Source organism: Adiantum capillus-veneris, chromosome 8 (assembly GCF_014529385.1).
Source record: "Adiantum capillus-veneris isolate H3 chromosome 8, ASM1452938v2, whole genome shotgun sequence".
NCBI classification, from domain to species: Eukaryota; Viridiplantae; Streptophyta; class Polypodiopsida; order Polypodiales; family Pteridaceae; genus Adiantum; species Adiantum capillus-veneris.
In genome coordinates, this window is record NC_140938.1 from 109,685,177 (window position 1) to 109,746,124 (window position 60,948).

Genomic DNA, 60,948 nt, shown 5'->3' on the forward strand with positions numbered 1-60,948 from the left:
CAAACCATATCATGCTTGTGAAAAGTGTGTAGGAAACAAATAACAAAATCCTTAGAAATATGTTCCTAAGGTTTTTCAATAATGGAAAGAGGATGTAAAATGCCCAATTTCTTACGTGTTGCCAATATTATCTTTTGGAAAATCAAACAACATGAGGTATACTATTCAACATCACTTTTCATAGTAAGCCAATAAAAATCACGACATAAATTATAAAAAGTAGCAGAAAATCCTCTATGTCCAACATGGGGTGGTTTGTGTGATGCTTCAATGAGTAAAAGAAAAATTCTTGTATTGTATATTCCAATAATGTGTGCACAAAATTGTCAAGCATATGAAACCATGTGGTTTTGAAATCATCATCTTGTGCATAAGTATCAAGTATAGAATCAAATGAAGTACCCGTAATGGTTGATAGATTATTAAGAGAGCGTATTTGACTCAAGACATCAGGTGAAACATTTTCTTTATCACGTTGGTATTGAATGTTGGGTTGAAAATTTTGAATGAAAAAAATCCACTTAATATGTTTATCATCTATTAAGGACTGAGGTTATAAATACTTGATAAATTGTTGATCAGTTTTGATTATCAAATCAACACCCATTAAATAATGTTTACAAATCTTTAAAGCATACACCGCAATAGTCAATTATTTGTCATATATACTGAACTTCCATTTAGAAGGTTTAAATTTACGCTTGCATAAGAAGTGCGCCAATACATTTTCCATTAGCATCAATGACTACAACAAAGAATGGTCTATCAAAATCAAGCAATTGTAGGATAGGTACATGAGTTAAAGCATTCTTAAATGTAGTGAATGAGCTTTCTTATAAATCAATCCATACATAAGGAGTGTTTTTATTTGACAAGACATTAGTGTCCGTGACTACAACAAAGAATGGTATATCAAAATCAGGCAATTGTAAGACAGATGCATCAGCTAAAGATTCTTGATGAGTGTAGTGAATGAGATTTCTTGTAAATCAATCCATACATAAGGAGTGTTTTTCTTTGACAAGAGAATCAAATAAAGTGTTTTATAAGCAAAATTACAAAAAAACTTCTTGTAATAACTGCAAAACCCAATTAAAAAACGTAGCTTATGCAAATTTTTGGGTGTAGGCATGATTAAATAGCTTCAATTTTATTGGGGCCTACATGAATTCCCTTTCCCAATACAATCTGTCCCAAATACTCAATTTTAGGCTAGAAAAATGAAGTCTTTTTGGGATTCATATACAAGTGATTTTGAAATATAAGGTTAAATACAAGTGATAAATGTAATTTATGCTCTTGTTCAAATATATCAAACCCAAAATATCATCAAAAAAAGATAATGACAAAATCGGGATGGTCAATAAAAATCATGTTCATCATACATGTGAAAGTGGTCGGTGCATACGTCAGACCAAATGGCATGACAAGCAATTCATAGAGCCTTGTTTGTGTCTTGAACGTAGTTTTGTAAACGTCTTCCTCACATATTTTAACTTTGGTGGTACCCCAATTTAAGGTCAATTTTGTTGAAAATGTTTGCCTCTTTTAGGTTGTCTAGCAAGTCATCAACTCTGGGAATAGGAAACCTATTCTTAATGATGATCTTATTTAAATCCCAACAACCAATACACGTACAAAAGGTTCCAATTTTCTACTTAACAAGAAGTACTAGAGCTCTGTGTGGTGAACTACTAGGCCGTATAAGTCCTCAGTCAAGTACGTCGATGATTTTGGTTTTGTATCTCCTTGTGTGCAGTTGGGTTTACACGATATGATGCTTTATAGGGAGGTTCACTACCTGATATAATGTCAATTTATGGTCTTCAGGGTGTGAAGGTGGAATTCTAGGAGGGAAATCATACAATCTTTAAACTGTGAAAGAAAGTCATCATTTGAAGAATGATATGGGGTTTTGGTTTTAGCAGAAAGTTGGTTTACAAACAATAGGTATATTTTTCCTTGCTTTTGAATGGCTCATTTGGCTTGAGTGTGAGAAAGAAGATGTTCCAGGATTTCTTGGATGGAGAAGGCTTTGTTTTCATGGGTGAGATTCAATGCGCGTGTCTTGTAGTTGATTGATGGGTTAAACTCATGTCAAAAATGTATTCCCAAAATCAATATATTGATACCATACAATGATGCGACTAAAAATATATTTGTATGTGAAAATTCACCAATGCAAACTTCAACGGTGACTTGAGTCTTATAGCCAAAATGTTGATTATTAAAATCAATATTTACTTTATGAGGTGAAGAGAGTTTAGAGAGAGAGAGTTGTGACAATCTTGTGGAGATGAAATCATGACTACTATCATCATCTAAGAGAAATGTGATATCTTCACCCTTAACTGTGCCCTTCACTTTTAGTAGTGTGTGGGGTTGTAGGAATACTTAGAGAAGGGTTGTCATTGGCATCATATACAGGATCATAGCCCTCACCGCAATTGGCTTCAACTTCTTCGTCATCAAGAATAACATCTTCAATGAGGTTAACTATTGCACCATTTGGGCAGTTGTTGTTGAATGGTCCTTAGTTGGGATTACGTGTGACTCCATTGGGTTGGCTATTGGAATGACAATTGCTCTTACCAGTGTTGTTTGGGCACTTATATGCACAGTGGCCAAAATGAGAACAGTTTTAAAGCATTTCACCTTTTTGTTACTGTGAGCGGATGTGGCTATTATTGTTGCCATGGGGCTGAGAAGGTGTAGCAAAATTGTCAAATCTACGTCTCTTGAAGAAGGATGACTTTGATTTCTATTCTTGTCGAGGTTTAGGAGAGAAAGGAACTCTCTTGTTATGGTTAGTGTTAGTAGGTTGATCAGTGTGGGGTTGATTTCCACCTTTCTTTTTTTCACATTAAGAGCCAAGTTAATAGCTTTTGACAATGAATCTTGTTCAAACATATTTACCTCAACACCAATTTATAGTACTAACTCGGATATGTACTTACGCTTTAGATTCCCGCAACTGACATGTTCAATGGCTTACAATTGAATGAGATAGTTTTAGAAACGATTCGTGTCATCCTATACATCTTCATTTCTATCTTGATGAGTTAAATCCCATTGGCGACTGTGTAAGAAATGGGATAGAAAAAAAAATTTAAATGCATGCCAAGTACATGGTCATCCACCGTATTGTTTGGTGGCATTCCACTATAGTGCATCACTATTGGTAAGGCAATTTGATGCACATTTGACCATGTCAAGTTTAGAGAAGTATTCATCATGAAAGTAGTCATCAAATTGACTAACCCATGCCAAAACAGTGCTAACATCTTTAGTGCCTTCAAAATCCTTGAAAGTGAAAGCCTTTTTGGTAATTTTGTTTCGCTTTGGAGTAGGTGCAATGTGTAATAGTTTATCTTCTAAATCTTGTCTTCGCATGCGCTCATATGCAAGTGTGCAATAGCTTATCTTTGCATGTGCTCATATGCAAGTGATTGTTGCATATGTCAACTTTTGCACTGTGCAATAACTTATCTTCTAACTCTTGTCATTGTATGCGCACATATGTAAGTGATTGTTGCAAATTTGTGAGTTGTTTTGCAATTGTGGGTGGTTGTGGAAGGTGAGCCATGATTGGTGTGCATGCAATGAGAAAATAAAAGAAAAAAATAATAAATTTTTACTCGATTGTAAGATCGGTGATGATGCCCAGTCCAAATGCATGGCACCAAGGCAAGGTTGAAATTTGGCAATCAGTTGAGCAAGTTAGTATGCGAAAAAATTGAAATTTTTTGAGACTGAACTCCATTTTTCCATTAGTAGACAAAAATCAACAAAAGAATCCAGCTTTCACAATCTATTTCAGATAGTAGAGTCGGATTCTATTTAGTTTAAGTCATGTATAATTGGAGCTATATACAGGTGAGAATTGTCAATCGACGAGATCCTCGGTCAATGGAAATTGTGTAGCTTGAGGATTTTTGCCGAATTCTTCGAGAGCCATTGTGGTCGTTGATTTTGTTCTTTCAATTCGATTGCTTCCTCTCCCCCTATTGAGTAGTACCTCTTCTTTTCTCTAGCAAAAACTGAGACCGACTTTCCAAAATTCTTTCAAGGAAATCCGATGTTGAGTCGGGTTCACCACTTAGCCAAGCTCTTTAAAAACTTATTCTCCTCATGCCCGCATGCATTTGTCTTCACAAATCCACAAAATCTAGTTATTATTTTGAATTCAAGTGTTTCTCATACTTGGTTGCAACGATTGATGAGCACGAACAACTTGATTAATCGCCGATTGAACTTCAATTTGCAAATTCGATGTTGTTGATTTATAATTCCTCCTTAGAATTAGAAATTGAGTGTTGATTACCTCAAACCTAGGGCTTTGATACGATTTTTGGGAGAACGGATGCATAATCTATTCAAATTGTTCCACACACACACACGCATCAATCACTCTCTCACCATCTCTCCCAAAACCAAGTACACACAAATAGACAAGGACACCACACACACACACACACACATTGTTCATGAACAAAATAATAAGTCATATTGCCTCATATTGATTGAAGATAATTAGCCAGGGAGTTGAATTACGAGAACTTACCTAATAGGGTATAATCTAAACCTCCCTTCATTAATGACCACTCACAATCCACCTTGGCACTATATCCTAGCTAGGGACAAATCTATGGATAGATGGAGTTTGTTTGTTTTTATAAAAAATCGGAAGATAGTTACTAGCTGTGTACAGTAAAAGGCTTCAATATTTATTTATTTATTTTAAATGGGGCAATTTTTAAGGTTTTCCTCTCCAAGACAAACCTTGCACTAAGTTGTCAAAAATATTTTTCTGCAATTCCTTTCTTGGCAAATATCTTACCCCAATAGTGAAGTTTCACAATGAGAAACATAATCTTTATTGCGTGGTCTTTGACAAACTTGCCTATTGATACCTATTTCCATGAACTCTGAGCTTGGGAATAAATAACACACACTTAATCACTAGGTAACATCCAACACTTGGCCATACACATACACACTCACTATCATTTTTTTGCTAAGAAATTTCAATTTTTCTTCAGACTCTTGCCTACCATTTCTAACAAAAAAGGGGGGGTAGCTCTCATGACCTCAACAGCTAAAAACACCTTTGTCTTGTGACTAGAATGACTGGTTGTGTGGACGGCCTTACTTTTACATCTAACACAATATTTTGCCCTTGCTTGACTATAGGAACAATACCATGCTTTATCTTAATCCAGATGTTGGAATTAATGAGGAATTAACTTTGAATATTTGTATAGACACACAAGTTTTAGTGTAATTAGCGGCAAAAGCTTCAAATTTTAACATAAACTCGATGAGAATTTTTTACACATGTTTTAGTGTAATTACCAAAACAAGCTTCAAATTTTAACCTAAAAAACAAGAGAATTTTAATTTTCTCTTATTTTCACTGGTTAAGGAAAATGTATTTCTCTAGCCTTGCACTATTCTGCTTGTTCATACTTAACCTGATAATTTATGTGGGAACATGCCTAGTATTACAACTTTATAATTTTTGTCGAAATACTAACTTCAATAATTATGTAAAACAAAGGATTCTCTCGAGCGCTACAGGCAACGGGTCAATGCAAAATAGTAGAACGACGATGACTGGCATGAAAAACCGCTTTTGTCGCTCTCTCTCTCTCTCTCTCTCTCTCTCTCTCTCTCTCTCTCTCTCTCTCTCTCTCTCTCTCAAACACACACACATTTATGGGTGCTCCGTCCTGTCTATTTAAAGAGTTGGCGAATGCTTTGTTTCCTGCATATGCTTGGCAACTTGCATACCTATTACACACACACAAGCATTTTGTAATTCATTGCACCCATATTGGCTTATTCAACGAGAGAGAAATCAAGTAGTTCCTTGTCCAGCTAGCAACTCCACTATTGTCATTGTGCCTTTGTTAGCCGATTCGCTACAGCATCATACGATCTAAATCAACAATTACTTACTATTTAGTAATTGTATCACTTGCAAAGCCCATTATCATACATAAGCTTGATACTACACACTCCGATCATACAAAGAAGAGCCACTTTCACAAAAAACGGCTTTAAATGAAGCTTAGTCGGACCGTGAAAACAAAAGTCCCAACCAAATGATAGACTACATGGCATAACGGCTCATTGCTAGCAGTGATGCCAATTCATCGCCCTCCATTTCCCGGGTTTTTTCAGTTTAGTTTATCAAATTTCTATTAACTTTGATTTAGTTTTTATAGCATGAAGTCCAAATTTGAAACTTGGTTCTCATACTAAGTTCCCCTTATATAATGGATAATTTTCTAATTGGTTAATATCATATTGTGCGACAATTTCCTATTTCAGAGTTAAAATTGACTCTTGTTATTTAGCCATCCTTTAATAATTTCAAGCTAATTGAGGGTAATACTTCCTTATCTGACAAAAAGATGCTAATTAATAACACTATTGCTTATATAAAACATTGTTTGCAAAATTACTTTAAAGATACTTTTCTTTCTACTCAAGGTTCATTACTTAGCCTTGTCTAAATATACCTCTCTAATCGATGGCACATATAAAAATAAAAATAAATGTTTTGAATAGAATGCAAACATTCATAGCAATTACAAGTTAGAGTTATTTCTATTGCTTACCACTGTGTGAATATCGATAGGATGGTCAAATTGTAATGCCATGCCTAAAGAGTTAAAATCAATTTTTTATCAAGAAAGATAGTTTTTGGGTAAAGAAGGCACTAACCTCCTTTAACATAACAGACAAGCATTAAATTAAACTTTATTTAATGCTAGCTACTCAGTTTTGATTTCTTTTCTCCATAGCCAAGGGAGCTATTGACAATTCATGCTAAACACTATGCTTAGCTTAACACTATGATTGGAAGGTTCTTTTTCATAGCCAGAAGTGATAGAGTCTATTCATGCCTTAACCTAGCTAAGTATTGTGCTTTGAAAATTTTATTTATACACTACATTCCAATGACAAGACTAGAGTATTTACTCTTAGCTGCCATAGGCACATGTTCTAGACAAGATTTTATTCTCATCATCGAACAAATTTGAATGCATGGATAAGAGGGACATGTATGACAACTATCGAGTCCGTCCTATACCTGCATTCCATACCTAAACAAAAATGTTGATGACTTTTTGTTTGCATGATGGTTGCAGGTAAGGATTCCAACTTCTTTCTTCTTTGAATTCAAATGCTGCTCGACCAGACTTAGCAGGAAAACATCTTATGCTGCCACTTCATTTTTTTCTTCATAGATGTGATAAAAACATCAAAATTCTATTTCAATTGTGCAGATATTTAATGGAAAAAGTGTATGTGCCCATTTTTATTTACCTTTGTCAATTCTCTTTTTGAATCGTATGGTTCAAGTTGTGAATAAGGTATATAGATTAATACTCCAACACACACACACACACACACACACACACACACACACACAGATACAAGAGAATAGGTATGATAGTGATAGCCTACATCTGCACACACACTTAGCATAAGAGTTGAGAGAAGAATCTTGCAAGAGAATGGCATAAAAATTATAGCCCCCAAACTCCACGGCACATTTTCTGGAGTTGAGCATTTAATTTTATTATTGATCTATTTTAGGTGCCAAATATTTGAGGCTCCTCTTTACACTTTGGTTCATGAGTGGTAGCTATCACTTATTGCATGACCCTTTAAAGGCTTCTCACTAAATATGTACATGGGAACCATATTGGCTCATTGGTAAAAATAACTACAACAGTATGCAAATGTAAATAGTTGAGAATTGCTGGCGCCTTCTCCTTAGTTCCCAAAGTTCCAATCTACACATCATCAACTTGTTATTAGTAAAAATAAAAGACAACACAATAATTAACCATTACATGCCAACTATCCCAATTGTAATTCTAACTATATACAATAGGAGGACGCCCATTCTCATAACATTTGTAATTGCTTGCTCTACTATATAAAGAGGTGCTTGATTAGGAGAGGCACGCTCAATTTGGTCTACTCTTGTGAGCACATCACATTAATGGAGTTGACGGGCATGGTTAGTTAAAAACCCATTTTTTTATTTTCTTGAGGGACCTTAGGGGCAATGATGGCATTTGCCTTGGATATTGGGTAGAAATCCCCAGTTTAGAGCAAGTTTCTCACATTACCCTCTCTTCTTGAATTCTTGTTGCCTACATGATTGGCCAAATTCAAGAGTTTCCTTGGTCCCAAAACCCTTCTCTTTTTGCCTTCTTCCGCGATTCTCCCCTTTCTTTGTTTTGGGATTTTAGTGCACAACTTATTTTTTGTTCAAGCTTTTAAGATCCCCTTTTGCAACTCCATGATCAATTTGATGACATCAAGATTAAGGCATGAGGGGTACACATTAGTTGTGAAAATTTAGAGCTTTAGTTTTTGCACTGGCAGAGCTGGCCTTTATACTGCTCACCACGGATCTTTATTGTCTCTATCTGCAGTTTTTTGTAGGGACTTGATCAATGCAAGGAGGCTAGAAGATGAAATCCAATCCCTAGAAGCCCCTATAGGATGCAATACCGACAACTTTATGCAATCATCAAAGGAGATCTTGCATGTAACAAAAGGCCGTCCATTTTTCAAGCCAATTGTTCAAAGCATATGCAATCAATTGGGGCCCAAGCTACGTTTTTGTCAAGCCTAAGCTGAGTGCAATGAGTGCTCAATCTCAAGAACAAGAAGGTACACTAGCAACAGGAGTCGCTCATCATCAGTTGTTGGTGATTATGGTTTCAAGAATATTACTTTTCAATTTGTCTTGTTTCTTTGAGCACTTGTTCACATTAGCTCATTAGCCGTAGCTATTATTAATAACACACAAATCCTCTTTTTAAAGATTGATGTATGTCACAAAAAAGGTCGTGTCTATGCCGTTATCATGTTGCCCACAAATTTGTTATTCCTTGTCATAAAATCTAATATCTAACTATCCCAAATGATTTTCTCATATTGAACTGATCATTTAATGTGGGAAAATGAATGAGAACAAGAGTTAGAATATAGATGTGTGCTTTTCGATCTATCTCAGCACGTGATCAAAAGGGAGAGAAGGCTACCTCTCATTAAGGGTCCAAAAGGGAGATGGTCTACCAAATAGCAATGAGCAGACCTTAGGGTTAGCTTCATTAAAGACCTCCAAAAGTTAGTGTTAAAATTCCTTAGGCCTAGGACCTTTAGGTACTTTAGAACTTAGGCAGACCTTAGGCAAGCTAGGCATGTGCTTGAGGTGCTTGTCGTGCTTGAGCTAGCTAAGGTGCTTGAGATGACTAAGGTGCTTGTCGTGCTTCATGACTAAGGTGCTTAAGGTGCTTAAGGTGCTTGAGGTACTTGAGGTACTTGATGACTAAGATGCTTGAGGAGCTTGAGGTGCTTGAAGTCAAATAGGTGCCTACAAAAGAGGGGGTGAGCCCAAGAAGTAGTGGATGAGAGAGAACACACATGCACCCTTTCAAGGGTCACCCCTTCCACAAGAGGTATATAGGATACATGTCAAGCCCCTAGCAAGGTGGTAATTGGAATTAGGGTTACAGGAAAACACACAAAGCTTGGAGAAGACGAAGGAACCTCAAGGCACACAAACAGAGAGTATATTACTTAGTGTGCAATGGAAATATGAGTTAGCCCTAGAGTGATGGGCATATATACAATGCACAGGGGGGGAAACCTCCTAGTGAGGGAAAAAATGCCCCGACGGTCCTAAGTGTGTTCACATACATCACTACCACATGTGTATGGTAACAAAACCCCCCTTGGAGTGATGCGGTGAACGAGAGCTGGCACATAGAGTATAGGGAAGTGCCATGCCCTAAGGACATGATCAATCCACAAAGGGGAGTAAGCCCAAAGCTTTACAAAAAGCTTCAAACTTCTCACAAGACAATGCCTTTGTGAAAAGATATGCAAGGTTGTCCTGTGTTGGCACATAAGCCAAGTTGATCTCTCATGTTGAGAGCCTCTCCCTAACATAGTGGTAATGCACCTCAATGTGCTTTGTGCGAGCATGAAAAAATGGGTTCCTTGCAACTGCCAATGCGCTCTGACTGTTAGTGTAGATAGTGTTGGTAGTATCCTATCCAACACTCAAATCAGCCATAAGGTGTCTGAGCCATACACACTCAACCGTAGCTATGAAGACTGCCTTGTACTCAGCCTCACAACTGGAAGTGGTCACAATAGGTTGCTTCTTGCTCAACCATGATATGCATGAGCTGCCAAGCATGAAACAAAAACCACTTGTGTGGACACTCATGTGTCAAAACAACCAGCCCAATCTGAGTCCGAAAAAGCATGTAAGTATGGCGGTAATGATTCTCTCCTTGGGATAAAACAAGCCAAGATGTAAAGCACCACTCAAGTAGCAAAAAATCCCCTTGATAGCCTCCCAATGCTTAGACCTTGGGCTATGCATGAATTTGCTAACTTGTGAGATTGCAAACTAAATATCCGACATCGTGTTGCATACATAAATGAGGCAGAGTGACATCGACAGGATCACCAGCATCATGGGACTCAATTTCAAACATGTTTCCTTGGGAGTGGTAATAGGTTTGCAATCCTCAAGTCCAAACTTACATAGCAATGTCTCTATGTAACTTGTCTGACACAAGGCAATGCCATCATCACACTACTTAAACTATGTATCCAAGTAATGATGCAACATCCCAAAATCTATCATCTTGAAAATAGCATTCAAATCAGCCTTAAATTTAGCAATATGTCTCTCATTTGGTCCAGTGGTCAAAAAATGTTCGACATAGAGAATGACAATGAGATGTACATCACCCTCACGCTTTACATACAATGTGCTTTCTGTTGGACTATTACAAAAGCCTCGTTTGAACAAATGAGTATCAGCTTTCTCATTCCAAGCACGAGGATGTTGATTCAACCCATACAAAACTTTCTTACATTTGCACACTTTATCCTCTTCTCCTTTCTTGACAAAACAACGAGGCTACATTACATAAACTTTCTCAAATATGTCACCATTCAAGAGCAATAACAATGTCTGACTGATGTACATCCCAACCAAAATGAGCTGCCAATGCACATAGAAAACGCAAAGTAGTTGTACAACATGTGGAGAAAAAGTCTCTTCATAATCTATGCCTTTTTGTTGTGCATAACCTTTTGCAACAAGTCAAGCCTTATAGCGATCAATCTCACCATCCGGCTTGCATTTCAACTTGTAAACGCACTTTGTACCAATGGCCTTTTTGCCAGGAGGCAAATCACATAAAGTCTTATGTGTCTATAAGTGCATTATATTCTGATTGCATGGCAGCCATCCCCAATTTTATGAATTATGTGCTTCATCAAAAGACAGAGGTTCCTCGACATCATGTAAGCTAGAGATCCAAAGCATAACAATCTGATGCATAAAGATGCATAATGATAACCTGAACAAGTATGACTAGACAAAGGTTATCATTATGCACCAACCATTTAGGCATACGTCTAGCCTACTCATTCTCATCCCTTTCCTCATCAAGTACATCATGTACATCTACATCAGTAATAGGCTAATCTGTAACGTTTTCAGGAACCCCCATAGGCTGTACATTTTGCTCATTGGAATTTACATTCGAACTTCCACCACTGAAAAGAGGCAACAAAGTGTCATAAATGTCCTATGAGCTTACATTACTATCCCTAGTACATGACAGCAAGTGCTGAACAGGATCTTCCACAGATACAACATCCCGTGAGACCAAGGTATGCTTTGTTTACGGACGATACAACCTGTAACCTTTGGAAAGGGCCTTAACTTTCAAGGAAAATGATGGGTCCTTCTCAAGTTTCCCAAGGCTCGATTGAGGAAAATGACAGGCAAAAATCATACGGGCCACCAAAAGTATTATGCCAAGCTAGCAAAAAGATACTATGGTCCTTTTCAAATCTTAAAACCAATCAACAAGATGGCCTATCAATTAAAGTTGCCCAAACATTGGCTCATACACAATGCTTTTCATGTGAGCCTACTTAAGCCTTACAAAAGAGAGCCACCAAGAGAATTGTAGATGGCTGAGACAGTCTCACTAAGTGGGAACGTTCTCTTATGAGACGGGCAGCGAATTAGTTAGTAATTACTACGGTAATTACTATGGTAAACCCAAGGTGTATAAATAGGGGCCATTACATTGTAATCGGGTTAGCATTTGGGTTAGCATTTCGGCGGCATTTGTACTTGAGTTGTCAATCATTAGCAATTGTTGTCGGCTATACTCTCTCTGTAAATCATATCATACTCACTGTAATCTTTTATCTGTAGTTCCAATCATGGCAGATATTCCAGTCACAGTTACTCTGTGTCCAGTACTCTGAATCTGAATCTGAATATTATTCTCAGTACACAGTCTGATTCTTATTCTAGTATCCAAATTCCAGCCCAGTTTCTGATTTCTGTCCAGTCTACTGTCTGAAATCTTCTAACACTAGTAGCTGAAATCTTCTAACGCTGGAATTAGCTGTCTCAAGAGATCAGCTCCAATTCCATTTTGGCAATCACGGTGGCTCAAGCTGAAGCTCGTTGATCGAAAGACTCTTCTCCTAGTTGGAAGTTTTCAGTAATGGCACCCAAATCTAGCCGTGGCCGGAAGTCCACCATCCGTGTTGATCCTATTCCTTAGGAGTCAGGAAGAGAGTCTGACCGTAAGCAAGAGAAGATGACTGACACTAAGGCTCAGGAGGAGCATAGTCAGGCTGATGAGGCGTAGGACTCACAGCAGTCCAGTCATTCTCGACGTAGACAGGTAGAAAGGGAAGCACGGAAAGCCAAGAGTTCTCAGTCCCGTTAGGGGGATGAGGATACCAAGGGAAGTAAAGGCAGTCACGGCACTTCTAGTAGACAGGCCAAAGAGGACACTAACACCGAGACAGAGACAGAGATTGATTGGGATGCTGACACTGACAATTGCAAGAAGACTTCCAAGCGCCGTTCTGAATCCAAGAAGAGAAGCGACACGATCAATGGTAATCGGAATGATTACACAGCTTCCCTAAAAATTTCTTTTCCAATTTTCAAGGGAGGTAAGAAGGATGATCCAGATGTTCACATACAGGCTTTTGAGCAGTATGCTGAACTGAAAAATATTGATGAAAATGATTGGGGGGAATACTTCCCGCAAACCTTGAAGGAGGCAGCGAGGAAATGGTATTACCATTACCCCGCATGCCTGCTCAGATCCTACAACAAGTTGCTTAAAGCCTTCAGACTGGAATATTCCAACAACAGAGGGGATGAAGATATCCTCTGTGAACTAGATAAGATCAAGCAGCGGAATCTATCAGTCCGAAGTTATGTGGAAAAGATCAAGGAGCTAGCCAGGCAATTATAGGAACCGCCATCTGAGAAGAGGTTGCGTGCATGGTTTCTGAATGGTTTTAGAAGCAAAAAGCGTAGGGAGCAGGAGGTACCAACTCCAACCAAGAAGTTCAATGATTTAGTACAAAGGGCACTAAAGCTAGAACAGCAGGCCAAGAAGGAAAAGAGCCACAAAAAGAGAAGGTCCAGTAGCAGTAGCTCTGCTACTGAGAGTTCTGATTCCAGTGAGGTGTCCAGCATCTTTGAAAGCAGCTCTAATGAACTGTCCAAGGAGAAGTCAAAGAAGGGATCTTGGAACAAGAAAATTGAAGAAATGGCTAGACAGATTGCCAAGATAAGCCACACTAGATAGCCAGTTTGGAAGATGGAGACTTGGTGTTCGAAATACAAATCCAAGGACCATATCTCCAACTAGTGCCCACAATGTACCTGTTGTAAGGCTTTTGGTCATTTATGGAACAATTGTGGTATCAGGATTCATCACTTTAAGAAGGGCAAAGACCTGTCAGTGGTAGCCTATACTGAACCAGTGAAGGTAGAACCCGCCAAAGTATCTCAAGAGGAGGGACCAGGTACTAGTGGTACTGGTCAAGGACGTAGTCGATTCCAAACGGGTATGGGCTGAGGCAGAGGGCGTGGCAACTTCCAAAATCGGAGTATGAATTGCTACACTTATGGGAAGTATGGCTATTTCGCAGCCCAATGCCCAGACGCACCTGCATCTATTGCTAGTGAGGCTAAGGCACCAGAGCCAGTCCCAGCACGGGTAGTCACAAGAAGCAAGGGTGTAGTGATTGAAGAAATTTCGGATACTTCAGAAACACCAATCACTACTAACAACAGCAAGTGGGCTCAACAAAGAGAAATTTAGAAGGCCAAAGGTAAAGAGAAGGTAGTAGATGAATGGCAAAAGAAGAGAGAACTAGCGGCTAAAATCACGGAGGATTTGGCCAAGAAGCTGCCAGAGCAACCAGAAAGTTCTGAAGCTCGAGTCATTCAAAGGATACCATCCCAATCAACTGATAAAGATCAGTCAATACCGGCCATACTTGAGACCATGTTGGATGCGGTACAAGGAATGGCTGATGAACTGAGAGTTGATGGAAGGATTGGAAGCACTGCAAAAGAGGAATGGCAGTGTGAAGATACCAGTTCTTTCAGCTCTGACAATCAGTCTGACCAAGAGAGAGAATAAATCCATGTTAAAATTTGTGATAGAATTCAGAAGTTGACTGTAGAGCTGGAGGATATCAGAAAAACCTTGCCTGAAGTGGCAAACTTCATCAAACAGCGCAGGAAAGCTGAGGTGGAGGCCAAAACAGTGGACCTGACAGTCGTTTGAGATGATGAAGTTCCACTCATTCAGGTGGACTACAAGGTTACGAAGCAACGGGAACCTCTCTCAAGTGTTATCTTGGATGGAGGAGTAGGAGTCGACATAATGGGAGTTCATCTCCAGCAGAGAATGGGTATCATGAATCTAAAGCCAACACCATTTAAAGTGCAAATGGCAGATCACAGAGTGGTACAAGCTACGGGCATGATTGAAAATATGCAGATAAGAGCAGGGAGGGAAAAATTTAAAACCAGTTTCTTAGTTCTGGATGTGCAAGGGGTGTATGGGATGTTGCTAGGGCGCCCATGGTTGAGAACAACACATGTTGTTCATGACTATGCAAATCAAACCTTAACCATAGAAGCGGCCAACGCCAGAATTCAGATCCAGATGAGCAATACTAGGAGCTGGAGAAAAGAACTGAGGCCGAAGGAGTTATGCCAGAAGTACAGGGCCAAGAAGATCGAACGAATGTTAGCAGCCATGAACATATTCCCTTTAGCAGAGATTGACTTGAATGCAATTTTACTGAATAAAGAGCAGGCCGACAAGCAGAAAAAGCAATTTCCCGATCAGTTTACTGAAATCAACACATGGGAAAGAACAGTTCAGTTAACTGGGAGGTTGGTGGAATCAGCTAATACTGGTATGGTAGAGGAGCCAGTACGTTCTGAAGAACACACAGTGGATCAAAATGCTGATTCAGAACTGAATGGGCCATCTTGGGATTATGTTGAAGAATCGACCAAACAAAAAGGAGGCGAGCCTAATTGGTTGCTTCTAGATGACCAAGAAGTGGAAGAATGGAACCTAGGATCGGAGGATAGTCCTAGGATGATCAAAGTCAACAAGCATCTCAACCCGGCAATGAAGGAAAAGGCATGCAGGATGTTCCAGAACTACAAAGACATGTTTGCCTGGGAACACACAGACCTGAAGGGAGTTGATCCTAAAGTATGTTAGCACCGAATACCGTTGAAGCCAGATGCTAGGCCAGTACGACTGCAAAGATACCAAATGAGCCCCAACTATGCTAAGAAGGTCAAAGAGGAGATTGATAATCTTCTCAAGGCTGGGTTCATCACAGAGGTGGCCAGTAGGTGGCCAGTAGCGATTGGCTATTTCCCATAGTCGTAGTTCCCAAGAAAAACGGGAAATTGAGAGTCTGTGTTGACTATAGGAAACTCAACGCCCAAACTATCAAAGATCCATTTCCATTGCCTTTTACTGACATGTTGCTTGATGAGATCGCAGGATATGAAATGTATAGCTTTATGGATGGTTACAGTGGCTATAACCAGTTACAGATCGCTCTTGAAGATAGAGCGAAGACCACTTTCATCACCGAGTGGGGAGCTTTCATGTATCTGGTGATGCCTTTCGGCTTGTGCAATGCACCAGCTACCTTTCAGCGGTGTATGATGGAAATGTTTAATGAATTCCTTCATCGGTTCCTCGCTATCTTTATGGATGACTTTACTGTATATTTAGATGAGGAGCAACACCTACTATTCCTAGAAATGGTTTTCAAACGCTGTCAGGAGAAGCAGATCCACAAATCTGTTTTCCTAGTCTGGAAGGGACAGCTACTGGGACATGTGGTTTCCCGAAATGGAATAGAAATGGCCAATGACAAAATTCACTGTGTTCAGCAAGCTAAAGCACCCAAAAAGGCTTCAGAGTTGAGCTCTTTCTTGGGTTATGTTAACTTCTATAGAAGGTTTGTACATAAGTTTGCTTCTCAAGCAGTACCATTATATGAGCTTACAAAGAAGACCAGTAAGTTCAATTGGACTGTTGAATGTGAGGAGAGCTTCCAGAATCTGAAAAAGGCCATTATCAGTAAACCAATCCTTAGGCAACCAAACTGGGATGTTATTTTCCATGTACATGTAGATGCTTCGGGATTGGCAATGGGGGCGATATTGGCTCAGTGAGATGGAAGGACTGATTATCCGGTTTATTTTGCCAGTCGCAGATTCAGTCAGGCTGAACAAGGATATACAACTACTGAGCGAGAAGCCCTTGGAATGGTTTTCAGTGCTACGAAGTTCAGGTATTACTTGTTGGGAAAGTTGTTCCATTTTTATGTGGACCATCAGGCTCTTCTGTTTTTTATTAATAAAGTCATTATTCAAGGCAGGCTGATATGGTGGATGATGTTCTTAATGGAGTTTGAATTCAGAATTTTTCATAAGCCTGGCAAGAATCACTGTGGAGTTGATTTTCTGTCACGAAGTACGGAAGGTTATTCAGAATCACCCTTGAGGGATGAACCAGTGGACGCTGACTTATTCTAGCTAGAGGCCGGAGAATCAGTTGATCATGAATGGTATGATGTTTATCAGTTTCTTTCTCAAGTTTTCCAGAGGACTGGAAGCAGAACCAGAAGAAAGCTTTGGTCATCAAAAGCTTGAAGTTACTATCATCGGAGGGTCACTCTATCGATTGGGTGTTGACGGTATACTTCGGCGTTGTGTGCCTATGGAAGGAAGAATGCAAGTAATTTCAGAAGCACATAATGGTGAATCTGGTGGACACTTTTCCAATGAAGTAACCTACAAGAAGATTCTGCAAGCTGGTCTATGGTGGCAAACACTGATTGCTGATGTTAGAAGTTTTTGTAAAACTTGTGACATATGCCAAAGAATGGGTCGACCAACAGCTGCAGATATGACTCCTTTAACGCCAGTACAACCGCTGGGTGTGTTCATGAAATGGGGATTAGATTTTATGGGACCTTTTAAGAAGGTTACCCCCAGGAAGAACAAGTACACAATAATGGCTACTTGTTATGTAACCAAGTGGGTTGAAGCTAAGGCTCTTCCTGACAACACAACCAAGTCAACTGCAAGGTTTCTATTTGAGAATATTGTCTCCCGATATGGATGTCTAGTAGAGATTGTGTCAGATCAAGGAACACATTTTATCAATGACACCATGGAAATTCTATTGGATATGCTTTCAGTCAACCATCGGAAATCTACTCCTTATTATCCCAGATGCAATGGACAGGCTGAAAGCAGTAACAAGACAATCAAAACTATTCTCACTAAGGTTGTGAAAAAGAAACCAGACCAGTGGGATTTGAAACTCCAGATTGCTCTATGGGCGTACAGGACAGCTTACAAGGTCACTACTGGGTTGACACCATTCAGAATGGTGTATGGCACTGAAGCTGTGGTTCCTATGGAGTTTGTTATCCCAAGTCTGAGAATGGCTGTGAAGTATGGCTTAGACTTCAACCACAATCTGAAAAAGCGCCTAGATGAATTGATGCAATTAGATGAACTCAGGCAACGGGCTATGCTGGAACAAGAAATTGTTCAACAACGAAGGAAGCACTGGCGTGATCGCTGAATTAAGGTTCAGAATTTCAGAAAGGAGATTTGATGCTTCTCTATCAGTTTAGACTGGGTCCGAAGAAGCCAAACCTGAAGATTGCCTGGGCACGACCATTTAAGGTAGACTAGGTCTTCTCCAATGGTACAGTAAGACTGAAAGATTTATCTGGATTATTGTTGCCAGGAGTATATAATGGTGCAAAGATCAAGCTTTACTATTCAGAAGCTAGAGAGACTGGGCAATAACAAGGTACTAAGGAATTGGGAACTGCAGATCAAGAGATACCAGAATTGGATATTTTTGGGCTTTTTCATGTGCAACCAGTTCCAATTTCAGAACCAGTACTAGTAGAACCAAACCAAACTGATCTTAGAATCAGTACCAGTGTGATCAAACTAGACTAGAAACCAGTCCAGTATCAGTGGGAACACACTTTTCTATTTTTAAGCGCCCAACGGTCAGATGGCACGCCAGTAGTAATCATTTCAAGGATGGGTAGCAGACTTGCCACGACAGCAGCGACGCACGCAAGTCTAGGAGTGGCAAGTGGTGGAGCTTTTATGGCGCGAACACGTATAACACTCAGGAGAGTCGGCATTTTTTCTCACAAATCCCCTGCGCAATGATTTCCTCCCGTTATTCATTCGCCATCGCCAAGCTCCAAGGTTTCTTAGCTACAGCCGCAGACCTCGTCCTCTGAAGAGACAATTGACTGTCAACTAGCTTTGCCAGCGACACCAGGGTACGACTTTGACGCATCAAGTAAGTCTTCTTCTCCTTCGCTTGTTTCATCGTCTTCACAGTGTATGGGTAGGAGGAAACGCTCAGACAAGATGCAGGAGTCTCTTGAGGAAACCCAAGCCATAGTTACTGCTACAAAGGCAAGTCTTCCCATCATTCTGTACAGTAAGATTCAGCGCTATGTATTCACCGACCAAGCAATGGCTTTGCTGCAACTATGGGATCTCCGAGTTGTTCTGCAAGCCACAAGAATCGCTTTCAACGCAGACATCATAAAGCAGGTTCTTGATTCTTTCGACGCTGAAGATGGCAGTGCCATGGTGAATGGTAAAAAGGTGTCGGTTACACTAGAGGCCATAGCTTTTGCATTCCAGATGCCCAATGAGCCCAAACCATCTGTGGCAACCCCACAACAGATAAGTATAGTCCTGAAGGAGGATAAAGCGGCTAAGCGTAAGCGCAAGGCCAGTGGTCAAGGTATTCCAGTAGCAGGACTGGAAGCTTCTACTGCTTACAGGTTTGTGGCTGAAGCAGTAAGCCTTAAAAATAATCCAACGTATGTATCTGAGAAAGTCTTTGCTATGCTGTTGGCCAAGACATTGGATTCAAAGGTTTCTATTAACCTTTGTCAAATCCTGCCACACAATGTGCTCTAGTAAACTACCAAGTTAAAATCCCAGAATGTTTTTAAAGCTTGGTATGTTTGGCAATTTTTGTATTGGGCCACTATCTCAGATGCTCATGAACAGGTAAAAAAGGCTTGGAGTGAGAAGCCAGTTTCAGAACCCAAGAATATTGATTTGTCCTCAGATAACGAAGAAACAGATAGTCAGACCACCCCAACTGATATGAAAAGGAAAGCCACTGAAGAACAGGCTGGCAGTTCGAAGAAGCCAAAGACTACACTGACGAAGAGCAGTGCGTTTCTGAAGCAGATAGAGAGCCAGGTCAAGATTGTGAAAACTAAAAAGGCTATAGTGAGCCAAACTGAGAAGGAACTTGCTCAGAATAGTTTGCTTAACCAGTCAGTAGGACATAGTGCAGTCGCTACTGGTTCTGGCAAAGATCAAGCAAAGGCAGCAATTTCTGAGAAGGTAGCAGAGCAGTCGGCGGAGGACAAAGGCAAAGGCCAAGTGGACAAAGGCAAAGTTCCAGCTTCTTCAACTTTACTAGGTGGTGTCTCTATTCCAAATAATGAACAAACTTTGCACCTGGTAAAGAAGGACAGGTTGCAGCAGATGCAGACCCATCCACTGAAAGGGCGTCTTCTCCTACATCAAGCTAACTATGCAGCCTTACATTATATGGCTCCAATGACAATATATGAGCCTACTGATTTTGACCCAGCTACAATAAAGGACGGATGTTCAATCCTCATTCAGTCTTCTTGGAATACTATTGTCAACTGTATGGGACAAATGATGGATGCTGCAGGGTCAGAAGATGAATTGAAAAAGGCTAAAGCTGATTTGAAGGAAGCTGAAGACCAGATTCAGAAGCTCAAGATAGCACGAGATGAGCAGAATATGCAACATAAGGTACTTGAAGCTCATTCAGAAAGGATTATTGAGCTATTAAACAAGAAGCTAGCTAAGGCGGAATCTGAGATGCTGGTCATCAAGGGACAAAGGAATGAAGCGGTGAGAGTTGCAAAACGAGCTGAAACAATGTTGAAAATGAAGAGAGTTGAATTAAACTCCTTGTTTATTCGCCATACAGCTCTGAAGGCGTCCCTCACTGATAGATACATTTATAATAGCCTTTCTGAAATTTTAAATCCAGCAGGCAACGCCGTCTTTGATCTGGAAAATTTGAAGTCTTTGATGGAAAGTATGCAGAGTGATTTGCAGGACAAAGTGGCTGAGTATAATAATGCTCTGATGAATCAAGCAATACTGGATTATATTGAGCAGCAGAATTTCGTGGATGAAGCAGAAGAAGACAAGGACGAAGGAGCTGATAAGGAGGAGGATGACCAAGAAGAAGGGCATACAAATGATGATGATGATGCCCCACCGCCATCTCCACCTCCAGGACCTGGTACTCATGGTACATGGCCAATTGAAGGAGGTCAGTCACAGCCAGACTAGCCAGGCCAGAATGAGGGCCACCAGGAAGGACAAAAGTGAAGGGCAGAAGTCGGGCGGTCAGCACTCTGAAGAATAGCAGCCCAGTCACACTGAGAATCAGCCAGCTAATCAGTCCCAGTTCAGTAGGGAGGCTAAAGGGAAAAGCAAAGTGCAGGATGAGGGACCAGCTGCTGCTGATCATTAGCATTCCGTACAGCTTATTACCCTGAACAGGCAATTGAGACATCAGCAAGCTTCCATAACCAGACAATATCTGGAGGATGATGATCTCTTGTCAGATCTGGAACGGTTTTAGAGGCTGTACGTCGGGGCCAGGGAAATGGTGGAGCATTGGAAATCAACAGCTTTTCATGATCAAGAAACTTGCCATTTACCTGCGCATCCCAGCACAATCCGGCTGCTGGAAAGAGTTCTTGAATGGATAATCATTGCTGAAGAGAGAGTGACCAACCCACACTTGCAAAGACAATGTACTGCAGATTGTCGCTCTCTTGCCCTTGAATTAGAACTTCTACTGGAAAACAAACCAACTTACAAATGTATGAAGGAGGTTAAGGAACAGTCAAAGGAGGTTTTGGTGCAGATGCAAATTGCCAAAGGAGTCTTGGATCAGAGAGTAAGGGCCATTCTTGAGGATCAGATAGCCACTAGTAAAGGATCTCAGACTAGAATGTCAGTCGGAGCATAGGCAACTGCTCTCTGCAAATTGTTCTAGCTAGTGAGAATCACCAAAAAGATGATGCAGCAAGAGAACTAGGCTGTTCTCAAATTTTTAGAATTAGTGCCTGATTCTCCACTTCTCTCGTATGCCTTTCCAGCAAGAGAGACGGAGCTGCCAAGATTCTTTCCAGCACTTTATCCTCAACATCCAGAACCAGTTGATCGCCGCACATACTTCAAGATTATTGATGAGCTCCAGGATTGGTATGAGCGATCGACTGTGGAATGGAAAACTTGGCAAACGCTATTCAATGATGCTCTCCAACTCAATAATATTCATGCACTGAAAGAGGAGATGCATAGGATCCGGATGTGTATGGGTCAGTGGAAGATTCAGATCAGGGGCCTAACCAAGATCACTAATCAGCTGCTGCAACTTACTATAGAATCTTCTAAATTGCTTGAAAAGGATATTGCAGCTAAGGCGGGCCTGGCACCACAGTATAGGGAGATGGCTGAGATTCTTTTCGAAGCTTGGGTCAAAACTAAACAGCCTCTTCCAGAAGGATGGATCCATACTGCTTCGCATTGTCATAAGCTGGCCAGAACTAGGATCACCAAAGGCTGGCGCACACTCTATGATCCTGACACCAAAACCTATCATTCCCTCACACCTTATGAAGTAGAGATGACCACAAAAAGGTGGGATCAGCTTGAACAGGAGGCCATTTATCGACTGATTCAGAAGGAGAATGCTGGTACTGGGACTTCTCAGACGCCATCCAGGTCAAAGGGAAAACGAAAGATGGCTCAATGGAAGGATACTGGGTAGTTCCATCTCAGAATTCAGTGGCTTTTCTTCCTCAGCTGGAAGGTTGATATCAGTTTGTGTAGACAATGAGAGCTCTACCTTGGCCTTTTCAACTGCCTCTTGCAATCTTTGTATGGCCACTCTGTCATCGGTCAAGTCCAATCCCCAACATCAGAACCAGACGGTGGATTTTTCAGTCTCAAATCAAAATCAGACAGGGGAATTTTTCAGAAATTTTGGAATCTTGCCAAAATTCAAGAAAGGAGGGAAGGATGTAGATGCCTGAGACAGTTTCACTAAGTGGGAACGTTCTCTTATGAGACGGGCAATGAATTAGTTAGTAATTACTACGGTAATTACTATGGTAAACCCAAGGTGTATAAATAGGGGCCGTTACTTTGTAATCAGATTAGCATTTGGTTGGCATTTGGGTTAGCATTTCAGCGGCATTTGTACTTGAGTTGTCAATCATTAGCAGTTGTTGTCGCTGTACTCTCTCTGTAAATCATATCATACTCACTGTAATCTTTTATCTGTAGTTCCAATCACGGCAGATATTCCAGTCACACTTACTCTGTATCCAGTACTCTGAATCTGAATCTGAATATTATTCTCAGTACATAGTCTGATTCTTATTCTAGTATCCAAATTCCAGCCCAGTTTCTGATTTCTGTCCAGTCTACTGTCTGAAATCTTCTAACACTAGTAGCTGAAATCTTCTAATGCTGGAATTAGCTGTCTCAAGAGATCAGCTCCAATTCCAAGAACTAATAATTGAGGACCCACCCGAGATCGAAGATCAAGAAGAGGTGCTCCAGCATGAATCTCGACATGAAGACAAGGTACTAAGACATGGTAAGATTAGCCAATGGTATCTTATTAATTTTAAAAACTATCCATTTGAAGATGCTAGATGGATGCAAGGAACACAACTTAAGGATAGTATGAACCTTGTCAACGCTTACAATGCTACACTAGAGTAAGCAAATATAAATGTTTTTTTAATGAACAATGTTTTTGTTTTATAAGACTAGTTCTCTTTCTATTGTGCACAAATTTAAGTAGTATGCACGGTTAGAATCATGTTTGTGATGACGACGTCTCCCAAACACCAAGTAGAATTTGTCACTCTACTTTGGGAGTATGATATGGACTAAAGAGCAGATATGTTTGCGGTACATAAGTCTCCCAAGCACCAAATGGACTAGTCATCCATTTTGGAATGATATCGTAGGGTAGAAAGGGATCCTCTACCCGCTAAGAAACTTAGACTAATGACTAAGGATTTATCTTCTCTACCTCATAGTCGAGGACGACTATGGTTTCAAGAGCGAGGTAATGTCATAAAATCTAATATCTAACTGTCCCAAATGATTTTCTCATATTGAACTGATCATTTAATGTGGGAAATGAATGGGAACAAGAGTTAGAAGATAGATATGTGCTTTTAGATCTATCTCGGCACGGGACCAAAAGGGAGAGAAGGCTATCTCTGATTACGAGTGCAAAAGGGAGACGGTCTACCAAAGAGAAATGAGCAGGTAATGGAGATTAAAAGACCTTAGGGTTAGCTTCATTAAAAACCTCCAAAGGTAAGTGTTAAAAGCCCTTAGACCTAGAACCTTTAGATACTTTAGACCTTAGGCAAGGTAGGCATGTGCTTGAGGTGACTAAGGTGCTTGTTGTGCTTCATGACTAAGGTGTTTGAGGTGCTTGAAGTAAAAAAGGTGCCTACAAAGGAGGGGCCGAGCCCAATAAGTAGGGGAGGAGAGAGAACACACATGAACCCTCTCGAATGCCATCCCTTCCACAAGAGGCATATAAGACATATGCCAAGCCCCTAGCAAGGTTGCCCTCATAATGTGCCTAAAGCCTATTGGATGACCTTTAGAGAGGTTTGATGAGAATTTAGATTAATTAAATAATTATCCAAACATTATTCAAGCCCTCTCTCTCAAAGAAGAAAGGAGGACACTTGTCCAAATGCTGCTAGTTATGACCAAGACCATTGATTGGCTAAGCTTGGCTAGGGCCAATGAGGTGCAAGCATGAATTAGAAGGAGGGGTCGACCAAGGCTTGCTTTTTGCATTCTCTCCCACACACACACTCACACACATTCTCTCATTGTGTTGAGCAAGAACTCCATCTCCTTCTCCAAGCTCGAGAAATAGAGAGCCTACACCAACACCTCTTGGCTATGAAATTCAAATCCAACCAAGAGTCAAGCTTCAATGGCATGCTCATCTCCTTTACCATCTATATTACAATGCTAAGTTAAGCTCTAAGAGTAATCTATGGTGAGGAAAGTACTTCTTTCTCGTATGTTACTTCTTCTTCCTCTTCCCTTCCCTCACTCCGTGCTAGCTCTCTCCACCTTTGAAGGTGTTTGAGGTCTTGGGATTGAGGGCGGGGACAAGCTAATGTTTTTGCAAGGTAGTTACGGGCATAAATTTGGTGTATGAAGTTTACCATCTTCATTGCATCAACAAGGTCTCAAGGAACACGAAGCATGTATTGTACCAAGTCTCTCTTCATGGGAGAATCTATAATACAAAAGCCTTTTGGAGGGGGGACCGGCTCCAAGTAAATCCGGTTCTCAATTGTTGTCAATTTCTCTAATTCTCTCTCTTTTACAAGTTTTGTTCATGCCAAGCTAACTAGGTATAGTGTTCATTTCGCTATCTTTAATCAAGTGCTCTCCTTATGCTCTTTAAGAATTCTCTTAAGGAAATGCTCATTATTGTTACTTTAGTTCCGCTACAATCAATGTTTTAGCCATATTCTGTTACATTTTTCAAGTTGGCTGTCTGCATTGAGATATCGACCTAATGAGCAACTTGAGCTTGGGATGTTGTCCCTTCTCTTGTCAAGTCCCGTGCTCAACCTCCAAACCAAAGTTAAGCCATTGTACAACTACTCCCTCCACATGAGGTGTTGGAGTCGATTCATGTCGTTTTCTTAATATTTTAGAAAAGATGTTCATCTTTATTCCCTAAAGGGAGGAAGTGTGGCGTGTGGCAGATAGGCCTCGGTGCGAACACCCTTATAATCGCTTGCTCTTTATATAAATAGGTGCCTGATTAGGAGGAGGGGCACAGTCAAAGCGTCCCTATATGCACTTGAAAAAGAGCTGCTGTAGCGAAGTGGTCCGGCGTGGCAGAGAAATTCTATCCATGGTGTTTCCACTGCTTTGCAACGCAAAAGTAGAATCACAGATGTAGTTTGTCGCTATGGCTCTAATAATTTCTCTTGGGAATCTCCCAGAGAATTTTACCTCACAAAGGACCTGTGCTCTTAGGTTGCGTGTACGCAAGACGACAACGTCCATGGCTCAAGGGCTCTGGCCCCTGGGCCCTCACTTCCCCTTAGCACTATCGAACACGGGGTATTAAATGAAGCCCCTATGGGACCATGGTGAGGAACTCCGAGCGGGAGTCATGAGAAACGCAACATCGTCAGAATTTTAGAAGTAAACAAGGACAAAATTAGTAAACTAGGACAAGGGAGAGTGGGTGCTCAAGTTTATTTATAAAACTTATGTTTGCCATTGAAATTACATGATGTGTGTGGGTGACTTGGTTAGGCCATGATCCCCACAAAGCAGAGGTTCCAGGTTCAAGAAGCTTGGCTATAAACAAGGGTGTATTTTTTTTTGACCGTCCATCTGCCTCGAGATTCCCATGGGGATCCAACACCTTCAATCCCACCACTCACACCGCGTGTTAGATAGTGCTGATTCACGTGCGTAGCCTTTCACTTTGGATAAATCTAATCAATAGATAAGTATGATTTTGGGCTTTCTTTTCCTGGTAAAGCGACACACATATGAAGGGACAGCGAAGCAAAGGACATATTTTTACAAGTTATTTAGCAGAGTTTCGTCCTTGGTCGCCATAGCCAGACAGACACACGAAGCTTTCCTGCGTTTCCCCACATTCGAACCAGGTAGCCCTAATCCTACTAGTCCTCATCGTTATTTCTGTGTTCGATTACGTCACACTCACACACACACACACACACACCACACACATACTTGCTTACCTACCGTGGTCCTGGTTTGTGTCTATTTATGTGAGAAGAGAGAGAGCTTTGCATGGGAACTCTTTCTCGTGTGTGTGAATTTTGAACTAATTCTTGCTAACTGTGCGAGCTTGTTTTTGCATGTGCTTGTTTCTGCTTAAACACCTATCCATTCTGTACGTAGGCTTAAATACTTAATAATGTGCACACACTTGGACAGATCGATGGGTACAAGTCCATGTTAAGGCTGAATGTACTTTAGCATGCCATGAATTTAGCAAAGTGCTTATTATGTTGGTTGAGGTCTAACTGAGATTGTTTTGCTTGAGATTTATGTCTTGGTTGCCAAGTTAGGTGCTATGATTGCCTATCAAGACTATTCGAGGATTTTATTGGTAGAGCATAGCTAATGACAAGTAAGCAATGATAATGGAGCTTCAATGGTTTACATAGTTGCAATTATCGCATCATATACATCACATTATACACATCTTTGATTACATGTTCCGGTATTGTGTATTATACGTTATGTCGGTTACATAAAGTAATTTATTACATCTTATTTTATTCAATATTGTGTAATATGCTTTATGTTGGTTTTTTATTTTTATTTTTTACATTTTTTCTCATCCGGTATTGTGTAGCATGCTTTATGTTTTGGCTCCATATATTAATTTTTATGTAGTGTGTATGGGGTACCTACGACCTATACATTTATATAGAAATTTTTGGTCCATATATGTGTTGCATATTTGCAATGTTGGAAAATGGGTGGGGAGAGTCATATTAACATTCTTTAGAGGCTAGCTTCAGAGGCTAAAGTTGACTAGCAGGACAATTTTGATAAATATCTTTTGGGACATCTTACTTTGGGTACGCGCTCTTCACCTTCACCCGGAAGAGTGTCAGAGATCGAGCCCTCTCACATATATAAAGGCCCTTGGCCTCTCAAAAGCAGTTCACATGAAAAGCTATAAATTCAAAAGCATCTGGTTCAAAAGCAGCCCAACGCAAAACATGGGAAATCCGTACAACGTGCCATGTCAACAGTCAGTAGCGTAAAACGCGAAAGTCTGTACAAGTTGTCACATCATCAACGCAAATCGTGAACGTCTGTACAGCTGTCACATCATCAATAATTTACGCAAAAGAGATTGTGTGTGTGTGTCTTGCTTTATTTAATCTCTTTAGGTCACTTGGGTCCCATCGAATGGGTCCCATAAGTTGGTGGGAACTCCTCTTTAAAAATAGGCGACTCGGCAAGACTTTGTAAGCTGGTAAAACTTATGCTGCTACTACTTCTTTTGCTTCTTCTTCTTTTGCTGCTTCTTCTTAGGGTTTAGGCCCCTCGGTCGAGATGTGCAGGTTGGCTTTATTCTCTAGAGGCTTGACACGTCAGCAGTTCGTGAAATCCCTTGTCTTGAAAGAAAGTAATCGTCCGTGTATCTGCAAAACAACTCAAGTTAGCTCAAAAATTTTCGAGGGTCATTTCGAGGGACAATCAATTTTCTCATTCCAAATTGGAGCTCTTGATATCTTGGGTCGTTTGCTTCTAGAAAAATCTCATCCAAATTCCAATAAAGAGTCTCATTCCAGATTGGAGCTCTTGATATCCTGGGTCGTTGGTTTCCCATACAAATCTCATCCAATAAGAAGTATTCAGTGTTTGGCACATCACAATGCAACACAAATGCTCACATATACATGTTACAAGACATAGAAACTTAAAGTCGCTGATAAACACTCCCCCCGCAAATAACCATCTAGGTCTGGGCCATGAGCTGTTCAACGACTCTCTCATCACTCCTCCCGCATAACCTAAAAAGATCCGAGTTGAGAGATATAGAGGCCTTTTACAGCCAAACGCCCCCCAGACCGCAACCTGCATCATCTGGGAGGTTCAAGCATACAACGTAATGCTCATGAGACATCTCGTCTACATCATTCCGAGGTTTTCAAGCATACAACGAAATGCTCCCCAGATATCCAATCTGTGTCATTTTTTTGTTCAGACAATACCAAAACAACATTTCTCACTACTCCACTCGAAAGTAATACACCAAGCATTGAAAGCAATATTAAAACTAGAGTCAAAACAATTCAAATCGGCACCAAGACAGGTTCAGAACAGATTCTATCCATTTCAAACAAATTCCAGACAAATTCCAAATATGATCACCAAACAAGTTCTCAAACAAAATGCAGAAAATTGTCAATTTAAACTGAAAATGCATTCTTGACATCAGTCGAGCTTGAAAGTTGATAGGGCTTCTGTCTTGAAATCTGCACCAAAATTTGGGTTAGATTTCCTCCATAAATTTGTAGTTGATTGTAACATGGTCCATAAGCTCTTGAATAGTCGAAATAAGCCTCGATAGATAGTGTTTTTTGTGGCGGTGATGGTAGTCCCAAGACAAAGCAATCACATTGGACCTCCAAGGTTATGGCGCATTTTAGGATACCCCACTTTGTCAGAAGCTACACTCCAAAGAAAGATGTTTGAAGGCATGTAACTTCGGACAAAATTTTTCTTGAAAGCTTGCCAAGTTTTTGGAGTGTGCGGCTTGATAGCTAGACTTCCACCACTGCATAGCAATGCTTCTGAGAAAAACAGTGGCTCGAAATTTTTTTGCGGGCACCACGTGTCAACGGAAAAGAACAAACTGAACAACTTTAAGTACTTCAAATAACAATTGAATTGAAAAAGATGCACGACACGAGACCCCAAGAGAGCACTAGCCGCAAACCTTGGCGCCCCTTTCGGTATATCTTTATAATGCTTGAACTGAGTACAATGCTGGTACTCCCGCTCTGCACCTTCACCCGGAAGAGTGCGAGAGACTGAGCCCTCTACACATATTTAAAGGCCCTTGGCGTCTCAAAAGCAGTTTACATGAAAGGCTATAAACTCAAAAGCATCTGGTCCAAAAGCAGTACAACACAAAACATGGGAAATCCGTACAGCCTACCACGTCATCAGCAAGCCGCGTAAAACAGGGAAGTCTGTACAGGCTACCACGTCGTCAACATAAATCATGGGTGTCGGTATAGTTCACACCATCAACAATTTATGCATAAGAGATTTGTGTGGGTCTTGCTTTATTTGATCTCTTTAGGTCATTTGGGCCCCATCAAATGGGGTCCCATAAGTTGGTGGGAACTCCTCTTTAAAAATAGGCCACTCGGCAACACTTTGCAAGTTGGTAAAACTTTTTGTTGCTTCTTCTTCTCTTCTGCTGCTTCTTCTTAGGGTTTAGGCCCCTTGGCCGAGATGTGTAGGTTGGCTCCATTCTTCAATGGCTTGACACTTCAGTAGTTTGTGACACTAAGGTTGCCCCCATAAAATTTGAAACTAGTCTTGCCTTTTGTCTTCCCTTTTGCTCGTTCTTGTGTCGATTTTGAAGTCTCTGGCTTGTCCTCAACTTCTTATGTTCTTGCTTACGACACTTTGCAAGAATGTGTCCTTGTTGCCCTCTTTATAGTATTGTGCATGTTGCTCGACTTTCAATTTGGGCTGGTCGGTCTCTTATTCTGTTTCTTGCCCTTCTTCTTTTTGTCGTCGGAAGACCCTTTTCCTGTTGAAGTGGACACTAGCTTGTGTGAAGGGTTAAGTCAAGGAGCCGGAATGCATAGAAAAATTGTCTTTGGCATGTTCCATGAGCATTTGAATGCTTTGGGACAAACAACACCACTGAATTTCTTTTGCTAGACTATAATAAAACCGCTCCATCTGCTCCAAGAAGGGATTTTCCGAAAAGAAGCTACTAGCAAAAAGGTATTTCAAAACCGTTGACAGCAAGTAACCAAGGTATCTTTCCTTGTCATCCTCAGATTCTTAGTCAATCATTCCGAAGTGGATAGTCTTTTGAAGCTTACACGTTTTCAGAGCTTTCTTATGTACGAGTAGGGTTGACTACCGTATCTAAGCATTACCTAGACTTTGGAGGCTTTGGATAAGCGACCCCAAGAGAGCGGTGTGAAACTGCTGTATGTTGGCAAGACCTTGATGGACATCCTTGAAGCCTAAAAAAGTGTCAAACCATATGGTTTGATCCTCATCCTTGAACTCCTTGGTCTTCCTTTTCTTCTTTTCCAAGTAGTCAAACTGAGTTGGTCTCATTAGGTGGTTCGGCTTCTTCCCATAATTAGTGTCGAAAGCCCCAGAATCACTGTCTGAATTGTTTGAAGAGGATGGGGTTTCCTCCTCGGAAACGCTAGAATGCTTTCTGTGCTTTCTAGACTTCTTCTTGGATTTGCTTTTCTTAGTCTTTCTCCACTTCTTTCACCTCTTTTCCTCGTCCTTGGAATTAGAGAAAGGAGGGACTCATTGAAATATCTGAAGACGAAGATGAAGATCAAGAACTTGTTAGACTGGTGGCTCCAATATCTTTAAGGAGTAGATTAGGATGTGAGGATTGTTTTGTGGTTGTGCCCAGCTCTACCTGAGGTAGATATACGTTCTCAGCAATGCAATCCACTATGTTGCCTACCCAGTAGGTTGGCATGAGGCGGGACTCTTGTTCCTAGGCTTTCTTGGGCCAGAGTTTCCAATGTTTTGTAGTTTTGCTTATAAATGCTGGCAACATGTGACTTATACAGTGACTTTACACATTTGTTAGATGTTGGTCCATTTTTACCAACTCGTGGGATACACCCGTAGGTAGGGTATACTTTTGGTTTGTCTATATATGCAGACCCCCTCCTTGTACTTTTGGTATATCAGATTAGCAGAGCTTGCTAGAATTTGGGTCTGAGTGCACTCTCTCTAGCGTTTTCTCTCTCTAGCATTTTGTTCACACCAACGTGTTTCCTCTCTAGCTTTTTTGTGAGGGATACCTTTTGCTCCCTATAGCGCTTCCTCTCTCCTCCGCTCTGACACCCTCCATTGCTGGTTGCATTGCAGATCGATTTCCCGTGCTTGTTTGGTGGGCGGTACACGATTGGATGACGTCTCCGAGATCTGCCGCGAGATCCATTGGTTGGCTGGTACCGAGAGGAGGTTTGCTCGTGGTTGCAGACGAGATCTCACCCAACTCACCCTTTCCCATTGCACCTTTAACATGTTATGAGAGCGACGTGCTCTCGAGTTCTTGGTGATTTGTGGGAGTTTTTGGTGTTGAAATTTCGCGATGAAAAGAGATGGTTTGCTATTTTTTGTTGTTTTTGACTCATTGGGGGGTTGATCTCGGCTGTAGTGGGCTGATTTGAGTTCTCTCACACAATGCAGAGGGGTGATATTTGGATTTAATAGCTCGGTCCATGATGAAGAAGTACAAGGAGAGGAAGTTCATGATGAAGCCTTAATCAACGAGGAGTGGGGAGATTGGTCCCAGTTCTACTCCAATGTACGTGATGAACAAATCAAGATACCTACCTTTCCTATGGAGGGATTGGCAATTGAATGGCGAGAATTATGCAATTTGGAAAGTAACCATGACCGCGGTCTTCGACTCTTATGATCTTGGAGGTTTTGTCAACAGTAAATTTCAAAAGCCAAAGGATCCTATGGGAGTGAAGCTATGGGAATGTGTCAATGCTCGAATCTAATCATGTCATGTGTGCATTGCATTTGAGCCACGTGGACAAGCTACTGCTACATGTCAGCATCAATCTTAGTTAGGAAAGCGAAAGCTTAGGGATTTAGTATGGCTCCTTTACCTGCATGTCTAGACATGTCAATAGTTGCATACCCTCACTTGCACATTATAGTCACTTAAGCATATGGGCATGTGATCAGGCCCTCACTTCATTTATTAAATAGAAACCCTTAAAGTGAAGTTGTAGGGTTATTTACGTTGCTCCGCCTCCTCCCTTTGCATCAGATCACTCCTCAACGTCAAAATTGTTGGGTTCAAGCCCTGTGGTCTAAGCCCATGCAAAACTCCCCTTATAGCATGCAGAGGAAAGTCTAGTCTATGTGGAGTGTGCATGGAAAGTCTCTTTTATATATATTGTAAGGCTTTTGTTTTAGTTAATACAAGCAAATAGAAAAGCGTGCTTTTTTAAATTTCCTTTGTCGAATCTCTCTATCCTCTCTCGCTCGTTCTGCAAGCCCTCCTCGCCATGGCACCTCGCCATCATCCCCCATAGGCTCCACTGCACCTAACACCTGGTATCAAAGCTTGGTGCTCTTGGCGCTGGCAAGGCAAGGCGAGCCCAGGCAGGCATCTCGAAAGTCGAAACGCTGTAGAGCCTGCCCAAGGCAAGGCGGCAGTTCAAGCGCTAGGTCAGCCTCTCAAAACGCATGCGCCATCGTCGTGGTCTCCTAGGTGAGGTGCACTTCTGCAAGAACGTTTTGAGACGCCGTTGCATGTAGCACACTAAGGCGGGTGCGCAGAACCTGCGGAGTGTTTCAAAACGCTGTCAAATTTGCAAGGTAGCGCATGCAGAGCTAGCCGACAGCTAGCAGCCAGGAGGTTGGATCAAAACGCAGCCAAATCTTGGCGGAGGTAGCAGTAGGCGACTTAACAACTTCTCAAAATGCTACGTTGTCTGCGAAGGGCTTGTTGATTGTGAGTGAAGAGGCGAGATAGCTTTTCAAAAAGCACGCAGTAAGGCCAATTGACGGAGCAACAATTGCTAGTAGTGCTTCTAATCTACGAGGGCGATTGGACGAAGTACGGAGCTGTCACGTGACACATCCAGCCCTATGTGTCCGTGGACAAGCTACAGCATGATCAGAGTTCAATCAGTCCAGTCAAGTTTAGATTAGAAGTGATCTGGCACTTTTGTGAGTCTATTCGTAGACCGTGCATGCCTAGTCACTTAGCATAGATGCATATCCTCTGGTTGCACACAACATGATCATCAGTATTCCCTTCAGAATCCATCAGATTCAGTTAGGGGAATTTTTCAGTGCATTTAGCCTATTTTCCCTATTTTTGGTATTTTCACTTATTATTTTTAAGTTACTTTCCAACAAAAGTAGATAGGGCAATTTTGCTAAGTTTGTATATAAGCAAACTAGAGTTAGCACTTTCTGGCAGAAGAGGCAGCAGGAGCACATGCTCAACTGGCACCTTCTCAACAGAGCCCCAATAGAACCCAAGGACTAGCGTTTTTGCTCCTCAGCAGCTTGGCTAGCGTTTTTGGACCAGACACCGTAGAGCAGCCAACGTTTTGCCCTTGCAGATCCCAGGCGACAAGACCCTAGCAGATCAGCCTAGCGTTTTTGCATTTGCAGAACCGCGGCGACAGAAACACCATTTTCAGCCCTAGCGTTTTTTGCATCTGCCAGCAACCTCAGCGTTTTGCAGATCTATCGCGATAGAATTAGCCCTAGGAGACCAGCGTTGTCAGTTTTGAGCAGTTCGACATCGCAGATCAAGTCCCGAACCTCGCAGATCTCACCTTCCTGCAGCAGTTCCTCGCCGCATGGTCAGTTTCCGCAAGGTTTACAGTTTCAGCCCGGAAAACGCAGATTTCAGCATCTGCGTTTTTCAGCGCGTCGTCGTCATCGACATAGAGTCAGAATTCAGCAGATAGAAGATTAGCAGATTTCAGCCCATAGCGTTTTTGGACAGCAGTAGAAAGATTGCAGATTTCAGCCCTTAGGTCGACTTCGTCATCACCGTCGTCATCGTCAACATAGCCTAGACTTGCATCAGTCACATGCATACCATTTGTACGAGATTGTGCAATCGTAAGTAGACCACTCTCGTCGACGAGAGTGGGGCCTTCGGAGGAGGGTTTTACAACGTCTCTGGTGTCGTATATCTCTTCTCTCTCTATCTCTCAGTCTCATACACTTGCACGCACAATATCCACTCACTTTGTTCGTGATCATAGCACTCTCCATAAAGAACGGAAGGCTCTTCCTTCCATAAGAACTAAAAGGAACCTTGGAGCACAGTTCGGAGTACTCATCTTGAGCAAAGCGCAAACAATCATTCCGCTGCACCTAACATTGGTATCAGAGCTTTGGCAGTGTTTTGTATTACTTAAGTAAAGAACCACAAGAATTTTTTTTGCTTGTTGAGGTCGCACGAACCCAAGTTCACTTGGGCGTGTCGATTCCTAATCGTGTTTTTTGAAGAGTGACAGGAATCCCAAGAAAGAAGGGCTTGTCCAGCCTCCCCTTGTGTCTCTTTTCACTCATTGAGAGCGGACCGTGCACTTAGCGGCCGGCCAATCGACGTGAGGTGGGAAAAAGCAACCTTGGTGTGAGCGCAAGGCCGTCAAGGGGTGCGCCCGCGGAAAGGAGTAGAACTCGGGTGAAGAGAAGATCCTTCTCAAACACGGTTTGCAAGCGAAAGAAAACCTCAAGAACCTCAAGAATTAAGACCCCCAAGAACCCAAGTTCCTCGTGAACTTAAGAACCCACAAGAACCGACGATTGCAGAATGGTCATCACTCGAAGTGGAATGGATACTTCGCTTGGAGGTGATGAGCATGAGAGAGGCGAAGAAGAATTTTCCCGACCAGGAGGTTTTTCCGACCCTCCCCCTTCCCCATCTACGACAAAGGTTTCACTAACTCCTATGGAGGAGTTGAAGCAGTTGTTTAAGGAAAGACAGTTAGAACGCTAAGAAAGAAAAGTAGAAAGAGAAGCAGAAAGAAAGGCCTACGAAGAACGAAGGGCAGCCATAGAGCGTGAGCACGAGCAAGCACGCTTGGAAGCCAAAGAAATACAAGCCAAATTTGATTGCAAGAACAAAGCCCTCAAAGCAAAGAGCGACCAACACATGAAAGAATTCTTGCGACTCTTTTCTCAAGTTCAGGCACAGATGCAAGAGATTCGGGAAAAGGAGACTCTCTCAGTCTCTTCTTCTCCACAGCATGCTACCCAGGATTTGCATGATTGTGAGAAGCATGATGATTTGAATGACAATGACAAGCATGATGATTTGCATGATCAAGATGTGATTTCTCACGAGCATGATGATTTGCATGAAGAAGATGTGATTGTTCACCAAAATGATGTGTTAGTTGATGCTTTTTCTAGCGAAGCTAACCTCGTTGTAGATTCTGTCAATCACAAAGGATCGATCTTGGCTCTCGAGCCTAGGTCCAAAGAACCCTCACAGGAAGTATTATGTGTTCGCATGATTGATACGCACGCATTATTCGAGTGTTTCATTCGTGATCGTTTCTTGTATTTTAGTCAGCATCTTTATGTGATCCCTTTTCCTAGGCATGACATATTGTATGTTGAGCACGTTTCTCTCATGGATGAGCACGAATGTATGCGGATTTCTCATGAAAAGTTGAAAAGTATGTATGTAAGGAAGTCACATTCCATGTCTCTTCCTTGGCATGACACAGTTTCCGAACGAGCACATAAAAGTATGAGCACCAAGCATGGGCATTTCCGTTGTGAATTGCCACAGTTGATTGATTTCGATCAAACAGAAAAGATTCAATCTCATTGTTTGCATGTGGTTGATGAACGGTTTGTCACTCCGTCTCTATGTTCATCTACATTGCATACACAGTCTTTAGAGAAGACAAGATTTTTTCCATTCACTTTACATGGAATAGGTATGTTCATGGTTTTGTGTTGGAAATGGTTTCAGGAATTTTCAGCCATGGAGATTCTTGAAGACGAAAGAAGCAGGTCTCTAGATGAAGTTGAAGCATTGAAGGAGACTAAGAAGACTTTGTGTCGCTTTCGGCGCGGCCCAAAGAAGCAAGCGTTGCAGACCTTTATGAAGTTCAAGTACCGCACGACCCACACATAAGAGTGGGCCGACGAAGAGTTCCTTCCAGGATTCCGGAAGCTATTGGCGATCTCCCTCGACGCCATACAGTTCGGTACCAGTACCTCACTTTGAAAAGGAGGGGATGTCACGTGACACATCCAGCCCTATGTGTCCGTGGACAAGCTACAGCATGATCAGGGTTCAATCAGTCCACTTTCTGGCAGAAGAGGCAGCAGGAGCACATGCTCAACTGGCACCTTCTCAACAAAGCCCCAACAGAACCCAAGGACTAGCGTTTTTGCTCCTCAGCAGCTTGGCTAGCGTTTTTGGACCAGACACCGTAGAGCAGCCAACGTTTTGCCCTTGCAAATCCCAGGCGACAAGACCCTAGTAGATCAGCCTAGCGTTTTTGTATTTGCAGAACCGCGGCGACAGAAACACCATTTTCAGCCCTAGCGTTTTTTGCATCTGCCAGCAACCTCAGCGTTTTGCAGATCTATCGCGACAGAATCAGCCCTAGGACTAGCGTTGTCAGTTTTGAGCAGTTCGACATCGCAGATCAAGTCCCGAACCTCGCAGATCTCACCTTCCTGCAGCAGTTCCTCGCCGCATGGTCAGTTTCCGCAAGGTTTACAGTTTCAGCCCGGAAAACGCAGATTTCAGCATCTGCGTTTTTCAGCGCGTCGTCGTCATCGACATAGAGTCAGAATTCAGCAGATAGAAGATTAGCAGATTTCAGCCCATAGCGTTTTTGGACAGCAGTAGAAAGATTGCAGATTTCAGCCCTTAGGTCGACTTCGTCATCACCGTCGTCATCGTCGACATAGCCTAGACTTGCATCAGTCACATGCATACCATTTGTACCAGATTGTGCAATCATAAGTAGACCACCCTCGCCGAGCGGAGTGGGGCCTTCGGAGGAGGGTTTTACAACGTCTCTGGTGTCGTATCTCTCTTCTCTCTCTATCTCTCAGTCTCATACACTTGCACGCACAATATCCACTCACTTTGTTCGTGATCATAGCACTCTCCGTTAGGAACAGAAGGCTCTCCCTTCCATAAGAACTAAAAGGAACCTTGAGCACAGTTCGGAGCACTCATCTTGAGCAAAGCGCAAACAATCATTCCGCTGCACCTAACAGGAGCATTTTCATTTGGTGAGTTCTTGGCAAAAGCTGCAGAATTTAACTTCAAAATCTTAAGTTTAAGGACAAGGCAAGCAAGTTTTCTAGGCACAACAATTTTTTTTCAACATATTAAAACACATCTGTCAATGACAAGCCTTGTCGACTTTGCACACAACATATTAAAGCATTGCTACAACATGAGATTCGATTATTGGATTTTGGATAGCTGTAAGGTGCAGCGGAATGAATGTTTGAACTTTGCTCAAGATGAGTGCTCCGAACTGTGCTCAAGGTTCCTTTTTCCTGTGGAAGGGAGAGCCTTCCGTTCTTAATGAGAGAGTGCAATGGACACAAACAAAGTGAATGGACACTGTGAGTGAAGGTGCTGAGACTGAGAGATAGAGAAGAGAATGCGACACCAGAGACATTGTAAAACCCTCCTCCGAAGGCCCCACTCTCTATGGCGAGAGTGGTCTACTTATGATTACACAAATCTCTACAATGCTTGGACTTGCCAACGATGAGGACGACGACGAGACGGGCTGAATTCTGCAAATCTTTATCTGCTGAATTCTGACTCTATGTCGGGGACGATGTCGATGACGACAGTACGACGACGACGAGCTGAAAACACAGATGCTGAAATCTGCATTTTCCGGGCTGAATTTGTAAACCTTGCGGAATCTGACCGTGCGGCGATGATCTGCTGCGGGAAGGTGAGATCTGCGAGGTTCGGGACTTAATCTGCGAGTACTAACTGCTGAAAACTGAAAACGCTGATGCTTGTGGGATTCCGTCGCAAAGATGCTAGGGCTGATTTGCAGTCGTGAAGTGGTTCTGCTATGTCTACCAATGCCGAAGCTCCTCCGCAATGCAAAATCGCCAAGGCTGATCTGTCCTTGCAAAAACGCTAGCTTGATGCTGAGTTGCAAAAACGCTAGGTCATGCAGTCGGGGGTCCTATTGAGAAGGTGCCTATTGAGCGGTGCTCCTGCTGCCTCTTCTGCCAAAAAGTGCTAGCGCTAGGTTTCTATTTATACAAACTTAGCAAAATGACCCAACCTACTTTCCAACAAAAGTCACTTAAAAATAATTAGTGAAAAATGTCAAAAATAGGGAAAATAGGTCTATGCCTGTAAAAATGCTCCTGATGGGTTCTGATGGAAATCTAATAATCATGCTATGTGCAACCAGAGGATATGCATCTACTCTTAAGTGTCTGGACATGCACGGTCTACGAACAGACTCACAAAAGTGCCATATCACTTCCTATTCTAGACTGACTTGACGGAACTGAACCCTGGTCATGTTGTAGCTTGTCCACGGACACATAGGGTTGGATGCGTCACGTGACATCCCCTCCTTTTCAAAGTGAGGTACTGGTACCGAACTGTATGGTGTCGAGGGAGATCGCCAATAGCATCCGGAATCCTGGAAGGGACTCTTCGTCGGCCCACTTTGATGTTTGGGTCGTGCGGTACTTGAACTTCATAAAGGTCTGCAACGCTTGCTTCTTTGGGCCGCGCCGAAAGCGACACATAGTCTTCTGTGGCTCCTTTGATGCTTCAACTTCGTCTAGAGTCATGCTTCTTCCTTGTTCAAGAATCTCCATGGTTGAAAATTCTTAAAACCACTTCCAACACAAAAACATGAACATACCTATTCCATGTAAGGTGACTGGAATTTTTTTTGTCTTTTCTAAAGGTTGTGCATGCAATGTAGATGAACAAAGAGACGGAGTGCTAAACCGTTCACCACACACACGCAAACAATGAGATCGAATCTTTCTCTTTTGATCTAAATCAATCAACTGTAGCAATTCACAATAGAAATGCCCATGCTTGGTGCTCATACTTTCTTGTGCTCTTTCTGTAACTGTGTGATGCCAAGGAAGAGACAAGGAATGTGACTTCTTGGAATGCATACTTTTCAGCTTTTCATGAGAAATCCGCATACATCCGTGCTCATTCATGAGTGAAACGTGCTCAACGTACAAAATGTCATGCCTAGGAAAAGGGATCACATAAAAACATTGACTAAAACACAGGAAACGATCACGAATGAAACACTCGAACAATGCGTGCTGACTAATCATTCGTATACATAATACTTCCTGTGGGGGATCTTTAGACCTAGGCTCGAGAGCCAAGATCGGTTCTTCATGATGGATCGAATCTTCTTGTGGGGGTTCTGTGGACCTCGACTTGAAAACCAAGATTGGTTCTGCGTGATTGATCGAATCTGCAATGAGGTTAGCATCACTAGAAAATGTATCAACTATCACATCATCCTTGTGAACAATCACATCATCTTCATGCAAATCATCATGCTTGTGAGAAATCACATCTTGATCATTATGCAAATCATGTGTGTCATGCTTGGGAGAAGAAGAGACTGAGAGAGTCTCCTTTTTCCGTTCCTGTTGCATCTGTGCCTGCACTTGAGAAAAGAGACGCAACATCTCTTTCATTTGTTGGGCACTCTGCGCTTCATACGTTAACCGTCTTTCTTCGCACTCGCAATCGAATTCGGCTTGTCTTTCTTTGGCTTTCAAGCGTTCTTGCTCATACTCACGCTCTATGGTTGCCACTTTGTCTTCATATTCACGATCTATGGCTGCCATGATTTCGTCGCTTTCTAACTCCCTGTCCATCATCATCTTTTCGAAAGCCTCCATAGGAGTTAGTGCAATCCTTGGCGTAGATGGGGAAGGGGGGGGGGTCAGAAAAACCTCGTGGTGGGGAAAATTCTTCTTCGCCTCTCTCATGCTCATCACCTCCAAGCGAAGTATCCATTCCGCTTCGAGTGATGACCATCCACTGAAGTCTTGGGTTCTTGTGGTCTTGGGTTCTTAAGTTCACGAGGAACTTGGGTTCTTGGGGGTCTTGGTTCTTGAGGTCTTGAGGTTCTTGCGGGTCTTGAGGTTCTTGAGGTTCTTCTTTCGCTTGCAATTTGTGTTAGAGAAGGATCTTCTCTTCACCCGAGTTCTACTCTTTTCCGCGAGCACACCCCTTGGCGGCCTTGCGCTCACACCAAGGTTGCTTTTTCCCACCTCACGTCGATTGGCCGGCCGCTAAGTGCACGGTCGGCTGTCAATGAGTGAAAAGAGGCACAAGGGGAGGCTGGACAAGCCCTTTCTTCTTTCTTGGGTTTCCTGTCACTCTTCAAAAACACGATTAGGAATCGACACGCCCAAGAGAACTTGGGTTAAGTGCGACCGCTACAAGCAAAAAAAATTCTTGTGGTTCTTTCCTTGAGTGATACAGAACACTGCCAAAGCTCTGATACCAATGTAAGGTGCAACGGAATGAATGTTTGAACTTTGCTCAAGATGAGTGCTCCGAATTGTGCTCAAGGTTCCTTTTCCTTATGGAAGGGAGAGCCTTCCCTTCTTAATGAGAGAGTGCAATGGACACAAACAAAGTGAATGGACACTGTGAGTGAAGGTGCTGAGACTGAGAGAGAGAGAGGAGAATGCGACACCAGAGACGTTGTAAAACCCTCCTCCGAAGGCCCCACTCTCTATGGCGAGAGTGGTCTACTTATGATTGCACAAATCTCTACAATGCTTGGACTTGCCGACGATGAGGACGACGACGAGACGGACTGAAATGGGCTGAAATCTGCAAATCTTTATTTGCTGAATTCTGACTCTATGTAGGGGACGATGTCGATGACGACAGTACGACGACGACGCGTTGAAAACGCAGATGCTGAAATCTGCGTTTTCCGGGCTGAATTTGTAACCTTGCACCGTGCGGCGAGGATCTGCTGCGGAAGGTGAGATCTGCGAGGTTTGGGACTTAATCTGCGAGTGCTAACTGCTGAAAACTGAAAACGCTGATGCTTGTGGGGATTCCGTCGCGAAGATGCTAGGGCTGATCTGCAGTCGTGAAGTGGTTTTGCTATGTCTACCAATGCCGAAGCTCCTCTGCAATGCAAAATCTCCAAGGCTGATTTGTCCTTGCAAAAACGCTAGCTTGATGCTGAGTTGCCAAACCGCTAGGTCATGCAGTCGGGGGTCTTGCTGAGAAGGTGCTTGTTGAGCGGTGCTCCTGCTGCCTCTTCTGCCAGAAAGTGCTAGCGCTAGGTTTCTATTTATACAAACTTAGCAAAATGGCCCTACCTACTTTCCAACAAAAGTCACTTAAAAATAATAAGTGAAAAATGTCAAAAATAGGGAAAATAGGTCTATGCACTGTAAAAATGCTCCTGATGGGTTCTGATGGAAATTTGATAATCATGCTATGTGCAACCAGGTTGACGAGTGCACCAAAAACTCGAGGTATCATGAGAGTGGTCGGTCTAGTTCGGGCTTGGGATTGTTGGGTTCAAGCCCTGTGGTCTAAGCCCGTGGGAAACTCCCCTTATAGCATGCAGAGGAAAGTCCAGTCTATGTGGAGTGTGCATGGAAAGTCTCTTTTATATATATTGTAAGGCTTTTGTTTTAGTTAATACAAGCAAATAGAAAAGCGTGCTTTTTTTTATTTCCTGTGTCGAATCTCTCTCTCCTCTCGCTCGTTTTGCAAGCCCTCCTCGCCATCATCCCCCATAGCGTTTTTGTAGATCATCAGCATGAAGCACTCAGTATTCAGCATTTCAATGTTGTAGCATTTGTAGAAGTAATGTAAAGCAAGTACTTGCTCTTGCATCAGAGCAAGAGGGCCCTTGAGGGTGTTTGGGACCCCACATACTCTCTCTCTCTCTCTCTCTCTCTCTCTCTCTCTCTCTCTCTCTCATTGTGTTCGGTTCAGTCCTCTCAAGTGGAGTAACCTTGTGTTTGTGCGGAGTACTAGATCTGAGTTAAAATCCTTGAACCGTTCCGTTGCACCTGACAGATCATTTGTCATTCTCAACAGTACACTATCTCATTAGTCACATCCGATTGATGAAGGCGGCGAAGCAGATCTGGGTTCAGGCCTTAATCTTTATATGATCGAGTTTCTCCGATCAAGGATTCACGTGCACATCGTACCCTCTGATCGCACAAGAGCACCGCCAATGTCTGCCAGTGTGGGCACTAGGGAGTGTTCCCATACTCTAGCATTAGTCCCTGCCTAGGTGGTTCAAAGCATGTGAACTTTGAAGCACCTCTTATTAATAGGGTCAACTTTATCAATAAGTGACATGGTTGAGATTTGTCAATATTTTTCAGTCAGGATCATGCCCACATCACATGGCAGTGTACACCTCCCCAATGGCTCATTTTACACATCGTACAGACCACCTTGACGTTTACATAGCCTACACATTTTTACCTTGCGTTTGTACTTCCTCTAGGTGATAGGCTATTGAGCATCTCCATAGGTCTCTTTTATACACAGAATACAGCCCCTTTCCTCGTGCGCGCGCGGAGAGAGAGAGAGAGAGAGAGAGAGAGAGAGAGAGAGAGAGAGAGCCTATTGGAAGTGTTACTCATCTTACAAAATTTGGTAGTATAGAGCTCTGTACTGTTTTTGCTCAGCAGTTTTTCCCTGATTCGATATTTTACTATCAGAGTTATAGGTTTGTGTGGTGGGGCCTGCATTATAAAGGAAGAGTATTTGGTCTAGTTACGATGGAGCAGGAAAGTTGGAAGATGGACAAGGAGGAGATAGGGCGTCAACCTCCTGAGGGGCCAATATTGTGCTCCAACAATTGCGGCTTTTTTGGAAGCGCAACAACTATGAATCTTTGCTCACAATGCTATCGTGATGTGGTTATGAAAGAAACCAAGGCAGCTGCAGCTATGCCAGGCAAGCAGACATTGGAATCGGGTCAAGTGGCTGTGGCACCTGAAGTTTGTAACCGAACGGATGGCTCCACCTCTTCAGCTGAGCAATCAAACCCCCTTGGACCCCCTTCTCAGCCTAACCGTTGCTTCACATGCAAGAAGTGTGTCGGATTGACGGGATTTAAATGTAAATGTGGTAATCAATTTTGCTCCCTCCACCGATACCATGACAGGCACAATTGCTCCTTTGACTACCGCGCTGCTGCCCGTGATGCACTAGCTAAGGCCAACCCTGCAGTAAAAGCAGAAAAGATGGACAAAATTTAGTTATAAATAGCTGGTTGGAAGCAAGCTTCTTATAGCTCTGTTTAGATTGGGGTCACCATTGGTGATTTGTATGTGATTCAAAATTGGAAGACTTGCATTTGCAAGTGTAAAGATTAGTTGTTTATAGATAGCGAATGGTTTTTCTACGAAAGGATCTATCTGGAACTCTGCTAAGGTAAGCTTTCCCATTTTTTGGCACGTGTTTGCCCTGTTGCATTGAGGTGTGCTTTGGACCTTGTGATCTTTTTGTTGCCCATGCTTGCGAACTCCCTTTTGTGTGGTCGAGATAACTTGGTCTTTTTGAATGCTTCTTGAGTTTGACCAATAACTCACTGTGCTAAGTTGCCCAAGATGGCGCGGTGTCGCAAGCCACAGCATACTCCCAGTGGCACATGAAATGCAATCTTTCAATATTGTGACTTGTCTGTCTACGTTTGTTTAATGTGTTCTTTCTATTACTCCTGTCCCGTAGGAAAGTGTAGTTGTAAGTGTCCTGATTTCTCTCACACGGGCACACTCCTGCATGACACAGCATACTCCCAGTGGCACATGAAATGCAATCTTTCAATATTGTGACTTGTCTGTCTACGTTTCTTTAATGTGTGTTCTTTCTATTACTCCTGTCCCGTAGGAAAGTGTAGTAAGTGTCCTGATTTCTCTCACACGGGCACACTCCTGCACGATGATAAGTAGTTGGTCTCTCTCTCTTTCTCTCTCTCTCTGGGGTCATTTACTAGCGACTGCCCGCATAATAAACAAGTGATCAAGTTACAAGGCCTGCCTAGCTTTTTGTTGGTTTAACAAAAATTCTGAGCTCCAGTCTTCTCTCTACTCTCACCTCTTGTTTTGCAAAAAGAGTATTTTGTTTTGAAAGACTTCTCACAGATAAGCTTCTCCAATCCTATGTAGCACTTATTCTACCGGGTGAGTTGGTTAAAGTCATGGCTTTCTCTTTTGGTATTGATCTAGACTCTGTTCAGTGCATTGTTTCTAGGTATGTCCAATAGTCATGCTTTGATCACATATTGATGTTTGTATGCACAGCTCTTTCTAATATTTTGAGTATGCTAGTTATGAGTGTTGCATCTTGCTGTTGAGTAGCTGATGGTATTGAATGGATATATGGCACAATCGTGGACTTGCAAAGAAGTTTACTCTGGCTCGACGATGAGGATATTGCTGTTTCTTTATTCTGAGGTTTTGTCTATTGCTAAACCCCATGGTCTGGTAACTGGTTTTCAGTTAAAGAGGTTAGTCGTGTGTTTATTTTTGCTTATGAAATATGCCTTCTTGGTTGCTGGCATGCTGATCCAAGTAGTGGTTACTAGCTGGACCTAGAGACAAAAGATGTTACACTTGGCTTGTAGTCTGGCCTTAGGTACCTTGGCATGACCCCTTCTATATATAACTTATAGCCAATGACCATAGGAGATTTGGGAGTACTTAGTGTCTCTCTCTCTCTCTCAGAGCTGAGAGAGAGAGAGAGAGAGAGAGAGAGACACTATAGAGAAGAGAGAGAGAGACTATAGTTAGTGTCTCTCTTCTCTATAGTGTCTCTCTCTCTCTCTCTCTCTCTCTCTCTCTCTCTCTCTCTCACAGCTGAGAGAGAGAGAGAGAGAGAGAGAGAGAGAGAGAGAGAGAGAGAGAGCTCTTGCAAGCGCGCACGTGCACAACCAAGAGAGCACACAATGGAAATGGAGGTTGAAACATACTTGGTCAAACAGTCACAAAGAACCCACACATTGAACCTCAAGTAAAGTTTGCCAGTGAAGTGGTAAAAACTGCACAACTCCATCAAGAGCATCCAATGAGCTAGGAGCACCAATGTTTGGAGAAAATATTGTTAAACACCTCTGTGTAACATAGGATAATGTGAAGAAGTTGAAGTGTGCACAAGTAAAAGGTCTCAATCATGATGAGCCCTTTTATTTTTGTGTACAAGCGCTTGGGTTGCCTATTTTCTTCTCAATGAATACATAAGATGTCATTTCCATGGGTACAAGAGTATTATACAAAGGGTAATTTCCATGGATGCTTAACACCTTGCAAGCACTCATTAGGTCCCCACGATTTGGGAAAATTAGAAAATGCATGCATTAGAGGGATATTCAAGAAAAAAGGATACATAAATTGACTACTTTAACCTTAGAGAGATCTCAAATGGTATTGGAAATGAAAGGTTGAGACTATAGAAAGTCAACAGTCTTCTTCCCACCTATATAAGAAAGGTCGTATGTATCCCACTTTTCTCTTGCATTCATTTAGTCTTTGGCATGTCCTTGGTGGTTTCCTTTGTCTATTCATTCTAGGCAATTTATTTTTTGTAGAGCCATAAGAATACTCATTCTTGATTATTAATAGCTTGAAGGTTTCTTAGAAAATTAAGAAAGCTTGAGGGCTTCCAAGCTTATAAAAAATGGCCGAAAGGATGGAACTTGAGGGGGTATAGGGAAGAGTGATCAAACAAGAAATATTGTGTTGCAATGTTTGAAAGGAAGAGTGATAAAGCCACTGTAGTGTTTGTCATGTAGAGCAAAAAGGTTAGTAAGGAAATCGTAGTAGGAAGCTTTAGGTCCTTCAAATATTACCTAGCGGAGGAATCCTTGCCCTAGGGGGTTCACCTATAGGAAATCATATATATCATGTGCATTCAAAGGGTAATAAACACCTTTTTTTCTTAAGAAACAAACTTTTTACAAAATGCAATACAGAAACCGCTTTTGTAAATGTATCCTATTAGTTTTTAAAAAAATTGTAAGATAAAACCCCCCTTATTTTGAATTCCTATGGTACACTTTATTTTTCAAAATTACACATGTGAGTCCTTGCCGCCTCCCTTGCAACCCCCATGAGCACGTTCGACATATCTATTTTCCCACACAACAAATGCATGAAATCTTAACCACCTCCTTGCTATGCAATGTTCCTTCATACATGGCTACATCATTGTATCTGTTTCACCCACCTCCTTGCTATGCAATGTTCATTCATACATGGCTACATCATTGTATATGTTTCATCCACATTGGATCAACAAAATCTCTTTCTAACTCATGGAAATATACTAGGGTTAATGATAATATCATCTTCCTCTAAAATTTGAGCAAGAATGGCAAGGAAATAATCCTTGTGTAGGTTCAAAAGCTCCAACAAATGATCCAAAACATGTAATGCAAGTCACCAATTGGAAAAGAAAGAAGAATAAAGGTGGAAAGGGTGCCTTCAAAAATCTGTGTGCTCTCGATACCTCTACACTCTCCCTTCTTGGTACCTCTAACTCGGGCTTATGAATGTTTGCAATGTTCTCTTTTGGTTGCAATGTATTGGGGCCTCCTGGCATGACTTTGGTGGGCCATGGTGGTCCTCTACTTCACACGCAAATAGCGAGAAAAATCAGCATGGTATTGGACGAGCTGAATTCTTTTATTATGCTCTAGACAATTCCTCCTCATGTCCGTATGAATCTTCACATACTCTAGAGGAGACATTTGGATTATGCACAAAATGAACCCCATTGATCTCAAAGGTGCAAGATTATGTCCATTGCTAAAGGGACTGCTTATATTTTGATGAGTAGCTTCTTCTAGCAAGTATCTAGTCCCCCGAGAACATTTGATTGATTTTAGTGTAGCAACCGGCTACAAAATTTAGTGCTCATTTGATGTCATAATTTTCAGCCATACACAATGCTTGTGATTTTCATTTTTTATTGATGAGACATGTCGTATTTTTTCTTATTTTTATCGTCAAATCCCTTGTTGCGACGTGCATTTTGTTGCATAAGATCGCAGTCTTCAAATACAAAACAATTTATACCTCTCAAATAGATCTAACTATTTTCAATAATAATATTTTTCTTGGTCTTATCTAGCATAGTGCATACAATTGGCCTTTCTCCTGAGCAAGGAGCTCCTTGCTTACCCACTCCCTCCCCCCTACGTCGTGCCCCAACTAGTCTCCGTCCCTACACGAAGAGAGAGAGAGAGAGAGAGAGAGAGAGAGAGAGAGAGAGAGAGAGAGAGAGAGAGAGAGAGAGAGAGAAGCAAGAGAAACACACTTTGAAGGTTTGTGGCCTTAGTTGATCGGAGATAATTTGGGCTTAATTGTGATACCCTTGATCATAGGTGATTTCTAGTAGGAATGGATTACCACACAATGATTTTTGGAGATCAAGACCCATAGGATTATTTACCAACATGCTCACGCTAAAGGGTACAATAATGTGCATATATATTTACATATTGAGCACATACTAGACGATACATGTAATTATCAAGTGTAGTTGAGTGTGTACACACTGAAGATCTTTCAAGCTACACTTGCTACATACATAAATTTCTATCAAATTTAGGCAACATAAAGATAGGATGCCATAATTTCCCAATCAAAAGTCCTAGTCCTACTGCCTTGGCATAAAGGCACATTTAGAGTACCCATTAGAGAAAGTTGGAAGTCATCTCCCTTCTCCGTCCACAGTCTCTTAGAGTGTTATCTCTTGCATGGAACTTTTTAGTATAAAATGTCACTTCTACATAAAAATTGAAAGAGAAGTACTACCTTTTGAAACATCCGACAACAAGTTTTTGGCTTTCTTTATTGAAGTGGCGAACCTCAGACCACATTCCTCATCATGATGCCCTCTTTTATATTGCATACATAGAGATCACCCATTTGTTTATTTAGAGGAGGACGTTGCAAAGGGAATGCTATTGTCTTTGGGGACATGAAAGCCCGCACGAAAACATTGCAACATGATGCACAACGTTTTGATATACCATACATTTCAAGGGAATTGGAGGAAGTTCACTCGTATGATCATACTTCAATGGATGAGAAAGAGTCAGATCACTTTTTACACATGTGCAATAGTATGGGCATGCTCGTTGCTGCTGCACATTTATAGAGTGGAACCAATGGATTTTACTTGTAGAAAAAACACAATGGGGATATTGTGATTGACTATATGCTACACTCTGAAGCCATCATGTTTTGCACAAAGAGTTTTTTGATTGGCCATAGGGCCAAACTTAGACCATCGAACCTTATGTATTGACCTTACATGTGGGAAAACAACCAAGCTTGAAAACCCAAAGAGAAGAAATATTGTCTCTTTCTATGGATTTTAAACGAGCACATATGTATATTGAAATGGTTGAGCAAAAGTTATAAATGACAAAGCTTCAACATGAGGCACCATTGGAAACTAAATGGACAGATATCAAGAAAGTTATTTGTTCTTGTGCCAAAGAATTCTTTGCCATAAAGCATGTCAAAGGTGTGAACAAATGTAGATCACACAAGAGGTGGCTTCATAAAGAGTGTCACAATGCTTGAAAGTCCTTGGTAAAGATAAATGAAACCCAATAGTTTCATGGTAAATGCCTCAAAGACAAAGGTTATGCTTGTGAAAAACTCTCAACAACGAGAAAGCATGAATTGTGTATAATCAAGAGCAAGGAGTAGAAAGTTTTGAGTCCCTTGGTCTTGAGGATATGTGATCAAACACAAATGGTGTGAATGTGCTATGTATTTCCTTGAAGCCAGAAAGAGAGCCTACTATGCATTTTGAAACATGTGTCAGCAAGGATCCCCAAGAAATTTCTATCTGACACCTTGGTAATGCCTGCACTTCTTTATGTAATCAAAGTAAAGGATGGTAGCATTAGTACCTCCACTTGGAAAGAGTTTGAAAATGTTTGAAAGCATCTTCTTACAAACTCTCTCCAATTAAAGATAGAGACTTACATGCTCCTTGTCCTTGAGCCAAGGTCACTTCACATTGAGGCTATGGGTATGGAGAGAGTTGTGAAGTACTTGATAAAGATGTACCGAAGCTCTCAACATTGGCTTCCTAGAATTGCATGGGAGGTGAGTAACAAAGTTGAAAAGACTCAAAGAAAAATGTTGAGCTTGAGATGGAGGCAATACATCAAGAAATAGTTTGGCATATGGAATGCAACACTCTTGCTTTATGATGCATCGCTAGAAATCACAAGTAGTGAGGCTTTCTTATAATACCAATGTATCATGGTACGGGAAAAATCACAAGGCTTTGCACTTTATGCATAGCACCATAGGAGAAATCCAATTTGCCAATGAAGGTTGTAGGCTAAATGACCTTTGAAGTTTTTTTGCGCTCTGATTAGTGTTTAGAAGAAATTCTTTAGAGGTTTCCAAATTTTTACCTCAATAAATCTTAATGGATCTCCAAAAGATCCTCCTCAAAAGCCCTTTAGATGCTATTCACACTATATGTACTTTGTTTTTTTTATAGTTGCATCACACGCAAAAGAATAGTCATGCTAGCTCCTTATACAATTGATCATTTATATGAGATTTGAAGAGAAGAGAGAACATATGATCCCTCATGACTGTCTGGGAAGATTCCCTTTCAATAGGACTTAGTTGTTGCAATAGGCTGGATGACCTTTGAATATTTTTTGTGTGCTCTGATTAGTGTTGTAGAAGAAAGTCTTTGGAGGTTTCCAAATTGTTACCTCAATAGAGCTTGATGGATCTCCAAACGATCCTACTTTAAAGCCCTTTAGATGCAATTCACACTAAATGTACTTTGTTTTTTAATAGTAGTCATGCTAGCTCCTTATACAATTGATCATTTATATGGGATTTGGAGAGAAGAGAGGACATATGACTCCTCGCGAGTTGTCTGGGAAAAATCCCTTTCATTAGGACATAGGTGGGAGAAATGAGCTATGTAGTGTTTGTTGGTTTTGATAGAAATAAAGAGTTGCTAATTGTAGAAAATTGTAGTAATGGGCTAATTGAATCAATAGGTCAAACTTATGTGAAGATTTGATATTTGGAGCTTGATAAGAATTTTCTTGCATAATGCACACAAAGTGATACATCCAGATGGCTCAAGCTTGGTAGCCACCCATATTACTCCTTTAATAATAGGTTCTTACTTTAACCTTAAGGGTTTTGAGAACCAAACCCTAAGAGTCAAAAGGGGATGAATAGTAGAGAAAAAGAAATTTAAGGGAGATGATTGAGGTGTAACCATGGGTTCTAATACCATGTGTTGGAGGTGTATTAATTATGTGTGTGTGTGTGTGTGTGTGTGTGTGTGTGTGTGTGTGTGTGTGAGAGAGAGAGAGAGAGAGAGAGAGAGAGAGAGAGAGAGAGAGAGAGGGAGAGATTGAAGGTGTAGCCATGAGCTTCAACACCATTTGTAGGAGGTGTATTGATTATGTGTGTGTGTGTGTGTGTGTGTGTGTGTGTGTGTGTGTGAGTGAGAGAGAGAGAGAGAGAGAGAGAGAGAGAGAGAGAGAGAGAGAGAGAGAGAGAGAGGTCAAATATGATTTGTGGGATCAAAGATACATGTGATGTTCTATGTGTGGGATTGATAAGTGATGTGATGCTCAAGGATATGACTGGGAGAGGAAATTATCTAGGTCTAGTCCATGGCTGAAAATGTGAGTGAAGCAAGTACGGATGTGAGAAAACGTTGAGCACCTTGGTAGTGTATGGCGCTCAAACTCTCAAACTTGTAGACTACAACATAATGTGCATAGCAAATGTGACTCTTCTCCATTGCCTCAATGCCCTGTCTTGCATTGAAGGGAGTGGGAGCGTTTCAAATGGCTACAATAGTGTGTATCCTAATAAGGGGATAGGCTCAAGCATCTAATGGTGATCATGGTGCCTCCTTTGGTGAAGAACATGGTTTTGTGGTTGGGGGGAATATGGGTTGGTGTAATGTACATGGTTTTGTGGTTGGGGGGAATATGGGTTGGTGTAATGTATGAAGGGTGACCCATCGGATTCCTCCCAATCCATAGTACATTGATGTTATAGAAAAGATTGTGTGATGCCTCCCATGCAATTTTAGGAAGTTGATGTGAGGGGATCCGATGCATCTTTATCATATACTCCACAACCCTCTCTGTGCCCACAACCTCAATTGGAAAAGATTTGGACTCAAGAAGTAGGAGCATATATGGTAGCCGCGTCTTAAGGCTTGGAAAAAGTTTGTAGTTAAGTACTTTTGGCCATTCTCAAAAATCTTTCCAAGTAGACTTTACGATGTTGTCGCCCCACAATTCAACTCCATAAAGAAGAACTAGTGTCACCAACGTGTCGAAAAGGTACTTCTTGAGAACCCAACACTATAAATCCCCCGCATTACACATGTTCTCAAATGCATAATACTTTCTCTTCACAACTTCCAAATGGTGCATAGCACATTCGTACCACTTGTGATGGCTAGAACCTCAAGGCCAAGTCACCCAAGCTCTCAGCCACTTCAATTGCCTTGTTGGTGTACACAATGCATGGCTTCTTCTTATGGTTGGCTTTCATGGTGCAAGCATAACCTTTGTTTTGGATTTATTCACAATCAGCCGACTATGCAAGGAAAAGTTCTCAAGGAAAACCATTAGCTTTGCTGCATCCTCTAAAGTATGTGCTAGATGTATTACATCATCCACATACAACAAAAGCATAATTACTGCATTGCAGATACTAACCTCTTCAATTTTCTCCAATTGATCAATGCATAGTCCAAAAAGATTTGTTGAAAATGAGCCTCCTTATTGAACCCCAATAGTGCTTGCAAACATTTCCAAACTTCCTCTTTTGATGCACAATTGCATATCACCTTCTTGTAGATGTGAGAAATTGCAAGCATGAACTCACTTGGTACTTGAAAATCTTCCATACTTCTCCAAAAATTGTTACGTGAAACCATATCAAAGGATTTCTTGAATTCCACTAAGAAACAATACAATTGCCTACCTTTTAACACGGTTTCCTCCATGAAAGCAGGAAGAGTGACAAGATGATCAATGAAGCTATGATGTTGATAGAAACCCGCCTGTCCTTTTGCATGCTTGCCAATCTTTTCACTCAATTTTATCATCATTGTGTACCCAAATAACTTCTCCCTAAGAGACCCAATTTTTCTAGTCTTGTAGTTATTTACATTCTATCACTGCGTGTTCAACAACCTACATTTTACTGCCTTGTAGATAGTTAAACAATAAACCATATATGTTTGGTCCATTCTCATTACACATCTACTTAATTCAAAATCTTTTGGCTGAGAGGTTGCCCATGGGTATTAATTCATTATTTTAAGTCTCATGATCTATCAATCTCACTGGGAGAATTCATTAAATCTCGAAGCAACTATATGCAGTCAGCCATCGCAATGGCAATACGCATAGAGAACACATATAAAGTGGGAGTTACATTAAATCAAGATCTCAACTCGTAGAGATTTTTTTTTCAAGGAGCATTGCAAGGAATTATTTTCAAGGATTTCCACCATATGGCTTAAGTCATTTGGAAGCTTCAATTGTCTTATCTACCACAAGATTTACAAGGCAATTGGAAAACTTGGCAGCTTTTGAAGGTAAACCACTTTCACCTCTTGCTTATTGATGCTAGTATTCTGATTTCAAGCATATGGAATTCTTCTTGTTATCAAAAACTAATTTCTTTTATCATTCACCTCATCCATCATTTTTAGAGTATCTTTTGAAGAAGAGTCTTTTTGGGAGTTATTAAGTGTAAACCACAAAAGGAAGATACACCTACACCTGAGGCAACTTTAACAAAGCCAAGGATGAACAAGATTTAGACATACTCATCACTTCTCTTGATGAACCATATGTGCATTGTCTTAATGAAGCCTCTTTAACATATCATGCTTAGGCCATACTAGAGAAGAATTTTGGAGCTAAAGGTAAGCACTCAAAAGTTTCTTTCCATAAACCTCTCCAGAATCAACATGGAAGAACGAGAAAACCTCTTAAGATGTTTGGAGAATAAAGGCAAAGCTGGTAATTTTTTAAGTGTCCTGCCAAAGGAGCATGCAAAGATTTTCACAGTGCTGAAGCAAAAAAACCCTTGCCCAATCTTGAAAGAAGTAATCAACTCATTACATGGAAAAGAGATAGATCAACAAAAGGTACAGTTAGCCCCAATGTAACCAAGCATTTATCATTTCTTCAAGGTCCTATGTCAAAAGGGATTGCATGCATTGTGAGAAAAAAAATCCATAAAAATAAATATTTCTTCGAAGTGAATTCTTGCCCATGTTGTGGCAAGACTAATCGTGCACCTTATAGATGCTACTACAAAGACAATGGCAAAGTTAAAATCAGGGAAAAGACAATGAGAAAGTCAGACTCATTGAAGAAGAAGAAAAAAGGTAGCCCCTCCCATGCTCAACTGGCTCATTGTAACTACTCTTGTTATAGGGGCCAACCTATGAGTATGTTTGCTAGTTGCTCTTTTAAGTTAGAGTTGTTAGGATTATGTATCCTTGTACGATGGTTTTTCTTACCTCATGTAGGGAGTCTTTTCACTGTACTTTATTTATTCAAGGGGAGGACCTATAATTCACTTTGTCTAGATTATCTTGGTTTGTTATTGAGTCATCCATACCCTTAGGTTTAAGGGGAGAATTGTTGGGACTAAACAAATCCTCCCTTTAAAGTTTGGTTGTTAGGATGGTTACACTATGAGGATTTACTTTCTTTAGCTGTTACAATCTGCATACTACAAAGCTAAGAGCATCATGATTAAGGTCTACATGCATATGCAGACACACCTTCCCTTTCTTCTATTTCTCTATTTGCAATGTTAAAGAAAACATCAATGCATATACTATTCCATTTGTAGGAGCCAATGTAAAAACTTCCTCTCATGCCAGTGGACACCCGACTCCACAAGCATGAATGGTTTTGAATGCTTCTCTCTCTACACAAGTCGAATCCACCATCATGATGCAACTTCAATAGCTATAGCTCATCCTAATCCTACCTATCCTCACCTCACCACACCCTTCTCCTATATGATGCATCTACTCTTTTTTCGTGTTTGCCCATGACTTGCCTCCTTTGCACTTAAGGAATTGGGTCTCTTCAAACTACAATGGTAGTGCAACCGTAGTGGGCACCTCAAATTGTAGCCTTCTACATGCGATTCATGCCTCATGTATAACTTCAACACATGCAAATCTCCTCTAACTACAGTCACACCCCTTTCATCTTTGTGGTGATTTCCAAAGGTTCTTTGTTGTAGTGTTACCCTCTTTGCGGCATTCACATGCATATTTGTCCCCCATGTTGTTGCTATTGCCTTCCACCTTGAAACCTTGCATTGCTTAAAGCCCCACAGATTTAGGGCCCACACCATCCAAGGCGCCCTTCCATATTATCAATGGTAGCAATTTGATCATTGAAAATGTCATGGGCATAAGGGAAACATGGCATGGTGCTTGTCTGCTTGTTAGATATAGGGCTGCTAGCCCAAGTATTAATGATGATATTGTGGGTGACACTAATCATACATGCAACTTAGTCCATGTTGATCATCATCATATGTAGTGGCTCTTCTATGGACCTTAGTTATACATGTGGTGGAATTTGACATTATAGCTGATAGATGGAAAAGGAAGGCTTTGCTTATGGAATGTGCAAAAGGATAGCAAGTTTATCGATATTCTATTATTAAAGAGTTGTTATGAGCAACTAACAATTTATGTCTAGATGAATAGTTTGCAATCATTTTGAGCATTGAGAAAATATATAAATAAATAAGTGAAAGATGAAAATTCTCACTCTTGCTGTCACAAACTGATGACGTGTCAAAGCCTTGAAGAATGGAGCCAACTTGCAGATCCCGGTCGAGGGGCCTAAACTCTAAAATGAACAAGTTACAGAAGAAGAAGTCCTACCAACTTATACCCCGTCCAATGGGGCCCATGTGACATAAAGGGATTAAAATAAAGCAGGACCCACACACATCAAGACTTGCACAAAAATTGATGACATGGCAGCTGTATGGATGCTTCGGATTTTCCATTGGGTGATGATGTGGCAAATTTCCACAAAACGCACTAAGAGTGCTAACGTGGCAGTTGTACGGAATTCCGTGATTTATGCTGGCAACTTTTTGGCATGGCTTTTGGACCAGAAGCTTTTATGTTTGAAGGCTTTTCATGTAAACTACTTTTGGGACCTAGGTCCTTTAAATATGAGGCCATGGGCTCATTCTCTGGCATGCTTCCTAGAGAAGGTACAGAGTCTCGAGTATCGGCTTGTACTGTGTTGATGCAATATAAAGAAATACCAAAAGGGGCACCAAGGTTTGGGGACAATACTCTTTGGGGTGAAAATTTTGCTACACCGTGTTGCGTGTCGTGCTCTCTCTCTTTTAGTTCATTTGTTATTAAAGTGCTAAAAGTTTGTTTAGTCTGTTCTTTTCTATTGGCACATGGTGCCCATAGAAAAGAACAGAGCATTAGGCGTGTGCTTTTCTGAAAGTATACCGGTCCTACAACTATTGGAGTTTTCTTGGAAGAATCCTCGTGCTCCGACCCCGTTGGACTTTTATTTGAAGAATCCTCGTGCTCCGACCCCGAATATAATAGCCTCTCCCACCCTTACTTCATCACGCATTGGGCGCGCTCCCATCTTCACCGCTCATGTCTTACAGGGGATAAGCCATAAAGAACCCAAGACACAGCGTTCATGGATTCAACAGAATATTTGCAATTTCTTATCAACGAGCTTCACGATATTCTTTCACGGCATCCTCCGTAGAATCTTTCGATGCTGCAAAGTTTTCAACAATTTTTGAATTACATGTTACCCCCTCTGATGCCACAGGTGGTGCCTCCTCCTTCGGCACCAGAAAGTACGAGAGCTTGCAACCGGCAATCTTCCCAGCCGTCTGTTCTGATCAAGGGAGTCTTCAGGAATATGGTGCAACCATCTGACCCTGATCCAGTGCAACCACCTTTTCCACCGCCATTGCCCCTACCTCCACCACCACCACACAATAGTTGGAGCCCATATGGATACCCTTATTATCCATACCCAGGATATGTGCCTAACCAACCCAAGATTTCAAGGATGGCGGCATGATAGTCAGATTTTTCACTTTTCTCGAGGTGAAAGATCGGAAGAAAGAATTGGAGTTCCTACAGCAATTCGACAACATCTATGCTTTGGGGAACTATACAAAAGAATCCAAGATTTCTTAAAGATAATGCTATGCAATGGTGGAGTTCAATCGTGACACAATTGCATGCTCCAAGGACTTGGCAAGATTTCAAGACAGTTTTTGCACGCAATTACATGACTTCTATGTTTGAAGTCCGGATTTTGGCAAAGTGGGGCAACTTGAAAATGCTTGCCACCAAAAGCATGGACGACTATAACCAAAGGTTTCTCAATGTGTACCTTCCGGTGTTCTTCTTTAAGTTCATTTCCTTGGAGGACCAGTGCGAGCGCTACACCATTGGACTACCATCACCATTGTAGGAATATTGTCTTTCCAAGCAAGTCTCTACCATGCAAGAGCTTATGTACCATGCTACAGTTGGCCTGATGAAGGGAAATCTAGAGTTTACCAGTGAAGAACCTCCAGCCACTAACCACAACTCTCACCAACAAAGAACAAATTCTTGAGAGTCTCATGAAAGCCAACCACAAAGGCTTCGTTTGACACCTCAACAACGAGATACCTTACTACAAGAATGCCGAGGTTTTGGATGCTTTCAAACAAGACATAACTATTTTGGTTGTCCCAACGCACTGACAGACTAGCGGAGCCGATGCTCGCACCAACGGTCGACAAAAACCCAAGACCATCTCCAGCCAAACGAGCTAAACCGGCCATTGGATTAGTACCTGACATCTATGGCATATGCCTTGAGAGTACAAATAAATTGTGTCGAGCATATGGCAAAGTCAACGGTTTGAAAGCCCTAATTTTCTTTGACCCAAGAGATACAGATACTTCATCCATCCTGAATTCTTGAAGCAAATGCACTTTGATTATGATGTAGAGGGTGAAGAAATTGAAGCTGAGCTAGCCACATGGCAAACTCAGAAAGTGGTACCGCTCCTTGGTGCTCTTCCAGTGATTATCCAAGATTATCATGGAAAATCCAATTTCCACATTATGAAGTTGGGCAACTGTGACGTTCTCTTGGGCATGCCTTGGCATGACAAGAATGATGCCACTCTCTAGGTTCGGAACTGAACCATCATCGTGATGCAGAAGGGCAAGTCAGTTATCCTCAAAGTTTGATTTTCTGAACAAAACCCAAAATGAACTATCTAGTTGTTTTTATAGTTAGATACTTTTGAACTTTGTTTGAGAAAGTATTGTTTGAAACTTTGTTTGAAATGGATGGTATCTATTTTGAACCTATCTTGGTGCCGATTTGAATTGTTTGACTCTGGTTTTTATACTGGTTTCAATGATTTGTGATTTTACTTCCGGGTGGAGTAGTGAGAAATGATGTTTGAGAATGCTTGTTCATACTCATGGCCCGGACCCTTGTGGTTATTTGCGGGGGGAGTATTAAATGATTGAAAAGTGCTGTTTGTACTCATGGCCCGGACCCTTGTGGTTATTTACGAGTGGTTACTCTTAGTACCTCCAAAAACGACGCAGGCTGCTGTCTGGGGGGCATTTAGTTGTAAAAGGCATCTATATCTCATGGCCCAGACCTTTTTAGGCTATTTGCGGGAGGAGTGATAAGGGAGTCGTTGAACAGCTCATGGATCGGACCTGGATGGTTATTTGTTGGGGGGGTGTTCATCGGTGGCTTTGTGTTTCTATGTCTTGTAACATGCATATGTAAGCATTTGTGTTGCATTGCAATGTGCCATCTGTTGAATGTTCCTAATTGGATGAGATTGCTTGGGCATGTAAGTTTAGTGCATCAAGATACCCGTGGAAGATCAATGCGATCTAAGTGTGATGGCTAATTTTACTACACCGGAATATCAAGAGTTCCAATCTCGACAAAAGGAGAAGCCACTCCTTGATTAAAAGAGCCAAAAGGAGAAGCCAACTCCTTAACAAAAAAAAGAGAGCAAATTCATTGTCCCTCGGAATGACCCTCGAAAATTTTTGAGCTAACTTGAGTTGTTTTGCAGATATGTTGTAATCGTGGACGATTACTTTCTTCAAGAGGGGGGGAATGGAGCCAACTTGCAGATCCCGGGCGAGGGGTCTAAATCCTAAAAAGAACAAGTAACATAAGAAGAAGTCCTACCAACTTATGGGGACCCCGTCCGATGGGGCCCGAGTGACATAAAGGAATTAAAATAAAGCAGGACCCCCCCACACACACACACACATCAAAACTTGTGCAAAAAATGATAACTTGGAAGCTGTACGGATGCTCTGAATTTTTTGCTGGGTGATGACATGGCAAATTTTTGCAAAACGCGCTGACAGTGCTGACGTGGCAGTTGTACGGAATTTTGTGAATTACGTTGGTAACTTTTTGGCTTTGATTTTGGACCAAAAGCTTTTGAGTTTGAAGGCTTTTCATGTAAACTGCTTTGGGGCCTAGGGCCTTTCCCCCATTGGCTCATTCTCTGGCATGCTTCCTAGAGAAGGTACAAAGTCTGGAGTACCTGCTTGTACTATGTTGATGCAATATAAAGATATACCAAAAGGAGCACCAAGATTTGTGGCCAATACTCTCTGGGGTGGAATTTTGCCACTCCGTGTCGCCTGTCGTGCTCTCTCTCTTTCAGTTCAGCTGTTATTGAAGTGCTAAAAGTTTGTTCAGTCTGTTCTTTTCTATAGGCACGTGGTGCCCGTCTTGTGACACTTATGATGGGGGAAGATTGCACCCCATGCTCTGTGTTCCTCTTCTCTTCTTCTTCTCCATGCATATGTAGCACTCTCCTCTAGGACTTGCTCTTGTGCTCTCTCTCTCTCTCTCTCGTTCTCTCTCTCTCCCTCTCTCTCTCAAACACACACACACACACACACACACACACACAAAGATCATAACCGCTCTTAATTGTGTGCACATGCAATTTGCCAGGTAGATCTATTGTTTTTATCACTCATCACATGTTATTTCTAAATTTTGTAGCCACCACATGCTCCTGTTTGTGCCATGGTATCAGAGCCATGGCTACAATCTTGGAAACAAACAATCATAGACATCCAAGGCTCGGTATCTGAGCGAGATGCATGATTCATGTTTCAGAAATACGGATGTCTACGACTATGTACCAAAGCTAAGTGCAATTACACAATTCTATTTCGCTTTATCAAATTTTATTGTTTTATTCCTTTTTATGAGCATATTTCTTGATAATTAAGAGTAATCCCTCATCAAATTGAGATGAGCATAAGTGATATGAGTAAGATAAGTAGAATCATGATATTTTATGCTATAGAAATGATATGAATATGCATGATGTGGTGAGTAATTCAAGACTTTTTTTACCCGACGAGGGTAATCTCTTTGTAAGTGTGAAGAGAAGGTTAGTGTATACAAGTGCAAGATGATCAAGGTGTGGTAGGAAATAAATTTAACCATTCATGAGAAAGAAGAAGGAGATGAAGAAGAATCAACAAAATTTTAAACATTGTAGAGACAATCCTGAGAGGCCTCAAAGATCTATCCGACGAGGCTAAAAAGGCACATGAGTTTATCCATGAGGCTACTTTGACAAAGCATCCTGATGGTTCAAGCACTAGGAGGTACATGGGTGAATATGAAAAAGTAATGTAGTGTATTGTAATAGGATTTTCATGAAATAGAGTTATGCTAGGTAGCTCATTTTGGCCTCTTTATATTTATAGACTAGATGAGTTGATATGAAGTATACCTTTCTACGAACATAAGAAGATGTGCCAAGAAAGCAAATTTTTGGGCGATTGTTGTATTGCCTTAAGAAAAGCATCCCTTGGTGTGGTATAGTTGACACAATTGATATTAAATTGCATATTTATTAATTAAAAACACCCAAATGATGTCATATGTGTTCAATTCTATATATAATGCTAGGCCAAAATATGTTCATCCAGTATTTGTTATGTAAGTGACAAAAAAGAATAGTTTTGATTGCTTACGATCTCTTGTGCTTGCTAAAAAGACTTCAAGACTCCCCATAAGCACATAAATTTAGCACTTTCAAGATCCCTGAATTGTATTCTTATAAATCTACAACCCCTTTTTGTTTCTCTTTAGCATGAGGTGCTCTTTCTAATGTTGCTCAGTTTTGTGATTGCTCGGGAAGGTTTGCTTGAGATTTGAGAGTCCTCCTGCTAATCTAGGACAAAGAAGATGCCAATCCCTTGGCACTGCAGCCACTTTCCATCAAAAGGTGTCATCCATTGTTGCATTGTGCTAGTAGGCACCACCATCGCCCCATTTTTCATTAGTGAGAGCATCTTGAGAATTGGCAATGCTATTTTGAGGCATAAATGCTAGAGCATTCAAGTCCATATCGAGCAGCTTGGGTGCTGACAACTCGTCAATACATGAGATTTTTTTTTAATAAATTGGTTTTATTAAGCCCTTCTAAGGGGCTCATCATGCACATAGTGTGCACATCTCGCTCTCACAAATCAAGAAGTTTTTCTTCCTGAGGCCAATATCAAAACCCTTTGAAGTCATTAGAGAGGATTCACAAAGCCTCAAAGAAAATTTGAATTCAAGAAGGCTTTAAACAAGACACTTGGTCCCTTGGGGTAATACCAAGCATACAACAAGTTGATCCGGAAAACCGTTGTCATCATTGGTTTTTATCTTAGGTTTCAAATCACATCTAGCATGTTGTTGCATGTCTTTATGAAGCATCAAATAAATCATGGTTTTGCATCAAGAGACAGAATGGGCATTGGTTTGAGGGGAGGATATGCAAACAAATATTGTGAAGGAGTTAAAGACAAACAAGAGGAAGAAGACAAAGGTGGCAATAAATTTTAAATATTTGTACCTTCTCTAGTTTAAGGGAAGGTTTTGTCATCCTATGTGGATAATGTCATCT

General features: G+C 41.4%; 1 protein-coding gene across 1 annotated transcript; it reads left to right on the top strand.

Moving 5' to 3' along the window:
- The first annotated feature begins 26,115 nt into the window (after positions 1–26,115).
- LOC147452755 (zinc finger A20 and AN1 domain-containing stress-associated protein 4-like) lies at positions 26,116–43,372 on the top strand. Its single transcript, XM_086518354.1, has 2 exons — positions 26,116–26,274; positions 42,614–43,372. The coding sequence occupies exon 2, from the start codon at positions 42,674–42,676 to the stop codon at positions 43,154–43,156; it is 483 nt and encodes a 160-aa protein (XP_086374480.1). The 5' UTR covers positions 26,116–26,274; positions 42,614–42,673; the 3' UTR covers positions 43,157–43,372.
- Positions 43,373–60,948: the final 17,576 nt, after the last annotated feature.

Bases quoted from the DNA above. Each gene is read 5' to 3' on its own strand.
- LOC147452755 (XM_086518354.1), top strand. From the start codon at position 42,674: ATGGAGCAGGAAAGTTGGAAGATGGACAAGGAGGAGATAGGGCGTCAA.